Source organism: Sorghum bicolor, chromosome 1 (assembly GCF_000003195.3).
Source record: "Sorghum bicolor cultivar BTx623 chromosome 1, Sorghum_bicolor_NCBIv3, whole genome shotgun sequence".
In the NCBI taxonomy this organism is placed as follows: Eukaryota; Viridiplantae; Streptophyta; class Magnoliopsida; order Poales; family Poaceae; genus Sorghum; species Sorghum bicolor.
In genome coordinates, this window is record NC_012870.2 from 65,909,391 (window position 1) to 65,970,338 (window position 60,948).

A 60,948-nucleotide genomic window follows, 5' to 3' on the forward strand; every position below is an offset into this window, starting at 1 on the left:
TCCCAGCGCTCACCTTGCGGTTCCTGGAGGGACGAGTCTGATGTGGCTGGCGGAGCCGCGGAGGACCTCGGCGACGGACGGGAAGGGGGGGGGACGAAAACGAAATATCAGAGTGAGGAGGGGGCCAGTGTGGGCGACCAGCGAGTGAGAGAGCTTCTGATGCCCAGTGGACTCGGCGAGGAGTCGGATTTATAGGAGGGACGGCACGCGGACGCGGAGCCAGCGACCGAGCGAACCTTCCCGCCTGCTGCTGCTGGGCCGGACTGGAAAACGTGTCGCCGTAAGGCAGCTTCCGGCCCTGTGATGGGCCGTCCGTGCGCGTCGGTGCCCAGCAAAAACATGTCCGCTTGTTAAAAAATCAAAATCGAAAATACTATTTACTAATTTATTATAAAAGAAAAATATTATTAATTAGTAAAAAATATGTTTTATAAGATAAGCGAACAAACTCGACTATTTGTTCAAATCTTCGAATGAAAAAAAAATACAGGCACAGCCGCACAGCACTCTCCGTTACTCTCTTGTCACTTCCATGTCCGAGAAGGGTCACTAGATAGCATGGTTTTAAATAGTCTGTGTTTTGCTGTGGTTCTTTATAGGACCTATCGTCACACGAATTATGATCTGTTTCTTGTTATTGTTAATAGTATTTTTTAGCTTCGCTAACCTCGCGATTTGGTTTAACAGCGATACAACCGAGTTATATCTTTAGTCTAGCGTACTCTGATCTATGTCTCTCATTTCATTTGTATTATTTACTTATATACTAAGTTATTGGATAATTATTGTACTATAAAATATTGAATGCTGATCACAGCGGTGAGTACATTTGTTGACATGATGAATATTAAGCAGTGAACTTGGAAACATATTCTTATAGATCTTGTACGTGTGTTTGAGTATTTGTGTTCTAAAATTTTACATGCTTAGATGTTTTTGTGCATAAGTTTTAGTTTCATGTTTAAAAAAATCTAAATGAACTAGCTTTTGTATTGTAGTCTTTTTAATGTTTTTTGAAGGAGGTTGTCATCAAATGTCTTATCCCACTATTTAAAACATTGTTCAAAAGAAATTATTATGATATGTCGTCTCCTCGTAATAACAATACACCCCATCTTTAGATAAGCCATTATTTTAAGTTTCACCATACGTAGGACGAATCTAGAAAAATATTTAAGAGGGCTCCATGGGTCTGACGGTCGTAGGGGGACTGGAGCCCCGGCAGCTCCACTGTTGGCTCCGTGCCCGCATAAATATAAAAAAATACATTAATATTTATAGTGCATAATTAGTATTATTAGGTTAATAATGAAATATACTTTTATAGTAATTATTATAGAAGATACAGATATTTTTATTATTTTTATAAGGTAATTAACTTTTGAAAAATTAGACTCCTCGGAGGTGTGACTATTTTAGGATGAATGAAGTACTCGTGGGCCCTTGACAAAGGCCATATGAGCAAGAAAGAATATTAGTGATGCAATATGCAAAACAGCAATAGTGGAACCCATGCATTTTTTTTTTCCGTTTGAAACACAATGATGATAATAAAGATGCACAAGTTGGTTCGTGTGACACCCATCTCACTCAATCGATGGGTTGTTTTCCTGCCTGATTCATGATCGCTTGCAAGCGTACTGGATCACACTGATAAAGCAAGCTGATGGGGCCCGCCGCCGGCCCATCACGTCAATCATAGTTAGGGCGTGATAATAATTCAGACGATAATAACGGGAGCATTATTTGTTCACAGGGGTTACGTGGCCAACAAAATGGGCCACCGTCGAGACGCCAATCATGGAGGAGAGGACGACCCATCCATCCTTCCATAGATTTTACACACAAAAAGAAAAAAAAGACGGCTCTCCTCCGGCTGGCTTTGCGTTTTATACCGACACGCCGTGCTGGGACACGACCTTAAAATAACTTATAAATTATAATACACTCCTACATGGAGTTCTCCGTAGTAATCAGTTTCTGATTTCATTTCTTTACTTGCTCCGTCGATCTTGTCGGCGCTTTCGGTCCGGACTTAGTAGTATGTTATTGTTGCACGTTTACAACCGTCTTAGCTTGAGTGTCGAATCTGTGAGTCATTCAGCAATATTTTTTTCTCGTAACAAATCAGTCAGTAGTAATTTCTGTCATGGTTTATCAGCTAAACGAAACTTTATCCTGTTGAGGATGTAGTAGAGCATGGGCTACAAATAAACCACTACTTTAGCATTTTTCTTCTACCTTGTTTCTAGTGGTCGTGCAAAGGCATATTTTTTATCGAGAGGAAAAGAGAATTACAACATTCACAATGTAAGCCTAGGTTTGTCGACACCAACAAAATCCCTACAGAACTAGTTTCATAGCGATCAAATAAAGTTAATTCACAATTAAGTAATTATATATATAAATAATTTGTGACCGGGCAACTGTCAAATCTAAGATAAGCAACGAACACAGCGATACAAGTACATCTAAAGGCAAAACCTCTAGACAACGAAGACCTCCATATAGCTCTCCTGTTGAAGCGAGCATAACAGTCACATTTGTCATCACCTTAAACCATGAACTGTGCAACCACATGAGGAACAAGACCGATCCTTGTCTATGAGTACATTTATGCAATTCATCTTTTCCATTAGAGGTCCGACTAGGAAGTGATAATGCTGGAGCGAAGGGAACTATATTAAAATCACCTTCGACAACTAAACTTCTAGGAGGCCAATTATCTCCCACACTAGTAAGTCCATCTACCACAAAAGCTGACCATGACTGCCATAAAAAATGGAAAGGTAAAAAATATTAACGAAGACATCTATGACGAAGGTGACAGAGTCCAACATGTTCCACAAATTGGCAAAGGGCCATGAAACAAGCATCGAAAATGGCCTTTAGTAGCGAGGCATGGAACAACAACTAAGGGCCTGTTTGGTTCCCTTCCCAAACCAGCCTGGTTCGCACCAACCTGGCCAGGCTAAACTTGGCCAGCCCCAACGCATGCAACCATATGTTGTTTGGCTGCCTGTTTAAATAGAACTAGGCCACACGGAGAATTTGTTTGGTTCATAGGATGCACCAGCAAAGTTGCATGCGGGAAGGCAAAAATCGGCCACGAGCGCACGTCGGCGGCATCAACCGAGCCAGGCTCGATGGAAACGAACCTCAGCTGCGTTCCTGCTCAGCCTGGCCCGAAGGGAATCTTTGCATCTGTTCAGCCTGGCTCCAGGTGCAATCCAGGACACCAAACACGTGAAATCTGCATGAGATGGGCCAGGCCGGTGCTGCTGCAGCGTACCAAACACGCCCCAAAGGATTCTTGTCACCTCTCAAGGCCAAGCAATGGTGACATCGGATCATTAAAAAGCAAAAAACTCATCGTCAAAGAGATTTCTCCTATCTCACACCAACTCGAGATGGAACATCACATCCTTTGTGACTCCTAGTTGAATTGTATGCAATAGAGGCTCCTTGAGCTTTGAGGATAAGAGGGAGAAATAGGAATTACTTGAAATAGTAATGACAACAGCTACTGACCCGTCATTTTGGTGTTAGTGATTGAACAACCCAAACCATCTTGAATCAACACAATTAGGGTGGAGTAGCTGGCGCCATTAGAAGAACCACCTCAACCTCCTATATGGGAAAACGACCATCAACAATAAGTTATAAGTAGCAGATGTGGATCTGGTCCTATAAGAACTCACATCTGGTCCTATAAGAACTCAATGAGCTCGAGCTCATCACCGATTAGCGATATGTGAATGTCAGCCATTCATATCCAAAGAATATTCTCAATTACTACTAACTAAATGCTGACTGGGGGATATATTAAGAACCATTATGTTGTCTTCATAAAGAACCACTCTGCCACCTACAATAACACCAGGGGTGCAAGTAGGCTACAACTAGTCACTATCAGCCAACCGAAGGACAAAGGAGAAAGGCGACCATGAGTGGCTAGGATTGGCCATGTTGTGGCCAAGCGCCGGCTAACATAGAAGCAAAGGTTTTACCTTTAGGTGAAGTCATGTTGGTTGAAGGTGTGGAGATTGGTTTCTCGCATGTGAGGGAGAGCGATTGGGTGCGCAAGGAGACCATAGGTATATGACAAGTTGATATGTGGGTTTTGAAAGCGTGCAAAATTTGAAAGTCATGAGTGTAAATTAGTGTAGAGCCACTTTTTTCAGTCATACCAAAAACTGATTTTTGAAGGAGTTTTCAGGAGTTGTTATCACCGGTCTGAACATTATAGTTTCTTCTTCTGATCTAATTAAATCTCCATGTCTCAAATGTACCATAAGTTCAATTTATGTCTAACTTAATCATTTTACAAGTTATATATGATCTATAATTACATCCATCATACAAGTTCTGTGCTTGTGGTATATTTTACTCTTTTTTCTTTAAAAGGAAGCTGGAGGCCAATGAAAATACAGATCGATCAAGGAAGCAAAGAAAGAACGAAATATGAGGCTTGTTTAGTTCCCAAAAAATTTTACAAAAAGTTTCAAATTCTCTGTCACATCGAATCTTGTGATACATGTATGAAAGCATTAAATATAAATAAAAATAATAACTAACTGCACAGTTTTTCTATAATTTGCGAGATAAATATTTTGAGCCTAGTTAATCTATAATTGGACAATATTTATCAAATACAAACGAAAGTGCTACTATTCATATGTTGTAAAAAAAAATTGGAAGTAAACAAGACCTGAGACGAGAAGACATTGAACAGCTTGACGGGCCGGCCATGACAAACCTGGGCCAAGAATAAACAGGCCCTATAGTGTAGTAGGGTCTAAAGGTAAAGGGACTAAAAAACCCCCACCGCTCCTCTTACCTCCGCCGCAACAACCATTTCCTCCTCCCGCCGCCGCCTCCGATCCCGTCCCCGAGGCTACAGAACCAGTTCATCCAGGCGCGAATGGCGGCGGCGAGGAGTCTGCTTCTGAGGCACCTCCGCTTGGCGGCAGCCCCGTCAGCGGCATCCGTGAGGCCGACGGCGTCGCTGCAGGAGGCCCTGTGGGGGCGGCGATGGATGTCTTCGGAGGATGCCAAGGGTTCTTTCCTGGACAAGAGCGAGGTCACTGAACGCATCGTCAAGGTCGTCAAGAGCTTCCCGAAGATCGACGACCCCTCCAAGGTATGTACACTGCTGTCACACTCTTCCTACCGTTGGCTAGCTAGAACAAGAGGTGCTTAATAGGATCAAACCCACAACCGAATCGAATCGATGCAATAGCTTCTCTCCGAGGAGCGAATGTTGTGAGAAATGCAGACGTAGCTGAGTTGCTGGATATGTTAGCAGTGTGCAATAACGATAAGCATTTCTATGTGTAAATTGGATTAAAGTTCAAAGAGTGGTTTCAGTGTGACAGAATGTTTGCAAGTTGTGGTGTTGTTACTAGTGTTAATTTCACTTGATTCTGTTGATTTGCGTGGATAGTCCATCATTGGTAATCTTTAGCTAATAGCCTAATACTTAGGGCAGTTGCCAAATTTGTTAAGAAATGTTTTATTTTCTTACTCAAAGGAAATTAAGAAATGGTTACAAATGAAATGACACATTTTTCTTGTGAAAACAGGCATTAGTGTAAAATTGGGAGTTTTCTTATATAGTTTTTTTTGTTAAGTTTATTTATTTGATAATTTTTATGGTCAAGATTTTCTTGGGTAAATCAAGTGGAGTACCACTAGGTGCTGTTTTGTTCAGTGTAAACAGTTACTTGGATAGTTTCAAAGAGATTAAGTTGTTTAGGAATTAGCATAGCTATATTGAGATTCAGCATCAAGAAACCAAATGAAGAAATCCCTAAACAAACACAAGTATCTGCAAGTGAAACCAGTTAGCAGGCTTGAACTTGCATAGACTAACATAAGAGCATCTCAAAGAGCCACTCTTAAACATATTCTCTAAATCATCATTTGCAGAGTCATTTGAATAAAAATCCCGCTCTATATCTTTTCACCAAAATTTCTATTCCTGTGAATTAGGAAGGATATAAAGAGGCTCTTGGAGTTGCTCTCAAGTATGACTAGGCATTTAATTTGTTGCCTTAGTGGCTATGGATTAGGCAGTTGGTCCAATTATGGACAGAGTCTTCTCTTATTCTCCTGAACAAGCACTTGAGATGAGGACTTACAAATTCAAGGGGGTTGGAATCAAAACTAGATTTAGCTAGCTACCGCATGAGAGCTTCTCTGTTTGGATTTCAAGTCTCACTATTCTCTGCTTGCCTACTGGCAGGTTAGCACTTGTGCAGAACATGAGAAATCAGGCATTTAAGTTAACTCAGTCAGGCCTCCAAGTTGCTTAGCATATCAATATTTATAGGTGCTCTAGCTAGGGTGAAGACATGAACGTCAGCCCTTATTACTAGTAGTTTCATCATGAGACGAACTTCTGTTATACTGTATTTTTAGCCTTTTTCCATATAATGTAGCAGATGTTATGCAAAAAAGAAGCATTCATTTACTTGGCATATAAAATAGCACATAAGACAATTTAGCAAAGAGTGACGACCTCAACTTTTCTTCCTTTTTTTTGAAAGAACCTCAGTCTTATTTTTCCAGGTTACAGCAATACCAGTTGTGACTATTTAGTAGTTCTATGTTACCTATTTGTTACAAAAGTGTCTAATCACCATCTTATTCCTTCATTGGTGTAGTTCATGTATAGCATCATCAATAGATCCATTCATTTGGTAGGCCGAGCTCATCAGGGAAATCATGAGATGCAGCATTTGCTTCCTTCGTCTTGCATTCCTGCTGCTCATTTGTGTGACCAATGCATTGGCATGGATATGAAGTTTCTGCTGTTGCTTTTGTTGGCATTGCTGCCTACTCAGTTCTGCACAACTGGTCCATGGAGTTTTAGTCTGCCCATTCATTTGGTTGTACGCCTCTGCGCGTGGCAAGAAAACTCCAGTTCCTCTGTTGCTCTGTTTCCCTGGTCGCAAAACAGTTAGTTGCTGCTTTGCCAGAGCAAATCTTGGCAGATTAATGGCTCCTTTCGTTACTCTGCCATTGCACAGAAGTGTCCATGTTTTCATTGTCTTGGCATTGTCACTACTATTAGCGATGTGACCCCATTTTTCCACCCTATAGACCTGTGGCTTTGGGGGGTGCTGCTGTCTGTAGGAGTTGCTTGCTATGGCATGACGGAGATAATGATGCTGGTATCTCCCCATTGTGCTGTTGAGGATTCTGACACGAGGCAAGTTCCTCAATAATAGTAAGGTCAAGGTCATCAGCTTTGACAATTCCAATATCTTGAAAGATCTCTGGTGAAGCCACCGGTGAGCATCGTTGAGCTCTATTGTTTGTTACTCAGCCATTTTGAACCAGGATTCAGGCAGGTGTTGATGCCATGGGACTAGAGGGATATGGTTGTCGGTGACTAAGGGAACTAGGATGTTCTGACTTCTGGGTCCCTAGGGATGGAGGGGAAATTAGGGAATAAATACCTAAAGGTAGATACAATTTTGACATGATTATTTTGTTTTCCTGCTGTTTCTGTTTTGGGATTTTTGGTCTAGCATATGCATCTCGTGCGCCCTTTCATGTGTTTTGTGTGGATGGTTTGGTGGAATCTTGTCTTTTCTCGAACAAATCTTGTTAAGAAAGCTATATGTAGAACTTATGGTTTTGCAAAAAAAAAAGTGTTCCTTAATTCTTCTTAGCTGATTTTGTGAAGTGTTAGTAAGTAGGATCTAAACTTGTTTTTCTGAGATTTCCTCTGTTCTCAGAAATTTATTTGTACTTTGTATTTCAAAACTCATATTTTTCTTGTTTTCAGCTGCATGAAAAAATATTTTGCAACATTGGATTGCGAAATTAATTGTAGGCTATTACTGATCTCTAGTATTTTTCAGGACTTACTCCATACTTTGAAGTAAATTTGATAAGCACACAGTTATATGGATTTCAGGATTTTTTTTTAAAATAACCAGTCTTTATGGGCCGCAAAGTTTTCGTCTGGGTCATGTTGTTGATCCACATGAATCATTTTTGGATTAACTAGATCATGTAGCTATAACACAGCACTGTAATTGCATAGGTAGGTGAATGTTATCAGCGAGGGTAAGCTTTAGATAGACACTGTAGTCCAGAATTTGGTGCTCTTTGTTGAGAAGTTGCGCTCCATGCATCGTAACTATGGAAAATCAGCAATAATAAGTTAGAACTGAGAATTTCTTATAGCATCCCTAACTCATTTCTGTCAGCAATCTAGTTTGCTGCTTGTTATTGCACTTAAGCATGACACTGGCAGAACAAGAAAACCTATGCATATCTTTTTCTCTCTAATCTGTAAAATTCCAACATGTAAATGCTGTTGAGACATGAGTGTTTGGTTACATTTTTGCCTACAAGCTTAAACGTCTGATGACAAAACCTCAGTCAGTTTGTTCCCAATCACCTGTAGGTGACACCAGATGCCCATTTCAAGAATGATCTTGGCCTAGACAGTTTGGATGCAGTGGAGGTTGTCATGGCCCTAGAAGAGGAATTCAGATTTGAGATACCCGATAATGAAGCTGACAAGATTGACTCCATCAAAGTTGCAGTTGACTTCATTGCCGCACACCCGCAAGCGAAATGATAAGACACATTTCATGCTATAGTTAAGTTATATTGTCATCAATCTCCGCCCTACCCCTTCTTTTTATGAAGAAAGTTCGGCTTGAAGATGTACACTACCGTGACCATTTAGATACTTTTACTGATGCTACTCTCCTTTTTGGAACGATTTTTGCTACTGTAGTACTGTGGATCGTCTGCATTAAATAAAAATTGTTTGAACCTGAGAAAGAACCTGTTTTCTTGTATTCGGCTTTCCCGGCTTATCAAAGAGTACATACTTTCGATTGCTTGTATAGGGATATCAATGAGCAACCTTATCTGCATATATGACTTTTTTGAGGGTTCGAAGTTACGCACGGAATCGAAGTTCTGCTCGATATTCACTGATATATGTACTATATATTGCCTATAAACTGCTGCTCTAACTGATAAGTGAAGACCAACAAAACCACAGAACCAGTGTCTGATCCTTGATCGATGATCGTTACTACGGTTAAGCTATCCCACAGCAATCAGGCGCATCAAAACCATGGCACAGCACTGATAGATTTGGAGACTAGGTGTTTGTGTGAGACTGAAGATTAGTCTTTGCCGAACTCATGTGCTTTGAGCCAATATCCGTATTCAATTCTAGCATGTATACATTCTATTCCATTTGCTGCCATACCAATATCCAGAGAGATTCCTTTTGTCGTTTGTCTGGTCAGGGTTGCGGGTGTTGAACCTATACTACGGCCTTGTTTAGTTCCCAAAAATTTTTCACATTACCCGTTACATCGAATCTTACGATACATGCATGAAGCACTAAATATAGATTAAAAAATAAATAATTATATAATTTATTTGTAATTTACGAGACAAATCTTTTAAGTCTAGTTAGTCTATGATTGAATAATATTTATCAAATACAAATGAAAGTGCTACAGTACCGAAAAACCAAATTTTTTCACCTACTGAACAAGGCCTAGATCTAGCGTTTTAGAGGGGAAATCCTCGAATTCACACCTTGATTCGGCTCGGTAGCCACTCAATCGCAGCTCCTAAATCTCAGAGGGTCGGTCTGGTGGTGCAGAATGAACATGGCAGATGGTGGTGACGGCGACGGGGAAGCTGGGGTGGGAAGGGCAAGCACGACAATGGTGGTGGCGGTGAGGGTTTGGAGGGTCTCCTGATGGGGCTGAAGCTCTCAGAGAAGGAGAGAAGCAAGGTGAAGGAGCAAAGCGGAAGGAGGGAGGTGATGGGGAGCAAGCATCACACGCAGTGGGAAAGTTGTTTGCGAGCAAGACAGGATATGCGGAGGGGCTGGCGCAAACTCTAGGCAGAATCTGCCGGGGCAAGGGATTTTGTGCAAGGAGCTTGGGCAAAATATCTTCCTCTTCACGTTCGTGCGAGGCAAAAGGAGAGCCATCACAGAGGGTCCGTGGGAGTTTGGAGGTGACCTACTGGTTCTTGCAAATTTCGACAGGAGCAAGAGGTTGAAGGACATTGAGTTCACTCATATCCTGATCTGGGTCAGGGTCTTCGAACTCCCTCTTGGGATGATGGACTCTACAAATGAGATGTTGTTGGGGAACCAGATTGGGAGAGCTCTGATGGTCACCACGGAGGAGGATGGAATAGGTGTTGGGGGATTTTTGTAGATAAAGGTGAAGATCGACATTCGCAAGTCATTGACGCGTGGTATTCTAGTGGAAGGAGGGATTAGCCGGTTGGGGTCGATGTTTCTATGCGTGGGTGTTTAGCATGGCTTCCTCCTAAGGGTTTTTTTCGGAGGAGCCAGAGCCGTTTTGAAGGAGTCATAACTTTTTTTTCTCTCCAAAATGACTCTGTCTTCTCGGTCTTTATTGGAAAAACGGCTTCTTTTATAAAACGTTTGGTCGAACTTCTCTAGATGAACCAAAGCAAGAATAGAGTGAGAAGCACCGCCTTGCAACGAGCTACCACAACGGGCGGACATTCAAAGCATATGAACCAACCTTTGTCCTTGGTGTGAAGCTTTACACTGGAGCTTCATGTCGAAGCATACATCGGAGTAGTACATTTGTATAAAATAAAAGAATAGCGACACAGTCTTCAAAACACAACTTTGATATCTTATTTTTATAAAAAAAATAGAAAAAATGATATACGTATACTTTTATGATAATATTTTCAAGACAAATCTATTTATATAATTTTCATATTTGCAAAATCAATAATTTAAAAGTTATTGATGATTTATATTTTTAATGTTTGACCCAAACTTTATCCAAAATGACATCAAAATTCTATATGGAGGGAGCATGATCTAATTTTGCATGAAGCTCATGTGGTCCCGTTCCGCGATGTTCGGCTTCTTGTGGTTGTTAAACACAGCCAGGCGAACAGGCTCACATGTGTATATATGCAGGCAGGCAGCATCTCTATAACTTTTAGTTGTCGTTGTTTTTTCTTTCCCCCCGGAAATGATAAAACGCAGGCGAATGAGAATGGGGGCGAGCCCGGCAAGCCCCGGCGCCCGTGCGTTTCGGAGCATTTGTTTGGGCCGGACAGCAAGCTTGCTGCCTAGGCCGCGCCGTCCGCTGGGCCAGTGGGCGCTTGAGTGGTGAGTGAACGAGGAAATGGAATCCACGGCGGCATGGGTGGATGGCCGGCGTTTGCTCGTTTAGTCCCAAACTGCTCGCTGGAGCCAGTTGCAGTGGGAAGTGCAGCTATTTAGAAGGGGTCACGGCACCGAAGAAAGGCCACGCAGCTGCGCAGTGGGCACAGAGCGAACTATTCTTTCGCCTTTTACTAAAGAATACCGTGTACCCGCTGCACTAAGCAGCATACGCTTATTTTTGGAGGGTTTCTTTCTCTTTCTGAGGAGGAGCCCAACAATTCAATACAAGTTTATTTTAAAGGGGCTGTCACGCAATTCTTTTTACCTTTTCAAGATTAAGAAAAGATTTAAGAAATAAGAAAAATCTGATCTTGTTTATTTCTTTCTCTTTCTGAGGAGGAGCCCAACAATTCAATTCAAGTTTATTTTAAAGGAGTTTCCAGCAATTCTTATCTTTTTAGGAAAATACCTCTAGTGTTTGATCGTGTACACCCATGAACTCGACGGGATGAAAGTGGGATATCCGAAAACGGGATACCAAAAAATACGGGTGGAGAAACGTTCAACCGTTTTTAGTCCCGGTTCCGGTGCATCCCGTCTTGTTCCGTATTTTTCCCAGAAAAGCAAAAATGGCAGGGGTAAAACTGTTGGTTGATAAACTATGACAAAAATTATTGTTGACTGATTTATTGTGAGAGAAAACATTGTTAAATGGCCAACAAATTCAGCTGATAAGCTCAAGCTTGTCTTATCAGCCGTACTTTTTCTGTCAGACAACAGTATTTTTCTCTTAATAAATCAGCCAACAGTAGTTTCAGCCATAACACCAGCGAACAGGTGCAGATCGAACGTATTCACCATCTGTTTTAATCCTTGTGGAGAGAAACAATTCAATTCAAGTTTTTTTTTAAAAAAAGGGGGGTTTCCTCGTTGGCAAGTTTTGTTTAAATCAAACATTGGTGTATATTCAAATGGTATCTGTTGTTTTGTTAGAGCAACTCCAACAGTTTTGCATATAGGTTTGGCATTCTTGTTTTTTTGCTAAAACTCTCAAAATCTCTTATCCAACAGTTTGACAATTGAGTTTGGCATTTATAGCAAGTTGGCAAATTCTCCTCATTTCTTGGCATTTATGCACACCTAGAATAGGCTTGGCATTCTGCATGCGCATGCTTTTATAGCAAGCTGACAACCTGATGTTTCTTCGTTGACCTTCATGACTAGTAGAATTTTGTTTTTGCCAAGTCAAAATTGCCAAACACGTGGAGATGTCTTTTTTGTTCCCTCCCCATATCGTTTTGAGAGTTGGCAAATAACAACATTTGCCAAACAAAATTTGCAAAACTGTTGGAGTTGCTCTTAGGCAGGTCGACGGAGAGGTGTTTAAGTCATCTGATTTTTGTTTAAACAATTCTAATTTTAACTAGGTTCAAAAGAAATATTAACAATTATAATATATAAAACAAATAAATGCACTATCAATACACAACTTATATTACACTGGACAAAACAAAAGTATTTGATATTGCAGATTTTAACATGTTTTCAACTTGCTCAAACCTAGAAACATTCGACTTAGATAAAACAAAATGCCCTACGTTCTAAAACAGAGTAACAAAACCGAGCAGGTCCCATTGCCCATATAAATAAAACAAAGTATCAAAGTCGAGTAGATTCTTGCCTAACAGAAAGCACTGGGCTGATTTGTTATGAAAAAAAATATTGTTAAATAGCTCTGGCTAATAAGCTTAAGCGAACTATAGGTCCGATTGGGCATTAGCCATTTAGTTTATTGGAACAAAGTAAGTTTATTGGAGCGGTGCTTCTACGGGCCTTTTGAATGATGACGTAAGATTCTTGCCTGGAATATATATAGTGAGTTTATTGGAGCGTAGCGGTTCAATGATGACGTAAGATTCTTGCCTGGCATAGACAACATCACGCGTCCGACTGTGCCAGGATTTTGCTTTTAGCCGTTTGGCAGATCCGCAGATGCAAAAGTCTGTTCGACAAAAACAAACCATACGATATACCTATGCGCTACTGAAAGATCTCATTACGGTCAGACACGATCAAACACATGCCAACTCCACGGCAGCTATTTTCCAGCCGTGTTCCTTTGCTTTAATTATCAACATCAAAACTATGATTAGTACAGATATAATAGCTACCCTCTTTACACAAAATTATTTCTATATGTGCTGGTCATGGTTCAACCTCCATGCTTATGTACATATGGCCACAGCCAGCACAATGAATACTGCAGATGCGGACTCATGCTAACCTCTGGAGGATAGCCCTCGCCTCTAAAAGGCAACACCTCTGTCAGCTTATTGCCACCGCCCACCGCACTGACGGCTTAATCACCCGATTTTGCTGATTTCAGTACGGGAGATGTGCGGTTAAATTCTCTTTGTGCTTTCCACACCTTCAGTCTGTAGAAGGCTCCTGATCTACACACCTGTGATGCCCAAGCTCAGCATAATAAATTACTCATCTTGCTATTTAGCATCCGGTTCTCATCTTCTGTCAGTGGATTAGGCTGGTGTGCCATCTTGAACCTCTTCTGTACCATCATAGTCATGGGTTCTGTGATTCTCCGCTTCATTTGCTGGTTCCTCAGGAACCACAGCAGCAGCAGCTAATTCCTTGTCATCAGTAATGCTCTTCATCAGCCTTTTTGATCTTTTAGGCCTTGGTTCGGCAATCTGTTCATTTTCTGTGTGACTACTCCCCAGTTGATCTCCTCCCGCATCGGGCTCTCCATTCTTGTCCGTATTGTCATTATCATGAGTATTAGTATGTTTCTTGTGGGAGCTCTTTTTCTGGAAATATTTTCAAAAAAAAACCTTAAATTAGCAAGGCTTCTTAAAAAGAAGATCAAGTTGGATAGACAAGGTGGCAAAAGAACATATGAACATATGAAAAATATTTTGAGCATAATTGCTTTGCACACTATGGATACAAAAGGTCTCAACTCTCAAGGGTGTCAAATAAAACAGCAGTTTTGAATTGCAAGATAAGGCAGCCCAATATGACGTCAAGGTGCATAATGGCTCACAAAGGCAAATACAAGAAATTTATAGTAGCAGTCAGCAGTCATATTATAGTTATCATATGGACTAAAATGCAAGTCAAGTTCAACTGATATAGCCCAAAACAAAACAAATTATAAGGTTTAAAATAACTTAATTCAATCCATTGAGGCCAGGCTCTTTCGGGTTCGCTACTTGCTTGGAGCACTTCATTGGCTCTCCCATGTTGGATCAGTAGCAAAGTCAGAACTGGGGCTTGTTGTGAGCAGGTGGTGGTGTGTTAGGGCTTCAGCTGATGTTTGCTGTGGGAAATAGAAGCTGCTTATCGCTATAACTTGTGGAGAGCTCAGCAACAATGACGTGCAGTGGGCTCCATTGGTTGTGTTATCTTTGTGTAGGTGCGTTGCTTAGGGTTAGTCATCTGGACTGCCATGTTTAGGGTTTTCGCTGGTTTTCCTTTAACAAACTGAACGATGTGAGGTTTTAGGCCTGGTTTCCCTTATAAAGTGGGTCGATTCTATTCCTTCTTAATTGAAGGGCAGAGCTCCTGCCACTGTGTTTTAAAAAAGCTATCTAAAATTTAATTATGTTTCCTTTTACATTAAGTTTAAATTTCAAAATTGCATATTGAATTCTTGTCATTCATTTGCTTCCAAGTGCATATGAACAATTGAAGAAAATTCAAGAAACTGCATGTACATCAGAAAAGAACAACGGAGGATGTGGGATACTCGTATGATAAAATAAATTAAGGCCTTGTTTGGGTGTTATTGTATTCACCATAATCCACATGTGTTGGGGGTGGATTGAGGTGGAATTTAGTTCAAGTTCCACTCCAATCCACTCTAACACATGTGGATTGATGCGAATCCGATTACATCTAAACGAAGCCTAAACAGGTAAATCAGTAGCTCAAATATATTTCACACATGTACCTTTTTGCTGGTTGTTTTATCTTGATCTGCATCTGCAGTAGCAGTAGCAGTAGCATCATCCAAGTCTTCGAGTGTCAAATCTCCTTCTTTGTCAACCTTGATGCCCTTCGCTCGTCTTTTCTTTTGTCGATCCTTAGCCTAAAATGGCAAACGGAGATGAAAAATGTTGTTCTGGCAAGACTTTTTCCCATTGAATTTAATTACAGTATTGTTTCCAAAAACAAGGGGGAAAATGATATTATACACTATACAAAATTGGTACTAGAAGACATTGTTAAAGGGGGTGGATCAATATTTTCATAAATAGGTCTAACAGAGTAACAGACAGGTAAAATTTATGTTGCCATATAATATTGAGACACCAGTGGCCCAGCCTACCAGCAAGAACAGTAAATTTCTGGACAGTTGAACAATATAAAGCACAAAATAACACCTCACTAAGATGGCACAAAAGCAAAGAGCCCAAATACGATTATTATGTGCCCCCCTCCCCCACCACCAGTAAAAGCTAAACTATGTTGTCCCTTCATTTCTGCAAATTTAACACATGTTTGTCTTCTCCTATTTCCCCCTTTTTCAGAGGGATCCAAAAACTCCTAGTTGTCTCTGTCTGTCTAATCCACTCTCTTCATGGGCAATCCTCCAAGGATGCAATTTGAGAAATGTATTGCTATATCATGTCAGTATCATTAAGCATTGTACTATCAGAGATGATGTATCCAAAAAATCAAAATTATTACAATACTTGCAAATATATATCCCTATGCATCGGTTCGATTCCCTGTACATGCGACATATCATAAAAATTGCTACAAGCTAATACTGACATTGCAAAATGTATTTCTGTTTGATATGTGCTCCAATTGTACGAGTATCAGATATTCAGATAAGTGACCAAAAGATGGAAAAGACACTATATAATGTTTACCTGCATGGATATTTCTTTCAACTTATGTGCAATCTGTGTGTCATCAATAAGTAATGAAACAACATCCTCTTGTCTCATCAAATGATCGTCCTGGACATGTTTCCCCTTCATAACCAACTCTTGCACTGCATTTTTCTGCTTTGCTCTTTGCAATATTTTTTCCTCAATAGTATCTTTGCATATAAGCCTGTACACAGTTACCTAAAATTGCGTGTTCCAAAGAAAATATAAGGACCTGACATATTATAAAACTTAATTCACACAAAATAAAACAACAAAGATATTTAGTTCCAGTGACAGCCAAGAAGCCAATTCACAACCAATGATCAGAAATACTACTTGCTTTGGACATAAGCAGTTGAACTTTAAAAAATTTATCAATACCCCTTTAAGCAAATACATTGCAAACTTGAAAAAAATACATCTAGAATTGTCTCAGAAAGTACCTTCATCACTTTATTAGGTTATATAAACATACTACAACAGGAATTAGCAGTAAAAAAAATACTTTGGAGATTGCATCGATATCCAAGACAAAAATATTTGTGACTAGTAGCAACAGGGAATGCTACCGGAAGAGTTAACAAGATTTAAAATTAAGTCTGACTTTATTGTAGAACAACAATCTACAAGGTAAAGAAAAAGAAAAAAAAAGGAGTGGTGGACACTTTCAAACTAAACTGAATGAAAGGAATGATGATTAAAAGTGGACATGAAAATTAAACACCTCGTTAGCTTTCATTAATAATCAATCTAACTTTTGAAATGTGAAACGAGTTAACCATAAAGATTATCATAAAGCAGTTAGTCAAACTTCAGAAGTGCCCATGTTTTCATAGTAAGTTTGTCATGAAGTTCAGATGTCATTTAAAAATGATAAATGATGGTCTGTGAAATGAAGGAAATAAACTTAGCATAAATTGAAGTTTCAGTTACCTCCTTTGTTTGACCAAGTCTGTGCGTTCTATCCATTGCCTGCTGGTCTTGTGTTGGATTCCAGTCAATTTCATAAAAAATAACAGTATCAGCAGCAGTCAAATTAATACCAAGCCCCCCAGCTCTTGTGCTTAACAAGAAAACAAATACATCATTCCTACAGAGAAGAAGAAAAAAAAGGTTAAGGCCATGTTTCAACAGAGTTATGTCTTCATATTGCAGCAGTTAACCCTGCTACAAATACATCAATATGCATACCTATTCTGGAAATCTCGGACCATGTCACGGCGGTCTGAGATTGCAGAAGACCCATCCAGTCTGAAATACTTGAATTTTCTGAAATTCATGTAATCCTGAAAACATAACACATTTGGTTGTAAATTGGAAGAATACTAGCGTTAGTGCACCAGACTCAACAGTACTTTCTCCAGGAATAATGGACAGATAACTCATTTTTTCTTGAATATGCACGAGAGCTGTGTATATCATTGCATTGAGGAATGAGGAGAAGAGAAAATATAGGAACACACAACATCCACACAATCAACACAACTCACACAACCCAACCCCTGACACAAGAGTCATTAACTTTGCTGAAACATTTAGAAATCTATTTTCAGTTACTTCACGAAAATCACAATGTTAGTATTACAAATAGTGGAAACCAAAATTGCTACCAGTCTTGTGAGCATCATTTGGTACCCATGGTTACAAAAGTACTCCCTCCATCCCAAATTATAAGTCATTCCAAGAATCTTGGAGAGTCAAACTATCCCAAGTTTGACCAAATTTATATGATAAAATATTATTATTATGATACCAACTAAGTATCATTAGATTCGTCCTTAATTATATGAAATTCATAGTATACTCTCTTTATGTTACAAATCTTAGCATTTCTCTCTATAATTTTGGTCAAACTTAAAAATGCTTTGACTCTCCAAGATTCTTGGAATGACTTATAATTTGGAACGGGGGGAGTATATAACTACACTTATAGCATTAGTAGATTTTGCAAATTGTAAGTGCATACAGCATAGGAAGTACAAACATGTAGCATAGTGCACACATTAAATAGTAAATATGTAGCAGAAAGTAATACCTCAAGAATGTCCAACATTTTAGTCATCTGAGCAAAAAGAAGCACGCGATGACCTTCAGATCGAAGGCGCCGTAGTAGCATATCCAAGGTGTGGAGTTTCCCAGAATCCTGTCATCAAACACAGTACCACAATAGCTGAAGTAAGGTGCAATAAAAAAAAAGAAATTGCTTGGCCTTTATGTAAAGGAACTCCAAGCGTTCTAACAATCAAGCTATATGCTGTCCAAAGACATATTTGAGCTCTTCTGAACTTTAGTTCAAAAGGCACCTCAGATCCACAGATATAAATGATAACTTGGGACCTCTATTTGGATGAGGGATTTCTTCTAAAAATTTTCAGCCTTTGGTTCAAATTTAATCTAATCTAAGGAACTGAACCAAATGTCCAAACAGGCCTAAAAGAGTGATGAAATTATGCAGGTCTGCAGGTGAAAGAGCGTTTAAACAACAATGTGCAATTGTGCCGCATAACACAGCTGAAGTGATTAAGACTTACGGTGAGCATTTTAGCTGGATCAAAATTACTCATCGGTGGAGAAGACCCAAATATCCTATAGGGTAGCTGCAGCATCGGCTCAAGGATGGGCAAATCAGTATTGAGTTCTTGTATCAAAGGATGAGGAGCAATTGGTTGTCTAGGACCATTGAACTCAGAAGTACGAGCAAATCCCAGGAACAGTTTCTTGGCCCAAGGATCATGCATCTCATCGGTGAACTTATAGGCAAAACTTCGATCAGCACACCAAACATTTATCTGGCAAACGGGAAAGGGCTATTAATGAACACTGACAATATATTTGATAAAACAGATAGATGTAAAAGAACAACTCTTACAATACTTGGAGCAAAAAATGTACTCAGGTGAGCAAACTCTTAACATTTGAGCAAAAAATGTACTCAGGTGACTCTACACACATGGCCTCATGCAATGCGATATACAAAACAAACCAACATGAATAAGACAAATGGACTCACAGGTGGTGCTCTAGCTGGCGGAATAAAAGCATACGCTGAACGAAGAAGCCTTATGTTCGAAGCAAGCCTGTCACGATGGGATAGCACCAATGCTTCATATGGGCCATCACTTGGCCCAGTCCCAATCTTTGTCCTAAGCAAACTGGGCTTGGCCTTTGTAGAAGAAAGCAACAATCGGGCAACTGCACGAACTGTTGTGGAATCATTCTGACTGGACTGGATGTCAGGATCTTCTGAATCAAGAAATGCATCCATAATTTCATCAGTGCAGTTCCTATTCCATTGCATTACTGAAAACGCTAGTCTCTCAAACAATGAAGCAGTGGCCAGGAAGGAAGCTTCAACTGGGCACAGATTTGACAAACGTGTAAAGCCAAATGCACCAGATGATAGAACAGACTCATTTGATGAATTAACTTCTGGAATGGCTGAGCGATGGATATTGCTGGGCAAAAATATATTAAACAGCCTGTTCAAATATCCATTCTGAAATCCACAGATGTTTCCAGAATTTTCCGTGTTGCAGATGATTCCCTCATAAACTAACTTTGGAATCTGAGGAGATTATGTAAGATAGATATTAACACATTGTTCATGATCAGGAAGAAATATAGATATTAACACATTGTTCATGATCAGGAAGAAATATACGCAGGAGGTTGTACAGGTGTGGTCAATAAAAGAGAAGGGTTAAGGTAACTATACCTCAAAGATTATAGGATTTCTCTTGCCTGCATAGTGTACATCTTGTAATTCCCCAAATGGGGGAGAAAGAAGTGAGTTTGGGATATCAGCAAAGTAAAAGTAAGAGCTTCCCTCATTGCGCTCAAACAGCTCTGGGTGATTGCAGACCTAAAAAGCAATGCAGAGAGATAACATCCAATTAGAACCAGAAAAGGAGCCAAATTTAACAAAATTTACAATAGGGAATGATTTTTTTCCTGGGCAGTTGGGTTCTTCTGAATGATTTTACATATATGATCAAAAGTAAGAAACGTACTATAACTGTATACTACCTTCCGTAGCTGCATGACAATATTCATCAGGCTAAGTAACTTCTTGTCATTTAGATGACCACGACTTCCATCAAGCAACTCATTAAGCGAGATCTTATTTTTTATAGCTTGATAGAAAACTTGTTGACGAGAACTCAATTTGCAGGGAACAATTTCTTCTTTCTTTTTGGTCATTTCAGCAATGACATCAATCTTAACCCGGCGGAGCATAAAGGGCTTCAAAATAGCATGCTGTGAAAAAAAGAAAAGTGTCATTATAATCTTAGGAGGCTAGCAAATTGTACCAAAGACTCAAAATATTCAATAAACAACAACATAAACAGTATGATCATGTCTTACCAATCTACTAAGCTGATGTTCATTCAAAGCTCCTCCATGCTCAGCATGTCCCTCAATACTGTAAAAACATCAGAAATTTAAGGATGGACAAAATAAAGAAAGTACAACTAGAAACAAAGAAAACAGTACATTACCCCTTTGAGAACCACTCATTGAACTGTTCATGGCTGTCAAATAGAGTGGGCATGATGAAATGAAGAAGTGCCCATAACTCAGCCATATTGTTTTGTATTGGTGTCCCAGTAAGAAGTAGACGGTTTCTACAGTTGAAGCTCAGTAATGTCTTCCAGCGCTGGCTGCAGCAGAGAGAAAATTTGTCAAGGGGGATAGTTCCTTGATAAATCAATGAAAACACACATACACACATGCGCACGCACAAACGCAAACACACACACACACACACACACACACACACACACACACACACACACACACACACACAGAGAGAGAGAGAGAGAGAGAGAGATTTCAACATGTAAAGTCACCTGCTTGAACTTTTGATAGCCTGGGCCTCATCCAGTACCATGTATTGCCACTTAACACGTCTCAAAAGCTTCTCTTCATTCACAAGTATCTGATAGTTTGTAATAAGAATGTGGAAGCTAGCATCTCTGCAGAGTTAAGTGACAAAAAGGTTAGATGATTAGGCAAAAAGGTTATGAGCTTTTTAAAGGAAAGGATCACTCGCATAAGTTTCTGCCCTAGCCAGCAACTTACCTGCGATAGAGACGCTTGGGGTTGATATTCTTTCGAAGAATCATCCTCTCTGGGCCCCAGTAAGGAAGTATCTTTAGGTCAGGGCAGAATCTAATCAACTCCTCAGCCCAATTATTCACAACAGATGCAGGAGCCACCACTAGAAAGGGGCCCCATATGTTTTTGTCCTGTGTGATATATCAAATGTTTAGCATCCAACCATTAGGTGTTAGCTATTTATACTCCTGTTCCAAATTGCAAGTCATTTTGGCTTTTCTAGGTACATAGTACCTTTTGCTATACATCTAGATATGTGCTATGTCTAGATACTTGGTAAAAATTATGTATCTAGAAAAGCCAAAATGACTTACAATTTGGAATGGAGGGAGCACTTTATTCTAAAATATATATAGATATGTTAACTGGATGAAAGAATAAAAAAATGAGTTCAAAATAACAGGAGATCGATCACAAACCCCAAACACATCATGGTACAAAATAATAAGCAAGCACTGGATTGACTAGTGGAAACAGTTTTTATGTTAAAAGATAAATTAACCAACCTCAGCCAAATGAGACAGGAATGCCATAGCCTGAACAGTTTTGCCAAGACCCATCTCATCAGCAAGAATGCCATTCAACCCCTGCAATTCCAAAATTTAAAGTGAATCAAAGAGCAGTGCTCATACTAAATGGTAAAAATGTATATGCTTTTAACATTAACAATATACCTGTTCATAACAATTAACCAGCCACTGTAAGCCCTTTAACTGATATTCTTTCAATACACCCTTAAACAACTCCGGTGTCTGCACAGATGACTTCTCAGGCATTGTTGAGCTAAAAATAAGATAGTACCAAAGCAATCAGTTCTAGAGAACTCATTTATAATGTCGTAAATAATAAACAAATTTTCAAACAGAACTTACGGGTGTAATAGATCAATCTTGCTAGGGTCCATGCTAGATGGATCATCAGTTGGAAGAACAGACTCAGAAGTTTGACGAAGCCTCACAATTTCACTATCAAATGCATTTGTCTTCATCTTTTGTTGAGAGACGGCATGCTGTGCTGCTCTCAAGGCCTCTCTTTTCAATTGAGCTTCCTCGGGATCTTCTTCCTCATCTTCATCAGGGACATCTACCTCATCAGGCGGTGCTGAGCCACCAGCTTTGTTCTGCATGAAATGACTGTAAAGCTCTGTTTGTGACAGCAGAAAGTTTAGCCTCTGTTGCTGTCTTTTCGCTTCACGTAGCTCCTCCTCACGTTTCAAAGCTTCAGCAGCTTCTCTTTCCTCTTTTTTCCTCAACTCATACTGATGCAGACGGGAAAAGAAATGAGTGTCATAATCTTAGGTGTCTTGTTTTGGAGACAGCTAAAGGGAAAGCAGTCATGTGCTAAACTGAACCAAACAAATGGGATATATGCAAGAGGAGTGGAAGAGAGAATATATGTTGAACTCAGTGCAGGTAATGAAAAGGACTGAGAAATCAAAAAAGGTATAAATATAAAATAAGCCTCAGCAGAGTGTAAGGGCAAAAAGAAAACCTGCTCTTTGTCTACACGTTTCCAAAATATCAGCATATCCCTAGCCAACTTCCTTGTACGTATTGCAGCACACCTCATCAGTTTCAGTGACCTGCTTACTTTGAGCTTTACCTGGATATTTCAGACATACATTAAGACTGTAAACAAGAGCACATGAGAATTGTACGCTGTAGCCAACAATAAAATGGGCACAATACCTCTCGTTGACAACTGTCAGAGAAGCGCTTCGCATCTACTTGTCGTTTCTTCATCAAAGCAGTAAAATTCCTGTGATGCTTTGGGATGCTTTTGGTAGCAAGAGACTGCCATAGTTTGTAAGTCTTTTCAGACTCTTCTTTCACAATTACAGAAGGTTCCTTCTTTACTATTTGCTTCTTTGGTAAGCTACGCTCGATAATCTGCATTAATGATATCGCATGGTTGCTAAATACAATGAATATAAAGAAGTGCAACTACAGTTATATATCAGCCAATACCAACCTCATATGTATCTCCTTTTTCCAAGACTTTGACATAGTGAACCTGCAAATTGCCAGCTTCTGATATAATAGACCTTCGTATCCTCCCAGCTGCTCCTTCTGGAATTGCAAAGGGGTCCTCGGTAACTTGCAGAGAAAATTTCTGCACCTTTACCCTTTCCTTGAGAGATTCAAACTGTGGCAGGGGTTCCGATAATCCACCACGATTGGAAGCCTCAAACTTTTGGTCAGTACCAAGCATTGCTGCTAGGGTGCGTAAATCTAGCATGCCCTTCAAGAAGTGTTCCTCGACACGTATATCAGAAGAAACAGGGAGATTAAGGGATGATGCTAACTTATCATAACCCTCTGGAACTAAGTAGCGTATATTATCTCCCATATCTAAATAGGTCGAATCAAGGGATGCTACAAGCTTATTAAAACCACCATGAGTTTTAACACATTCTATCCCATTATACTCATGTGAAGCTTCTATCCCATCTAATGCCGCAACATCCCTGAAATCACTTGCGTGCTTAATAGTTTTTTTACCACCATTTTTGTGTTTTATTTGGGGGGTTGCCACACGAGGAGGATCAGAACTAAAAGCACCCTCCTTGAACTTTGACCTCCGGTACTTCTGGACATGTTCACTGAGCATAGCACGGTAGTGCTCCTCTGTTATTTTGTTACTATAGGCATCTGCCTCATCATCATCGCTGGCACCATCAAGATGCCTTTTTCGCTTCCGATGCAGGCCATGGGAAGCATCATTTACACCATTGTACTGATCCAACAAGGATCCTTGACCTAAAAAGGAGAGGCTGAATAAGACAAATGATTCATATAGAAACATGACAAACGTTAACAGAGTTGCTCAAGCTGCAATATGGGTTTTAAAAACAAGCTACTGTTCAATAGATAATTCTTAAACAGAAAACATCAGAATAAAGGTCAAAGAGATAAAGATTGCCGACCTTCACTGCTTGGACTCCCATTTGAGCTGCTATTACCATAGCGGGCAAGATCTTCTGGTACAGGAACCCTGAAGTTCAGCAAAGGCTGCAACAGTATTTCCAGTACCCCCCATCATCAGAATGGCATAGCAATAGGAATAAGAAGGCAGAGAGACATAAGAGTAAATAAATTTATCTTCTTCACTAAGTTCAAAAAACAAGAGAACATGAATGTCACTCTACCCATTTCTACACTACCTGAGACTACAAGGTTTAAAGATCCGACGCAGTCCAAATTGATAGATAAGCAACAATTAAAACTACACGAGTAATAAAATGATGGACCAATAGCTCAAATATGCAAACAAATAAACAACAATGGCATGATCAACCAAAATTTCCCTTAGCAGGCACAAATCATAAGATTAGCAAACTGCATAAAATCAAAACGCAACTATGCATTTTGCTGATGAAAACTATGTAAAAATAGCACGACAAGGAACTGTTTAGCATGCATGAGTGCACATGCTTAGAAGAATGAAACACCAGGCAAAACTAGTCTGTGTGAGTTTAGAGAATACAAGAATAGCAATAGTGACAATTGGACACACTGCAAACTAAGCAGACCACAACCACAAAATACACAACATAAGAGCCTAGATAGATCCCAGCAACTAATAAGTGATCTATGTAACACAAAACGTTGAATAATAACTACATTAAGACCAACAACTTAATCAAGCAATTGCGCCAAAACAAATTCGCTGTCATGCATGAAATACTATAAATTTTGACAGAAATGATGACTACGCAGAAACAGCAAAGCTGATATAAGTTAAACAAGACAATAAGAACACCAGTTGATCATGAATTTTCAACACACTAAGAATCATACTTAGACTAGAGCAATGAGGGAACCAGTAACTTAGGCCTGGCAAAACACAATGCAGCAATTAAATGATAGTCCAAACCAATTAAACAGTAGCATTGAGTAACGAGTATCAGCCATCATACACAATAGAGCAGCACCACTAACAACAACATTAATCGAACACTAGGCAGCCACTAACACCCAACGAAAAGGGGGCTCCAACCCAGAATGGCCACCAGATTGCAGACAGAAAAAAAAAGGCACAAAGGAAGTGCCCCCGGGGGAAGATAATTAATAATTAACCCAAAACCGAGCAATAACGAGCTCGGTAACTCAACAATTGCATCCACCACGCAGCTTCCAATCCAACACAACCCCTAGCGCACAGAGAAACCCTCTTCACGCGCGCGAGAGAGAGAGAGCAGAACTAAACAGCGAGAATAGCGGCTACCTCGAGGTTGAACAGCGTGGAGTAAGAGAGCCCGCCGCCGCCGTTGGCGCCCCCGCCCCGCGGAGGCGCGCGGCGCGGATCCATGTAGAAAACCCTAGCGCCCCGGCTCGCCGCGCGAGGTGGGGAGCTGGGGAGGGAGAACGCAGGGGCCGAATATGACGCCGAACTGCCGAAGGCACGGTGCGGGCGCCGGCCGGGTCGGTGCCGCGGCGCCGGCCGCGACGGGATTAGGGTTAGGGTTCGTGGGCGGAAGCGGAAGGGGATGGAGAAGGAGGCGGAGGTGGAGGGAGGCGGTGGGGTGGAGGCCCTGTTGTGACGTGGTGGGGGGAAGTAGTAGAACGAGGCATGGCTTTGGCTTGGCCGCGGAGGGGAGAGAGGAGAAGAGAGGGGAGCAGGGAAAGCGAAACCGGAAGGGGACTGGGTTTTCCGCTCCGCTCGCTCGCTCGCCCAACGTACGTGCGCCCACTAGACAGCTCTTGGATTTTGGAGCATTGTTTTCTCTTCTTTTTGTCCCCTTCTGGGCAAAGCCGAATTCTTTACGTCGGTGATTTTCAAACTTATATCACCAAATGGATGCAACTATACGATTATACGAGTTGGTTATTACTACCTCCTCCTAAAGTTATAATTATTTCATTCCTTTTGCCAAAGCATTCCAGGTTTGATTAAATTTATATAATACTCCCTCCATCCCAAATTGTAAATCATTCCAACAATCTTGGAGAGTCAAAACATTTTCACTTTTGACCAAAATTATAGAGAAAAATACTAAGATTTGTAATGTAAAGTGAGTGTACTATGAAAATATAATTAAGAAATAATCTAATGATACTTAGTTAGTATCATAATTATTATTATTTTATAATATAAATTTGGTCAAACTTAGAAAAAGTTTGACTCTCCAATATTCTTGGAATGACTTACAATTTGGAATGGAGGGAGTATAAAATAAAATATTAACACTTATGATACTAAATAAATATTATTAAATTATTTATTAATTATATTTTTATAATATATCTATTTGATGTCATAAATTTTAAATTTTTTCTATAGTTTTGGTCAAATTTAAGATATTTTGACTCTCTAAAAAAGTTAGAGTGACTTTATAATTTAGGGTACAGGTGTTATATAATTTTAGATAAAATATATTTATGTCACTGCATTGCTATGATCAAAACAAAATTAGAGATATGTTAACATACCTATAGCCTAATCTTGACCAATTTTGAAGGTGATTGATCTAGTTTGTCCATTAGTCATCTAAAAGTCAACCTTACAAAATTACTTTTTATTGTCCTCCGCTCGCTCCAATGGATCTTTCGTTTCTATTTTCAATTCTTATAGGAAACCAACTCATCTAAAGATAATGTTGTTAAAAAAGGTTGACTTAAATTTTCAAGTTGGTTCTTGCATCTTTGTGCAAACTGATTTCTGAACTTCAGCATATATTTGGCAACAGACTTATATCACGACTCTCTACAAATAGTTGATACTTTTCTCAATGTGGACCTCTAGTTATCACCTTTGTAGATAGAGATGTCAACCCCATCGGGATTAGATTTCCATCTCAATGAGGGGTCCGTCCCAGAACCACCACCAACCCCCCCCCCCCCAAACACACACATCATCATGATCACTTTTTCATCCTTGTTTTCGTGAAACCTAGCAGGGACTTTTTTTTCTTCCCCATTCCATTCTCTAGGGGCCTAAGTTGAACCCATCTATATCCCCAAGGAATTCCCCATGGAGAATGAGGGATCAAGGGGCCATTGACATCTCTTCAAGAGAGCTAACACTACCACTACATGAATCCATGGTTGCCCCATCTCAAGAATACCCTAAACACTTTCACCCTCTCCATAGTTGCTCAGCATTCATGTTCGCGCAATACACCAACTTCTTTGTAATCCTTAATGTTGTAAACAATTAAAAGCCAAACAGAACCACAACTTCTTATTTCTATAGTACATGTACAGATCTACAAGGGATGAAAGGTAACTGGGAAAGAAATAACCATACATCTAGCATTAGAGGAGGGCCATGAATGTTTTTTCTCCTTTTGAGCCTCCTTCATGTTGTTGTAATGTTTATAGTAGCATCATGAATAAACTTAAAATCCCTTGGTATTTTAAGTTGATATTTGTAACATGCTTAAGTCAGATGAATCGAACAAGTAAGATAGAGTATAGTAGCATATCAATGATCTAATTATAAAATTGTGGCATGTGTGTTTAGTTTGCTACCAAATTTCCCCATACCAAAACCTGTCAAGCAAAAGTTGATAAAAAATAAATAAAAACAATTGTTATGAATTTGGTAAGCTAAACTACGTTGTTAAGTTTTGGCTTACCTAAATGGTTGTAACGATGTCTTTATACATTTATCATGACTACAGGAAGTGCTCAATTCATCAATCCAAACACCTTAATAAGCATAATGTAGGCATAACAACACTAGTACAGCCATTATTTTAGACTCACATCATTATAGTTACCTTGCCTTGCATCCAACAACTATATATTTTTATTTATTTTTTCTTGATTCTTGCAACGTCATCAAGGCTACGTTGTTGTAGGCACTCCGCACTAATGCCCGCGATGTTTTGTCGGCTTAAAATGTGAAAGGTGTTTATTATATATAGTTTTTAGTGTACATGTTAGTTTTACAACTTATGACCAAGATTGTTAAAATCATGATCATGAATTAGATGGAAGCTCTAATGATAACATCATGAATTGTAAGATCATAACTACTAAGTTCATATGGTTACCAATTTAAAAAAAAATAAGTTGTAATTTTTTTAGTTCAAGTAAATTAAAATGGGTTGTATTAAAGTTATTCTTCACCCACAAAAACCATGTGGATCAGAATTTAGTCTACCAGCCAAATGGTTTGAAATATTAAAAAATCTAGATCCCCACCAAACACACTATTTGCTCAAACTTATATCAATCCAATAACATTTTTTTCTGTATGCATTGGATGATCGTGTGTTCATAGATGATATTTCATAGTGTTGACAACTTACGAAACTAACCACAACTTAGTTGAAACTACCGCTCAAAGGATGACCAATGTGTGTTACACTTCTCCATCGCTAGGAAAACAAACGTGTAGAAACAAGAAACTTCTAGCCATGAGCAGACGAGTAATTGACATTGCACTGTTTATTTCTCTCATCTCCTATGTAAGCATCCGACCATGTACAAGTATGTACAACTTGAACACCAGATGACAAAGACCATCCGATGTGTATGAAACATGTGGACATTGAGCTTCAATTTTTACTTCGGATTCAATCCAGCGAAGCATGCATGTACAACACTCCCTATGTGTTAAATTGTAAAACAATTTTTTAGATACGTTATATATATGTAAACATAATATATATCTAAATACATATTAAAAACTATATATCTAGAGACATCGAAATCGTCTTACGATTTAGAAATAAAGGAGTATTTAATATCATAATATTGAGCGAAACATCCAAGTATCCAACATATATATTTTGAAAGTTCTTCAAATGTTTGATACTCTACAACTGTCCCCAGGTAATCAGGTGGATATACAAAGCCGTCAAGAGAAAAGCTCAAAGGCAAACAATTTCAACTTAATAAGGTCATCCAATGTATACATTCTTTAGAAATTTTTCCAATTCAATCCAAACTTGTGTATATTCTTCAGTGATTTTTCTAGTTCAATCAAATCACTGTCTCCGCTTTATTGGCTTCTCTCGTATTACATCCATAAGACTTACTAAATCAAATTATTGACAAACATGTTAGTTCCATTGACAATCATTTTTTTTTTCAATTTATACCTAATAATAAAGAGGCAAAATTTTCGTCAAAATTTTTCTTTCACCTCTTCCTTTCGTATAAAAAATTCAAAGTCCTTTGTCCTTTTTTCCGTTAAAAGAAAAGTTTTACCCTTTTCTTTTCGTAAAAGACTCTTTTACAGAGTCCTGCTTCCCCCCTTTTCTTTCGTAAAAAAATCGTAAACAAATCACCCGAGCCCCCATTCTGTTTTCCCCATGAAAAATAAAAACGAAGGAAATTCTCCTTAGAAAGAAAGACAGGAAAAAAATAAACGCTGAAGGCCATTCCATTTTCCCCGCTCCAATCTAAAAGTAAAGAAAAAAAATAAAATAATAAGAAAACTAAAAAATAAGGAAAATAATAAAGAAGAAATAATATAATCTAGTTCTGGTTCTAGTTCTTCGTCCCGTCCGATTAACCACGCCCACGTCTGACACCACGCCCCGCTAACAAAAACATCGACTCCAGGAGGGAAGACCGGCCAAAATCTCTCCTGACCAGAAAAGGAACAAAATATCCCTTCGTATCGAAAAAAGAACAAAATATCTCTCTGTAACAAAAAAAATTCCAGAAAAACAAATAAATTAGCTTTGTTATGATATAATCAGTGGAAATATTTTTCTTTTGTTCATGATCTATTTCACAAAGGAGCCGATGCAAGAACAGGAAAAAGTTTAAGGGTTCTAGATGAAAAATACAAAGAAAATATAAACAACAAATAAATAGTAAATGCTTATCTCAAATTTAAATAGACTTTGGTGTTTCCAATTCAAAATATTTTTTAGCTTCTTGTCTTTTTTCCCAACAATGAGCAAGAAGGGGATGCGATTGTTGGAGGGATGGTTGTGGGTGTCACGCGAACGACCCAAGGGCCGCAGAGGAATTTCTATGTAGTCGTGCGGATGAAATAGTTTTATATATTTTAGTCATTGGGAATTTTGGTGTAGCCAGGTGGACATAATAGTTTTATATGTTTACTTGTAGGCTCGATGTCAGGTCCGTACTCTCTCTAGAACAAGATATTATGATCATAAAAAAATAACTTGTATTAAGATATCATGATCATCATAAAACAAATAAAAGCTTTTAATTATACAAAAAAGATAAATACTCTCTCTATCCCAAATATAAGTCATTCCAAGAATCTTGGAGCGTCAAATTATTTTAAATTTTGACCAAATTTATATGGTAAAATAATAATTATTATTATGATACTAACTAAATATCATTAGATTAGTCCTTAATTATATTTTCATAGTATACTCACTTTATGTTATAAATCTTAGTATTTCTTTTATAATTTTGATCAAACTTGAAAATGCTTTGACTCCTCAAAATTTTTAAAATGACTCATAATTTAGTATGGAGAGAGTAGTAAATAAATAGGTAACACTGTCATCCTTGTTTTCATTAACGAGCCTGTGCTTTTATGATTGCTACAACAACCATTCACAACATCAAAAGTAACAACTATATAAATTAAGCTATTGCGACCGCTGCAGTTAATGCAAAAAAGATAACGCAAACAATTTAAATGTTTGATATTTTTTCTCCCATTGCAACACACATACATGTTTGCTAGTCACAAATAAAATATGAATGCAAAATAATTTTTGTTCAATAAAGATTCCTCTAAATCTCTATGGTCACTTTTAGCTTATACTATCCCTAGTGTCACTTTTAGCTTAGAGCATCTCCAACAGTTTGCCAAATGAGATTGTTATTCTTAAAAATTTGGGAAAACAAGAAAATTTGCTCTCCAACAGTTTGCCAAATGAGGTTGGTATTTTTAGCGCCTCCGCGCGCCTATCTTTACGCGCGCGCATCCTACTCCGTATCGCCCTACCGCGCGGCGCCGCCTTCCTTCCCGTGCGCGCGAGGCACCTTCCCGTGCGAGGCAACTCGGCCGCCATATATATCGACCAATCCCGTGCGACGATCTGTTCTTGGCTGCGTGCTTCCTCGTCGCGTGAAGAGGAAACCCCCGCTCGACGATCAGCTCCACGCTGCCGATCCTCCTCGCGTGACGAGGAGTCCTGACGCGAAGGCTGTCCTTCCTCCTCGTGTGACGAGGAAACCCAGCGCGAAGGCCGTCAGCACCAAGCAAGCCCGGTACTTCCTCCCTCGATCTGTTTCCCTCGATCTCATGTAGGTACTAATATAGTTCGAGCTAGCGTTCAGAAATTTAGATGATAGATGATAGTGTTTCTAGGTGGACAAGAATTTTCGGCCTGGGTATTCCTGTTCAATGTTCTTGCTGATGATCGATGATAGTTTTTGTTGCTGCCATGTACATTGATTCTCAATTATGTCGATGTACAACTACTGAACCTTGGTGACTTATCGCCTTGCAATGTTCTGATCGTCTTGCCCTATTTGCGTGTATGTTGTAGTAGGTACTCATCGTACTAGTTCACCATGGTAGTGCTTGCTACACATAGTACTCTTTTACACTTGAACGTGCATGGTCCTATTCATGTACTTGGCGTATGTGCATGCTATATATTGTTCCTGCAGCTGTTGTAGTGCTTGTCAAATAATTTATTGATCTTCTGGTCTGTTTCTCTGACGCCGTTGTTTGAAGTCTGGGACATGGATACCGCATGGGCCTTTTTTTTTTTTTGGCAAGTTAAAAATAGAAAACTATTGGAGAGAGTCTCTTTTTAACTTGGTATAGTTTTTTAGCAACTTACCAAAACACAACATTTGCCAAGTAAATTTTAGCAAACTGTTGGAGATGACTACGTGGCACAATCGAAAAAGATAGGATTCATAGGAGTGACATATGTAGGTATGTAGGAATCCATGAAGCCGCAAAATTGCAGTGTGCAGCGTTACAAAAATTAGGGACAACTTGACTTTAAGTGAAATTTTTGTGACTGTATTTGTAGTAGACAGTACAGATAAACATCCTGATACAACCAGTTACCTAGCAAAACTGCTCTACCCTATTACAAAGATTCAGGTACGACAGTTACAAAAAAGAACCCAGTTGCTCCTCAAATCAACATGAAACTTTCTTTTCCTGGCACACCGGTAAAAGTAGGTACACAATACCTGGGCTGACAAACTCATTATCATGGACATATTAGCTCTAATCCACATCTGTACCCAAAGATTACTCAGATTGCTCTGCATGCTCATCGTTGTCTGCACTCTCAATGTCTTCGTTATCTTCACTCGCAGTGTCTTCGTTGTCTGCATTGTGTTCCTTGTGGCAGGGTACATTCATGTTCTGCTGTGACGAAATTATTCCTGCAATGGCTTTCATGGCAGCAGCAGTCCTGTCGCTGCTTACTCCGTCCTCTTCGGTTTTCCCAACAGGTTCAGCACTTTCAGATGCACCATCCTCACTTTGCTGTGGAGGGGGTACAAAAAAGGGAATTTTACCCCTCTGCCAGTCATGAAGTACCATCTTGGCTGCTGTTGTTAGATCAGGCTCCCCACCCTGAGAACCAAAAGTGTAATTATTATATTATATTATGGGAAAGAATATCATTACCATGTGAATGGACAATAAATCATACTGTGTCTTTCTAACACATGAGTAATATAATATGAGTTTTGTAATAATCTGGTATAATATCGATTCTTCTACAACTTAGCTGGGAGAAATACTTGGTAGAAATATAGCAAGATATCATCAGATATTAAGAACACATGCAACACCTTGAGAAGTTTTCCAGTGGTCCTGCACAGCTGTACTAGAAAATCGTTATCATCAGACCTGCAGAGAAAAGATAAATCCAGAATCAGACCATGCCATGGGTTTTAATTGAATCAAAGTCCACACCAAATTGGCATATGATATTCATAATCAACAAATAGATGCACTTGAAATGTAAGGGGAAAAAACATGCTTGAAGGGCAACTATGGAAATCAGTGGTTATACATGAGAGCATGCTGAAAACCAATATATTTATTCATCTTGGAGCACACTTATATAAACAATTGATCGATGTATTCCTAACAATATGAAAGGTGCAACCATAGTAATACTTAAACAATAACGTTGTTCTAAATAACATACCATTCTTGAATTTTGTACGCTCTTTGAAGATGCTCCTTTTTAACACGCCTAAGAACTTCACCAATGTGCTCAGCAGCATCCTCCAAATTTGTCACTCGCACCTTGTGACAAGTACATAAATTAGAAAGCATACATGTATCGATAAAGGAACAACTAAGAAAAATAGTGTTTCTAAGATAGTTGAGTAGTTGACATCAAATATATCTAATATGGAACAGGACACGTCATCAACTCCCCATAGAAAAGTGTATGAGGTCAACATTGTTTTACATGTGTCCCAGGAATAAACCTCATGTTCAACTAAAAAAATACTTTCTGATATTTGTTCAAAGGGCGATAGCAACTGGGGAAGGGAGGGGCCACTACATGCTTGAAATGATTATTTTTGCCAATCCCAGGTAAAAAACATATGTAAAATGCACGGCTGAAGAAGATACATACCACACCCTTCAGAACTATATCAGTTTCTGAATCATTATTCTGATATACAACACCAGGACAATCAATCAAAAAGATCTTTTTAGTGAGAGTGATGTACTGCCACACTTTTGTCTCCCCAGGAATTGGAGCAACCTTGCAGACCTGAAGGCATAACCTAATCATCAGAATAACCTGAAAGACAATTAGAAAGTGCTACCTTTAATGCATGATGATGAGAGAATTACACTCTTCGACCGTAGTGTGTTAATAACTGATGACTTTCCAACATTGGGGTACCCAACAAACCCGACAGAAATAGCTTGTTTGTCATTCTTCAAACGAGCAAACTGCCTCAATACTGACAGAAGAGATCCCTGTACATTTTCAAAAAGGTTAGGGCTTAATCATATAGAACCGATATGAGGTGATACACCGTAAAAGATGGTGCAAAATGCAAACTTACTTTGCCAAATGACTTGTTGATGCTTGCATGGAATGCTAGGGTGGGATAGTCCTTGGAAAGGGTCCTTAACCATCCTTTTGTAGCCCAAGCAGGAATTAGATCACACTAAACGAAAAATGAAACAAACAATCAATACGCCACTAGACATAACAACAGGAAGGTGATTACGATTTTGTACAGGAATATGCTGCAGAGTAGTTAATACCTTATTTAGTAAGAAAACCAAGTGTTTATGTTTGCAATTCTCTCTTAGATGTTTCTCTAGATGGTAGCATCGAGTGCCCATTGGATCCCTGGCATCCAACACCTGCAGAATAAAATCTATAAAGATTAAGCATACCATTGGCTGAGTTCACAGAGAAATCTTCAGATGGACAGAAAAATTGTGGTGCTAACCTGCACAACAACGTCCGAAGAGTCAATAACTTTGTATAGTTCACCCCAGATTCTTTTGCTCTGTCCCTTCTCAAACATCGTATGCCTCACTAGATCCCGTAAGCCATCTTCTTCTTCCTCCCTTGGCAACTTTGATGAAGCATACTTTTGCTCAAATGCATCTGAAGAAGATAAAACAACATGCATGTTCAGAAAAGTAAAACAGCAGTACACCAAACAAGGAGGTGCCAAATGACCATGTTTAAATTTAACCACCCAATGGGCTTCAAAATACAAGTTCTACTAGAACATGAACATCAACGACTTAAAACATTTTAAACCAGCAATTGTGGAGTTAACTTTAAGGCCTTGTTTGGATGTTGTCGGATTCACCTCAATCCACATGTGTTGGAGTGGATTGGGGTGGAATTTAGTTCAAGTTCCAGTCCAATCCACCCCAACACATGTGGATTGATGTGAATCCGACTACATCCAAACAAAGCCTAAAAGATCAATAGAACAGATCAAGTTGCTGTCTTCTAAAATGCCATGCACTACTTTGGATAGTTAATCAAAGTATAATAACTATCAATGTCCATGACTCACCTTGGGAATCATCAGCCTTCTTCAGCAAAGATTCATAGTCAAGAGCAGTTAGTTTCGGGCGTTTCCTCTTGCCCTTTGGCCCAAAAGCATGCTCAAAAGGTTCAACATCAAGAAGATGTGCCCTTGCTTGCTGCATCAAAACAAGCAAATATACATAAGAATAGCTTTTGCATACTATACAGTGGTTGGATAAAATGCTAAATGTTTCCTTTTTTATTAATAATCCAGCCAACTCGACAGTCAACACAGACACTTAACCAACTAAACATGGGAACAACATTGACACTGGTAGCTTCATCAAACTAAAAAGGTCACAATGTTACTCTTGCCACCGTCGCTGTCAACGAGGTGATGACTACAATGGCAAATGATGATCATAGACACAAGAGTAGCACCTTTTGATGATCTTGCAGGAGCGATAGTGGCAGCTTCCGTTCTTTCAGGATGACACTGAAGTTGTCGGAAAGCTGACTCGTGAGTTCCTCCCGAAAAAAAGCAAGCTGTTGCTGGCCCACAACGCGGGTATTGCCTGCAAATACCAAGAGCCGGAGCCGGATCAGCACGAGAAAAGTACAAACAATCAGCATCCGTCAATGAAATTTAAGCGGTGGAAACAATTGACACATAGCCGCAATTAATCCTGGCGCCACAGAGAAGCAATCGATCGCACGATTGAAGCACCGACTAAGCGCATCTTATCCGAATAATGCCGCTCGAACATTAGAATTAGACACGAATCTAGGCCGGTGGCGACCGGACTCACCGAACCACCGGCGGTCGGGCACGATGCGGGTGTTGGGGAGCTCTTTAGACTGGAAGTCGTTCCTGAGCACCTTCCCGGCGCGGTCCCTCTTGGGCCGCGTCTTGTACATCTTGAGCCGCCGCACGGTGGCCGCGGACCGGCTCCCGCCGCCGGCGCCGCCGCCCGCGCCCTTCTTGTCATTGGGGCGGTTGACGTCGTTCGAGTGCCGCGGCTTGCCCGACACGTTCACCGCCTTCTCCTTCTTCTTCGCCATCTCCTTCTCCCTCGTCTATTTGGTAATCTCGTGAGTTCGCGAGTGAGAGGGGAAGGGAGGGTGAAGAAGAGTCGAAGGAGGCGGAGGGAAGGAGGAAACGATGTTGGCAAGCTAGGGTTTTCAGAGGAGACGGATGGGAGCGGTGGAGTGGGCGGCGTGACTTGCACGTGCGCGTCAGGCATGTGAGCCTTTTGTGGGCTGGGCTTGCGGAATGTAAGGGTCCGCAAACTTTTGGCCCACTACTCATGCGACGGCGTCTACTGTGTTTGGTATCGGAGGGGTTTTAGTGTCATTACCGCCTTGTTTAGATCCGAAAAAAAATTTAGATTTCGACGTTGTAGCACTTTTATTTTTATTTTTTGTTTTTATTTATATTTAATGCTTTATGCATGTGCCGCAAGATTCGATGTGACAGAGAATCTTAAAAAGTTTTTTGATTTTTGGGTGAACTAAACAAGGCCTAACTCCATCCCCGAAAAAATGCAATCCTAGGTTTCAATTAGGTGAAAGTTCTTTGAATTTTAGTTAAATGTATAAAATATTATTAATATATTCATTACTCAACATAGATCCGCTATAAAAATGTATTACATGATTAATATAAAAACGATACTTAATCAACATTATAAATATTAATTTTTAATATATTTGTTTAAACTATTTGACTTTTTTTTGTAAAGTGAGAGTTACATCCTTTTGGGGACAAAGGTACTATTTATTAAATTATTAAATTAAATCAATAGATGTAGATACTATATGAGATCGATATGATCCAAGTTAAGTTGTAAAAGACTTACTCAACAATGCATTGATTCCCATGTGAGGTGTAAGGTAATATGAAACTAGAAGATCTGTCCTTAGAAGAAAATGTGCCATAAGATTATGACTTCTATGGATCTTGTAAATTCGACGACGTACTACTGTGTTGCTATTAGTAAAATCTATTAAAAAGAGGTTTAAGAATCTAGTTCTTTGTAGTAGCATGCTAGGAGTCGACTAGGAGATCTGGCCTAAGAAGAGAATGTGCCATGAGATTATGACTTCTACGGATCTTGTAAATTCGACGACGTACTTCTGTGTTGCTATTAGCAAAATATATTAAAAAGAGGTTTAATAATCTAGTTCTTTGTAGTAACATGCTAGGAGTCGGTGGTCATCTTCACCAAGACCTCATTGATGGAGATGCATGTTTATTTGGTTTGCAATCTTAGCCGCAAGGTTATTGAAAATCGATGGGAGAAGAGCTATCTGGGTGTCGACCCATATCCATGGATTACTTCTCCAAATCTCAAGATGCCAATGCGAGAGTTTTTGTATCAACCATTAGAATAGAGTGTGCTGTAGTTGTTCGATCTATGTTATATACTATACAACAAGGGTTGTCATGCACTAATAATATCAAAGACAGCTCCCTACTCCGTTTGTGTATGTGTGTGTCATCCGATGCTAGAGCTACATTGTTCTAAGAAAAAGAGGACCGGCAACATCTTGCTCTTGCTGCCTCCAAGATGTGAATTGTGGGCTAATAGTGTGATGTTTGTCATGTGAGTTGTATTTTCTCACGACGACATGATGGATGGTGGTATAAGAGAGCACATATAAATAATAAACCTTGACAAAAACTTCATAGTATATACAATAGAGTACAAACCAACACGAGGGATAGATTTTATAAGTTTTTTGTTCGATATAAGAAGATGCATGTTATGCCATTTATAAACTCTTTTGTGTTATGTGTATAGTAGAAGGTCAAAAAGAGAGCGAGATACTCCCTCTGTCTCTTAATATATGTCGTCGGAGGCTCAACCCAGTTATCAATGAGAAGGGCAAAAGACCCTGACACCCCTAAATACAATGGACATGCTATCAATACTACTCACTATATCATTTTTCTTACAATAAACAAATTAGCACTCACATCACCTTTTCACAGTTAAACACGCAAATACAGATAAGAATGCATTCGTTGGCTCCTGGCAACGACAAATATTTTGGGACACGCTACTGTTGCCCCGACGACAGATAATATAGGACGGAGGGAGCACTTCATAGGCAAGTATCCCTGAATCGATATACAAATAAGAAATTAAAGAGGGTGTGAATGAAAAAGGTAAATCCGACGGCCCACAAGAGCCCAGCCTGAGCCCATAAATCTCCCCCCCTTCCTCCCCGCGCCAGTCCCACCACTCTTGTGTCCTCCTAAAACCCTAACCCCTCCGCCGCCCCTCGGCCTACCAGCAGCTGCCGCCGCCGCCATCAGCCGGCGAGATGGCGCTGTACCTGCTGTTCGAGTCAGCCTCCGGCTACGGCCTCTTCCACGCGTACGGCATCGATGAGATCGGGCAGAGCGTGGAGGCCGTGCGCTCCTCCGTGCTGGACCTCGACCGCTTCGGCAAGGCCGTCAAGCTCACCGCCTTCAACCCTTTCTCCTCGGCCGTCGACGCGCTCAACCAGTGCAACGCTATCTCCGAAGGTTCCCTCCTCACCACCTAAACACGCAGCCTCGCTGCGAGATGCTTTTGTTTTGACCCGGGTCCCGGGCTTTGGCCTTTCCTTTGGTCAGGGATCATGACCGATGAACTGAGGAGCTTTCTGGAGCTGAACCTGCCGAAGCCTAAGGAGGGAAAGAAGGCCAAATACAGCCTCGGCGTCGTCGAGCCCAAGGTCGGCTCCCACATCTCCGAGGTCACCGGCATCCCCTGCCAGAGCAACGAGTTCGTCCAGGAACTCCTCCGCGGTGTCCGCCTCCACTTCGACCGTTTCATCAACGAGCTCAAGGTATTGCCTTTTACCCTAACCTATGTTTAGAGGCTCAGATTCTGCATTGTAAGTTTCCGGTGTGACTCAAAGTTGCGTGAATATGATTGTGAAGCTTTGCCTGCTGGGCTTGTGTATAGCATATCATAGGCCTTTTTTTTGTAGAGCTGGATGCCTGGTGTGTAATTTGGTTCTCAGATGTTGATTGTCTCAAAATTGTGTGAATATGCTTGCAAAGCTTTGCCTGCTGGGCTTATGCATAGTGTACCATATTTCTAAATTTATTGTGAAGTTGGATGCCTGTTGTGCTTAATTTGTGTTTTCGATGGTGATTGTAGGATTCTGATTTGGGAGTGTGTAATTTGGTTTCCAGATGTTGGTTGTCTCAAAATTGTGTGAATATGCTTGGAAAGCTTTGCCTGCTGGGCTTATGCATAGTGTACCATATTTCTAAATTTATTGTGAAGTTTGGATGCCTGTTGTGCTTAATTTGTGTTTTCGGTGGTGATTGTAGGATTCTGACTTGGAGAAGGCCCAGCTTGGCCTGGGGCATAGCTACAGCAGGGCCAAGGTGAAGTTCAATGTGAATCGTGTTGACAACATGGTGATCCAGGCAATCTTTCTGTTGGATACACTTGACAAGGACATCAATTCCTTCTCCATGAGAGTCAGGTCTGTTCCTTATTCTCATGTAACTGTTTATTTTAACTTTCCGAGAGGCATAATAGGTTGTATTTATAGACATTCTGCTCCAGTAAGAAACTCCTACAATATGAATATGTCAATATGCCCTTACTATTATTATTTATTGCTTTCCCCATAAAACACTGCAGGGAATGGTTCTCATGGCACTTCCCTGAGCTTGTCAAGATTGTGAATGACAATTACCTATATGCCAAGCTTGCTAAGTTCATTGTGAACAAATCTGATTTGGCGGAAAAAGATATTCCGGCTTTGGCTGATATAGTTGGTGACGAGGACAAGGCTAAAGAAATTGTTGAAGCAGCAAAGGCTTCAATGGGTAATGGGATATGATGCAGTCAATTTAGTTTGACTATGCTGTGTTTTCTCTTGTTTGTTTTCTCTTATATGCTTTGTTTTCTCTTGTTTGTTTTCAGGCCAGGATCTGTCACCAGTTGATTTGATCAATGTCCAGCAATTTGCCCAAAGGGTTATGAACCTGTCTGAGTATCGTAAAAACCTTTATGAATATCTTGTGACTAAGATGAATGATATTGCACCCAACCTCACATCGTTGATTGGTGAAGTAGTTGGAGCTCGCCTAATCTCTCATGCTGGCAGTCTTTCAAACCTTGCTAAGTGCGCTGCTTCCACCCTTCAAATACTTGGTGCTGAGAAGGCCCTATTCAGGTTGGTAAATTCTTAAAACATTTTATGGTTTCCCACTGTTTCAATGATTGAGTTAACTTTGTAATTTGAGGTTAGAAAATACTCATATTTGAGTAAATCTTGCTAGTAGGAAGATGTCTCTTACACTTCTTTGTCCACCAGAGCACTGAAAACTAAAGGAAACACACCAAAGTATGGACTTATATTCCACTCCTCCTTTATTGGTCGTGCTTCAACCAAGAACAAGGGCAGAATGGCTCGTTACCTGGCAAACAAATGCTCAATTGCTTCACGCATTGACTGCTACTCGGGTTAGTTCTAGGAAGCTCTGTTACTGGACTCTTACGTATGCTAAGTTTGCTTGTTCCAGAAGCATCATCTTAATTGTTTTATATTGTATATTTGACTCCAGAGGCTAGTACCTCTGTCTTTGGGCAAAAGTTGCGCGAGCAAGTCGAGGAAAGACTGGAATTCTATGACAAGGGTGTCGCCCCTCGTAAAAACCTTGATGTGATGAAAGCCGCTATTGACAGTATGGTCAATGACACCTCAATGGATGATGGTAAGCATAGTCTAATTCCATCTTTTAGAAATACAGATTGTTTTCATTTTAATTGCCTGTAGGCATTACACATTGAATTTATGGCTGAGTAATATTTCCTTGTTCTTCAATGTGTGCAGATAACCATAAGACTGATGCATCTGCCAAGAAAAGCAAGAAAAAGAAGACCAAGGCTGAGGCTGATGGTGATGCGATGGATGTGGACAAGCCCTCCCACGTTGCTGATGGAGAAGCCGAACCTGGAACTGAGAAGAAGAAGAAGAAAAAGAAGCATAAGCTAGAGGAGGCACAGGAGGAGAACGGCGCAGCACATGCTAATGGTGGCGCTGAAGAGACCGAGACCCCCAAGAAGAAGAAAAAGAAGAGCCGTGAAGTTTCTGAAGAAGCTGAACCTAAGACGGCCACTGAGGGGAAGAAGAAGAAAAAGAAGGCCAAGGCTGAGGATGACGAGTAGCCAAGTGATTTGTTGTATTGCGTATGAATCCAAGAGTATTTGTTGAAAACCGAGATAAACACCTAGCTTCTAGTTCATGAGGCGTTTGATGCAATCCAACACAACTATGAAGTTTTCCTATCGTCGTGCTTGTATCTTTTTTATTGGATAGGCTAGTTAACTCTAATGACTGCGTATGATCACGCTGCAAAACAGCAGAACCAAACAGAAGCCCTTTGGTGTACGATTGTTGAGTGCGAAAACTGAGATTTGAAAGCATCTTCAACTGTGTCATGCTCACCATACATGATGCGCACCCAGCATCGAACTGGCCTTGTTTAGATGCGAATTTTTTTGGATTTTGCTACTGTAGCACTTTCGTTTGTTTGTGACAAATATTATTTAATTATGGACTAAAGATTCATCTCATGATTTACAGCTAAACTGTGTAATTAGTTTTTGTTTTTATCTATATTTAATGCTTTATGCAAGTGCCACAAGATTTGATGTGACTGAGAATTTTAAAAACCTTTTGGTTTTTAGAGTGAACTAAACAAGGCAGCATTCAACCATTCATGTATCTCATACAGCAAGAGCACCAATAGGGATGAAAACCATCGGTAGGAGGTCAAATCACTTTTAATTTCATATATTTTTTTTTTCGAAAACAAAATCGATATGATGTTGTCGGAAACGAATATGGCACCGATATTTTAGTAATTTTGAAAATGTTAGAAGTTGATTAGAAAATACCCCCTCGGCATAGGATTTAGTGTCATTTTGGACAAGATTTGGATCACACATTTTGGAAATATAAATCATTAATAACTTTTAAGTTATTAACTTTGCAAATGTGAAAATTATATGAATAAATTTGTCTTGAAAAATACTTTCATAAAAGTATACATATATCATTTTTTCTAAATGTTTTTGTAAAAATAAAAGGTCAAAGTTGTGTTTTGAAAACCGTGTTGCTGTCCTAAACGACATCTAAATCCTATACGGAGAGAGTATATCGATAACGATCGCAATCCATGATAACGATATTCTCAAAAATGATAAACACGCTAAACCGTAGAATATTAGAAGAGCCATAGAACTCAGACCTATCTCACATAAAAATAATAAATAAAGTTACAATTGATAAGACCGCAAGCTAAAGCCACAGTTTACAACATTTTAGATCTCAAACAAGCTAAACCATAGAGTATATTAGTGTTTATGGTCACTAGCTAGAGTCACGGGTGCAATATATAATTGGTTGATTGCCTTCTTGTTTTTGTACGGGTGAAATACGTGCCGCATATAGTTCCTTTTGAAAAAAGTGTCTTATGTGCTTGTGTATGCAGATGAGATGCTTAGATGTAGGTCAATTGGATCTAAAGTAGGAGTATATGCTTTATATATTATGTAGGATTCAAGGTCATTGAATCGGTAACTAATGATGGTAAATTACTGACTAAATACGGTAATTTTTTAAAACGATCGGAACAGGGCAAAAACATTTTCATTTTCACTTTTGGTTATTTTTACCATTTTTGTTTTCATTTTTTCGGTTACCACTTTCATTTTCATTTAGGCCTGAAAATCACAAAAAAAACTAGGAAACGGTCTCCCAAAATCCAAAACTATCATTTTCGTTTTCATCCCGACCAATTCAGACGGTTATATAGACAAATCACAGTCAATAGCGACGAGCCGTGCCAAAAAAGATTAACTCAATTTGAATGTTCTACATACACGCATGAAGCTAAAATGGCGACGGAGTTTAGTGCTACATCACAATATCATTTTCATCGTTTATGTTGAGTGCATAGGAAGATGTCCTACACCTAACACAAGTTTTTGATACATATTTACAGTCCACTGAACCTGAACTCCTAAAGCACAGAGCTCATATCGTCTTTCTGTCTCCACTGAGATGTAAGTATTGAGAATCCTGCTTTGTAGTTTAAATTGAAACACGTTTATATTCAGAGCGAAAGCAAGCTTCATCTTAACACCCAAAATTTAGCTTCTAGGAGCATCAGATTAAACTCTTAAATTTCTTGATCAATCACTACGGTCTGCATATATTGGCAGTTACAGATACAGATCTGATCGTATCCTAATCGATGAAATCATTCATTTAGAATGATCCTATAAATCTAGTAAATGTAATAGGATGATCCGATGTTTATGCACTATTGGCAGAGGATGTATTTCTGATGCCTGCATATTCGTGGAAAAGATAGTTATGCGAAACCCTTATGTTTATAGCATGACCGGCAGAGGATGTTTATTGCAAAAGACTAGCAGAGGATATGCTAATCTTTTTGAAGAATCACGTCAAGATTGTTCGAATTTAATAATAGCAGTGTGGAATTCTTTCGGATTGGACAAAATATATTTATAAGGTTTGTAATAAGTCGTAAAGATTAAAGCATATATTTTTTTTTTGAAAACGCAGGAGAGCTGCGTTTCTTTGTATCATAGAGATAAATATTGGTTTCTAATTAATTTAATTGACTCTTTTATTAAATTATTAAGTAGATTCATTGACATTTTTAGTCCACCTTAACTTTAAATGATATTTTATCATTATCATAATATGATATCATGAGATGCATGTTTAGAATCTAAGGTTCATGTTGAGATCATTATCGTTTTAGGTTGGTGGAATTATAATTTTATAAAGTAAGATTACAAAATCTGAGGTACATGTTGAGATCAGTATCATTTTAATTTGGTAGAACTATAAGTTTATAATGTAAGATTCTAGGATCCAAATAGGGATCCTGACAAGCTTAAAACACTGCTCGTTCCTATCTATTTTATGATTTACCAGGCGTGGAAAAAGCACAGATGCAAATGCAGTGCGGCACAAAGCCGATATTCCAGTATGTAAAAGCAAACTGAAATGCAGTATGTAAAAGCACATCAAGATATTCAGACCTTTTCTTGTAACAATAAGTATTCGTGTATGGCACTTTGAGAAATGTTTTACACATAACATGCATGAGAAGCTCTTTTCTGATACATTCTACAATCCATTGGAAACCTAAATTACAATGTTTTTTTCATCTTTCAACCTCCCTTGAGATGTAAATGCCATTAGTTTGGGGCATGGATGTCGGTAGGGTGAAGCTTGTTTGTTTAGGCACAAAAGCTTTCATACCTTCGCTCTTGCTGATTTCAAGTCCACATATTCGACATAGAGATTCCAGTTCCGCCTCCTAAATGTTTGCCAATAAGCTTCAGATAGTCAGTTTTGAACCTTTTGAGATTCAGAAACAGCAACTTCCCAAATGCTCATCAGTAGTGGATCGAATGGTTCTTGTTTACAGTAAGGTTACCTCGATCATCAGGATTCCTGATAGATGTTCCAAAGGGTGGTGTTGGAGTTTGTAGCCACTATGGTTGAAGTACATTAAGGCCCTAGCTCGGACCTTCAGCAGAGAAATGGGAGGACTTAAAGTTGTTGCTAATACAAATGATCAGTGACAGTTTAGCATGTGCTATTTTGTTTATTTGCCCCCTAACAAAATGGTGCAGGTTTTGATATAGAACAACTGAGCAAATGTCACTAGCACCAGAAACTTCAGGTAGTAGTTTTTTATCTGCAAGGATCAAAACACAACTAAAGGTATAATTGGCAATGAAACTAGCTTGAAATCTTTTATTCCTTTTGCCACGGATAAGATCATATGTTCAGTATCATTTAGGCTTCAAACTCATTTCAAGGATTGTTTTAAAGAGCAATCATGTTTGTAAGAAGAATAGGCTAAAAACCCAATATAGAAGGAAATTGTTATGCCTTCAACTGAAAATGCCGAACTTGCCATCATGGACTCACCTCGTTGAGAAAAGGTTCTACAACGCGCAACTGAAGATCGGTTGCTTCAGATGCTACCATGCAAAAGAAACGCTTGAAGTTTCCTAGGTGATAGCATCTACAGAAAATATATACAATTATCTAAGATTGAAAAAACATGGCACAATCAACAATAAGTACTTATGACCAAGTTATATAAGTGGCCAGGCACAGAGAAAATGAAAAAGCATAAAGAATGAAGGTTTACATTGGCAAGCAATTCGTCTAGATGTTACCTTAACAAAGTTCTAGCAAATATCATTTCCTTCGACCGTCTGACTGGACTAGCCAATTGACCATACCACAAATAGAGTGAATCTATCTGAAGATAAATAGAAAGTTAGCTATGAATATAAGCTGTAAGGTAAAGTGTAAAGCTCTTGAATAGGAATAAAACAAATTTGAACATGGAAGCAGTGGGAAAGCGAAAACAGATTACCATTTTGTGAATTTTGCAGCCCAAATGTAGAAGCACATAGAAGGAATAATACTCGGCCTCCCTTTTGCTGTGTGAATCATGCTTATGAAGTACATGATACATATCATACAGAGAAAGCAGGCATTTTGTTAGCTGCTCCATGTTTAGGTAACACAGGGAAGATGTATCTGAATCCTGGCAAGACGTGGAAAGTCTTTGATGGGACCTGATATGAAATGTTACCTGGGAAGTATGCAGGTATTAGATAAAGCTTAAAGAAGATTATTTTAATATAAGTTTACATTTGAAGCAGTGATATTTAGCAGCAGGAGAAGAGTATGCCAGCAACATAATAAAAAGTAACAGTGCCAAACAAATAAAAGACCACCTAATAATGGACAAAAAACTGATGGCTAAAATGCATGACAAAAACTAGCACTAATGAAACAGTAGTTCAGAAAGAAACATAATTTCCTTCGCAAGTTGGAAACAAAAGAGAGCCTAAACAAAGATTTGAGAATATCTAGTTACCTGATATCATATGCATAGAGTGATCATCCACCAACATTATAAAAAACACAGCAACATTTCTTCAAGGAGAAAAACAAAAACGAAACTGTTTTGTAGAGTACAGAAAATCTAACTTAAACTGAATGAAAGAGAGATTTTGAATCAAGAAAAACTTCCATCTGACCCCCCCCCCCCCCCCAAAACTTAGCTTCAAGGTTGATCAGACTAAACTCTATTGAAAGTTTGATTCAACAAAGCTGAAGTTTCAAGAAGAACAGATCAATCTTGGATCATAGAACAGGTTCATGCAGTATAGGGAGTTCACAAGATAGGAATATACCACATCCTCATATATTTGAACTGCTTGATCATTCACTATATTCTGCATACTTAAGTCTTGTCTTATAGATCTTGTCCTATCAAAGATGAAATCATGTATTGTCTCAAATGAATGCTCTGAAGAATCCAGTAGATGCAATAGATAATCCATTGTTTCTTGTAAAACCGGCAGTGGACGTATATCTGATGGCAGTATATTAGTGGAAGATATAGTTCTGCAAAACTAGCGGGAAACCAGGGGTTAGTAAAAATAAATGAACTCCATAGAATACTTATTAGTTATTTCGTTCTTTTACAATGTAGACAAAGTCCACGCAGCCACTCAGACTACAGAAAGCATAATGGTACCTGAGACATTGTTTTCAGTTGGTAGATCAACAATACCATGTGGTTGGTAATGGAACAATCACATCAACACAGTTTGCAATTTTCCAGCCATAACTGGTGGAGTGCATTCTTTGAATCCTAATTCATTGCAGCATGAGAAAAGTCATGTTTGAGCTTATGCCAGCCATTCAGCAGTGTTTTTCTCTCACAACAAATCAGCAAATGGTACTTTCTGCCATGACTTATCAGCCAAACGAACAAGGCGGAATCAACATGTAAACTAATAACTCTTGCAATATCCACGTTACTACTAAACATTTATAATTCAGCAGTTAATAAGGACCACATAGATGTAGAACAGGAGCTTCTATGAGCTCATCATTTTAGGAGATAAAACATGTGTGTCTCTAATGACCTGCTAGGCTGCTCCGCTGCTACAGAAAAGCTCTCTACTGATTTACCACCACCTACTATCACGCACTTCTTTCTCTTAAAGTGTGGTGACAAATTAAATTAAGCAGAATCTTATACAAAAGGCTTCATCTGCTGATCTTCCATCTGAGCTTTCAGGGAAACAGGATTCTCTCCTATCTGATAACTTGAAAAGGAGGGAATCCCAAAGCAAAAGGAAATGCTAGACTAACTAAAATGTAGGACCATTTGCATATGAAGGCAGGTGCTGTTATTGGTGGCATATGCAATGCAACAATAGCTGGCAACTAACATAAAAAGTTCACCAGTTCCAGCCATGCTTACTAACACATGGATCTCCCTGTGAAAATGGGCAGTTGCATGAACATAAGCATCCAATGCCATAAATCTACAGAGAGCAGGAGCTAACCTAACTACCACAGGGAAAGGCCAAGCTAGTTAGGCAGCCATTTGCATCAGGGGAAGATTGCAAGCAGTGAAGTACATACGGGCAGAAGGACCAGCAAGAAACACTAAACCTTACACATCCGCGTGAAGAGACGCAGGACCAATAACAAAAGGGTACAAGCATGAGCGAATGGATGGCTCACCTTCTTGACGGCGAGGGAAGGAGACGTGCGCGTGGGGTCGCCACCCACCCGCTCAAGCACGGCCAGGTCCCTCAGCCGCTCTCTCTGCGCTCGTTCCCTCGCTGCAACGGGAATCATGGCAGCCATAAGCTCAAGCACCGACAACTGATCCAACCGGACCGCGCTGCTCGCGCAATTTGGGAGAACAGATGGTGCGCGTTGGCGCCAGCCGCCAGGGCAACACCAACCCCCGGCTGCCGGCTGGTTTCATCACCTTAGCCGAACAGACGGCTAGCACCGACGGGAGCAAGGAGGGTTACCTGGGCACATGTCGGGGCAGGTGCCCACGATCGGCGCTGCGTCGTCGACAGGAACGGCCGGGGTCGGGGTGGGGTTGAGCGCCGCAGGAGAGCCGGTGGAGGAAGGTGGTGATGGGGAGGGACGGCCGCCGCCGCGTCCGCGTCCTCGCCAGCCACGGCCGCTGTAGGAGCTCCGGCCCCGGTGGCTCGCCTCGCCGCTGCGGTCCATGGTTGTCTGGCTCTCCGGGGTTTCGACTTCGATAGTTCGATCTAGACCGGAGGGGAAGGAGCCAGCTGGAGTAGCGGCTCAGTCAACTGATTAAACTGCCTCACGGTCACTTTTTTTTTTTATAGAAAACTCCTTTAACTGCTTCGAGCCTTCGAAATAATATTTTGTTTCAAATGATAAGTAATTTTAGTTTTGTCCTAAGGCCTTGTTTAGCTCCTCCTCAAAACCCAAAATTTTTCAAAAACTAATTACACAGTTTGTCTGTAATTTGCGAGATGAATCTTTTAAGCCTAGCTAGTCTATAATTAAACAATATTTGTCATATCCAAACGAAATTGATACAACGGTCATTTCCCCAAAAATTTTGAAACTAAACAAAGCCTAAAACTAATATTGATTTTTGAATAGTTCATAAAAGAATATTATATTAACATCTATGACATAAAAAAAGTATACAATTAAAAAATATATAGTTTTCTATTTACAATAGTGCTTTCCTAAATTATACGATGTTTGGTTTTTCTAGGTATATTATTTTTATTGTATATCCAGACATAAGTACATTTAAGTGTGTATCAAAATCTAGAAAAGTCAAAATACTTTGTAATTTGAAATGGAGGACTAACACTTATATTTGTATTCTTTTGCAACTGTGCTTAATAAGTAGAGATAATAGTGTAACTAGTTTCTATAAAATGTATAACCAAGCTTATGCTAGACGCATGGCTATATATATATATATATATATATATATATATATAGAGAGAGAGAGAGAGAGAGAGAGAGAAAGGGTTTTACATGGTAGATACACCATACATTTGAAAATGCTTTACATGCCATTTTTACATTGAAGAGGTGTAATTCATGTCATACATAGAAAGGTGTTGCCCTACCATAACATCGGTGAGGCAAAACAATGGAAAATCAAGCATGGCATGTAAAATGCTATTTCTTTATATTCCAAATTGTAAGTAGTTATAGATTCTCTAGTTACATACTCTTTCCATACCAATTGTAAATTATTATAGCCTTTAGCTATAAAATCAATGTCTAAATAAAATCTAGATATACGCTATGTATAAATGCATACTAAAACCTTTGAATATAATGAGAATCCGATAATTGTATATCATCATGTAAACCTAACCGACACAGTGGTACATACTTATGTGTAAATCACACCTTTTATTTAAACTCAGCATACTTCATATTACATATCATGTATTCATGTACTCCTAAGTGAAGAAAACCAACCTATTTTCCATTTTATTATTATATATCCGAGATGCCACATTAGCCACTATTTTGTTAAAGCATACTTAAGTAGATAAATCTATACTCTACAAGATTTAAGAGAGTACACTCCAAGGGAGTATTTCTGGTTTTTTATTACTATCTAAATGTTTTTAGAGTTATTCATGGTTATAACCTTGAAAATTTGAATGGCTCTATCTACAACAAAGTATCCCTCCACCCTAAAATAGTTGACATTCTCGAGAAGTTAAATGTTCTTAAGTTTGATGAAATATATAAAAAATATTAATATTGTAATAAATAATTAGTATCATTTTTTATAATAGATTTATTTTTAGATACAAACACGATTATTATTTTCTATAAAATTTGATAGACTACCTATTTAGGCCTTGTTCAGTTGGCAAAAGTCTTTGGTTTCGGGTATTGTAGTGCTTTCGTTTGTATTTGATAAATATTATGCAATCATGAACTAACTAGGCTTAAAAAATTTGTCTCGCAAATTATAGACAAACTATATAATTAGTTTTTATTGTTGTATATATTTAATGTTGTATACATATACCGTAAGATTCGATATGACGGAGAATCTTCAAAAAAAATTTGATAGTTTTTGAAACTAAACAAGGCCTTATTACGAACTTGGTATATACACTCTCCGTTCCATAAATAAATATATTTCTTTAATTGCTACGATTTATGTTTGATCATTCGTCTTATTTAACTTGTTTATGTATGTAAGAAAATAAATAAATTATTATAAAAATATATCTAACAATAAAATAGGTCATAAATAAATAAATAATAATAATAATTATTTTTAAATAAGACGAACGGTGAAACATGTATTATGTATTATAGAAGTAAAAAAATACAATTATTTGTGGAACCGAGCGAGTATTGTGCTTCCTTTATAGGAGTATTATATTGTAAAAGGGTCCACACGGAAGCGACCGAAGCATGTCCTGTGCGGCTGTGCCACGAGATTACACAGTTCATCGTAGCGTTTACCAACGCTTATCGGCGACCCACTACCGAGTCCCGACACAATGACGCAACACCACGTGAGAAGACCTCCCCATCCGTCCGTCCGTTCTTCCCACTGACGGCCGATCCCGCCTCGTATCGTGCAGCCTGCGGGAACATTTAGCGCTGGGCCCCACCCAAACCCTTTCCAGCTCCATCCGGTCCTGAGCCGCGCCTCCTCCACCGCAGCTCCAAGCCGGGGCCCACATGTCGGCGGGGCGCGCGGCACACTCCCCGCCCGCCGGGGCCCGGCCACTAGCGGAAGCATCTCGCTGAAAGCAAGGGGACGCCCGGGCGCGCGCCCCCGGGCTCGGGACACGAGGGGGGCATCGCATCGATGCCTTGCTTACCCGCCGGGCCCGCCGGCACGGCCTGCCGCTGCCGTGTGGGCCCAAGGGAGGGGACAAAGGACTGCGGCACTGAGGGTGGGGTGTGGGCCCAGGGTGGAGTCAAGCGGGTCTGCGGGTGTAAAAATCGCGGTATCTGGCGGCCCCCGTGTCTTCTTCCTTTTCATCATTCCGCTCCCCGGCCTCCGCTCCTCCCCCTCAGGCTCTCACCCCCGTCTGGTGGTGGTTGCCGCGGCGCCGCTCCTCGCTCGTGGTGGCGGTGGAGGACTTAAGGTCAGGGATCGACGGTTTCTTCATCCGTTCCGTTGGTGAGTCATCCCTTGCTTTCTGGTGTGTGGATTTCCTTGTTCCAAGACGCAGTTTTTGTGCCCACTCGGATCCAAACATTTCTTTCTTCGTTCATTCAGTCTGTTGTGGGGTTCGTGTGCCACGTGGTGCCCCCACGAATCCAACCCCACCCGTCCGCGGTTGGTTTAGGGTTTTCTTGGTGCTGTTCTTCAGCGCGGGAGATCGATCGAACGATCTCGGTAGGCGCCCCCCGCGCGGTACTAACTTGTTGGTGCCCAAGCCCAATTGAGGTGGGCGACTGGAGGTGGAGGGTGAGGGGTGCAGTTTCTTTTGAGAAAAAAGAGAGAGCTTGGATTTCATCCATTTTGAGTTTTCCACTCTGTTACCTGTTTTCAGTAACTCATGGAGCCAAAATCAGCAGAAACCTATTCACGTATGGAATAAATCGTCTTTTGCCTCTTCCTTCTCCTTTCGCTGCCTTCCTACTAAAGAAAATAGTAGTGGGAAGAAAGGCATGAGATATGTTTGAAGAAGTGGGTAGGAGAAAAGCTTTAGTAGTTTATGTTGCCGGAGGCAAAGCTTAACAATTTCGATCCTTCCTGTTACATCTTGGTCCTCATAAGACATGTCAAGAGTTTACTTACTTGACTCATTAGGAACATCTGCACAAAAATTCGCAGTTTTATATGTTTCTTGGAATGATCTGTTCACTGCAAAGATAATTATTATAGCTGCTTATCTGGAAAGTTTTTTTTTTTAAAAAAAAAATTCTGGCTACTCAATTGAGTCTTCTCGGCTTTATTTTATATGGTTCTGATCATAATTTCTCATCGACATACTCCTAGTTGTATTGGGTGGTCTAGTTGGATCATGTCAGTTGTGTTTCAAATTTTATATGATTATCTGTCTAGTGGAGCTTTGTGCTCAGATCTTGGAAATTTTGTCGGTTTTGCAGTTGGGAGGCGATACATTTAACCAGACGAAATGTCAGTTGGCAGGCAATCATACTGGTGTTACCAATGCCGACAGAGGGTGAGGCCTCGTGGCCGGGAGATGGTGTGCCCCTACTGTGATTCTGGGTTTGTGGCCGAAATGGATGATGTAGATGCTCTCATGAGCCACTTCGTTGGGATGGATCCTGACTTCCACCGTGACCCAAGGTTCGGGATCATGGAGGCGATCTCCGCCGTGATGCGGCATGGTATGTCAGGGATGAACAGGGAGGTTGATGTCAGAGGAAGGCCAAACATCTTTTCAGACCTGGAGATGGAGTTTGGTTCAGGGCCATGGCTGCTCTTCCGTGGTCAGCTCCCTGGTCATCTCACGGAGGACAACGGATTCGATGTTTTCATCAATGGACGACGCGGTGTTGGCATGAGGAGGGCCAACATTGCAGACTACTTTGTTGGGCCTGGATTGGATGATCTTATCGAGCAATTGACTCAGAATGATCGTCGAGGACCACCACCTGCTGCGCAGTCCTCAATCGATGCTATGCCCACAGTTAAGATCACTCAGAGGCATCTCAGTGGGGACTCACACTGCCCTGTCTGCAAGGAGAAGTTCGAGTTGGGATCCGAAGCAAGAGAGATGCCATGCAAGCATTTATACCACTCCGATTGCATAGTTCCTTGGTTAGAGCAGCATAATTCCTGTCCCGTTTGCCGTTATGAGCTCCCAACACAGGGTTCTACTACGGGAGCTAGCTGCTCGCACACAAGATCAACCAACCAAAGCCAGAGCTCAAGTAGTTCAAGCAGCAGCGGGAGAACCAGTGGGCGTCAAAGGAGAAGGAACCCGTTCTCGTTCCTGTGGCCTTTCCGCTCATCAAGTTCTCGCTAGATTAGTCTCTGGTAATCTTTCTCAGGTTTGAAATACTGTTTTAGTCAATACGCTGGTCTAATGGGCTTTAAGTGTGTGGGATCTTAGTACTCAATCTGTACTGTATGGTTTGTTAATGATCGCCACATAATGTTTCTCCTTGCAAGTATATTATTTTTACCACGGTACCATCATAGCTACTCGATTTTGTTTACTTGTGAGCCTGCAAACAATTATAAGCCTAATTAATGGCTGTTCAACTCCTTTTCGGCTGATTGTTTGCTGTGACTGTACACCTATTCATAAAGTCCACAGTTATCAGAAAAGATAAAGATGACGGCTATGATCTGATAATAGTGAAGCCAGATACCTGATCATTCGTTTACCCATCTGCTCTAGCACCTCTTGGCTTCATGTCTGCTTTCATTTTTGAAAGATTTGTCCTGTGAGAAAAATAAACATATGGACGTAATTGACTGGAAAAAATATTCACATTGGAGTCAATACTTGGTTTATCTGCCGGCTACCGTTTACCTAGCTTTCATTAGCTAGTTGTTGCTTTGTTTTCACATTGGCAGGCATTTGTATGGATCTTGTATTGAATTGGGCGTTGGTGTCCATTTATGTATTGAGCTACTTGCAGTTCACTGTTTTTTATTTGGTTAAACTTGCGTTGATTAGGACCCTTCTGACTAACTTACCCAATGGTGGATGTGCTTCTGTGATGGTGCCTCGTTTGAAAACTGGTACCTGATCCGTGATGCATACATACAGATACAGCCAGCATTTGGAAACCACTGAAGAACTTGACGCGGCATAACCCTGCATGTATTTTTTTTTTTTTAAAAAAAAAGTCGGTCGGAACGACTTACAGTTTGGAGACCTGCTGGTGCGTGTTTACTACGCTAATCACTTGGATGGTTGTCATCGTCATCAGATACGAAAAGGGTGATGACAATGGCAAGCTGATTTGCTAGGTTTAAACAACAGGCGCAGTTGGTACTTCTTTTTCTTTCACTCTTTATTCTTCTCCCAATGATAGCAGAGCCTTTTTCTTTCACTCTTTTATTCTTATCCCAATGGTAGCAGAGCCTGACTAGACTAGACTAGAAATACCGGCCCGTCGTCTTCGTCTTCCACGGTTTCGCTGGAGTTTATCTCCAGGTGGACTTTCGCCAGCATGTGCTGATGTGGTGGCGTGAGGCGAGCCTGAATTTCCAGCCATGAGGCAGGGCAGTTGATGGAGAATTGGACCTCAGGACCGGACGGACGAATGAGAATGATTCGATGGCGTGTACCTGTCCTGATTCGTCGTGGCTTGTTGGTGCCTTGGCTTGCCATCCTCGCATTCCTGCGAAACTTCCGCCGTTTGGCTGCCATCGTCGTGTGGTGACCACGAGAGCAGAGCACGTTGCTATCCGGCCAACTCTTCCAACTGGAGTTGGGGTTACGACTGTGGGCTGGGCTCGGGACGGAAACCCATGGTCCATGGGCCATGGGATTGGGGACGGGATCAGACAGGATCACAGGAGCATAGCGCTTGCAGTGCCACAGTAACCATCTGTGTCGTACACACCGCGCAGGTGGAAAAAACACAAAGGGTGCAACGGCAAGTACACTAGAACTAGTACAACAACAGCATAAAAATATCAATGATGACTATAACGATATCTATTTTAGATCATAACTACGTAAAATTGTTAATTGTATTTTTTTTTCAGGACTAAAGGGAGTAACGTATAACTGGTTGAAATTGCTACCATGGTGTAAGTTAGTTTGCTAAGTGTTAGATTCAAGTTCCCTAAAAAAAAAACGCTCTTTCTCTGCGCCTGGGGTCAGACGCGGAGCTTACACATCTGAACCCAACAAGGGCCAGGCATCGAAACACGGATCCAGGTTCAGTGACTTTGCTCCATGAAGTCACAATGTAACTTTACATCCATCTCCTACATTCATTGATGATCCAACGCCTCCCAAGAACCTAGTCCTGTAGCTCCTGCTTTTTTCACGGAACGTTGGCGGGAGCACTCCAGTTTCACGCGGGAGTTTGGTTGAGAACTGACAACACGCGGCCGTCCCGCGCGCCGCTCCGCCGCCTGCCTGGCCGCGCGACGCCGTCGGCCGTCCGCGCGCCGCTCTGCTTGCTCGGCCGCGTGTTGCCTCGCGTGCTGGCCCTGACTCGCGAGCTGCAGTGCCAATCGTCCCGGGCGCGCCACCTCCCCCTGCTGGCCCGAGAGCCGAGCCAGCCGGCCGGCCATCCCGTGCGCCGCCGCCGTGCTGGCCGTCCTGCCCGACCGCCTCATTTGCCGGCCATCCTGACCTCATTGCCTGCTTGTCGTCGTGCGCATCCACATCCTCAACACAGGCCAACGCACCAACGGCACCAGCCTAGGTGAACCCTTTGTCCGTCTCCAATATTGCATCATGATGGTTTCTTTGCTTGCTTTGTTTATCTTGTGTGGATATAATTACTTGGATACAGCCATGCAGATCACAATATTTGCATTTGGTTGAGATTGCAAACTACACGGTGCTTAACAGAAGATAAGTTTGCGTATCTCAAAAATTGCATTGAACTTTGTGGTTATTTAGCAAGACAGTGGCAATAAGTTCAGAAGGGGATACCTCAGATTGGTTTGATGTTTGTCGACTATGTGAATGCAGCCATACTTTTTTTTTTTTAAAAAAGCACATTTCTCCTACTTGTTAAGCATGTAAACACATCAATTACTTTATCAAAAAAACTGCATTTGTTTCCCTGTATTGTTGCTGGCTGTGCTGACTGCTGAGCGTAGAATACGTGTGAATTGGTGTGGTTCAGAGTTCAGGTCACTGAAACTAGCTAGTCTGGACAGGTAAGTCTGGGTGCTCTGGAGACGTTGGATCTTGAGTGGATGGAGGAGATGGATGGAAAGTTACGTCATGACTTTATGAAGTAAAGTCACTCAATCTGGATCCTCGAAACACATGTAATATTGGGTTTTATCAAGCCAAATGAAGTACAACTGTTGGAGCCCACACTGTGCAGCGTCTTTCTCGGCTCTTTCTCAGGAATTGCTTGCAAAATGCATATCCTTCGTGAATCGATTGCACCTCGGACGACTGTGATTCCGCCGTCCCTCCCTTCATCCTCAATTGCACCAAAGCCTCGTAAGACTTGCTCCACCGAACCCATGGAATCTGTATTTGCCCGTCAGTGTTTCAATCAAGGAGACCGAGGAAGAGATGCACAAAGCGGGATTTTGCTTCATTTCCCCTAGCGGAACAGAGCAACTGCAAATCGATTTTTGCTTCATTTCCCCTAGTGGAACAGAGCAACTGCAAATCGCACAAACACGAACAGTCGAACAGAGCCGTCCTGCCAGGGCTATAGAAGAGCAGCAGCACATCAAACAAGGAAAAAAACATGAAACATGAGGAGCCGACAGTGATCATATCACAGCAATAGAGGGGGAAAAATGCAAGAAAACTGTGGCATTGCAGAAATACCAGAGCCATAGAAAAATGTGACATTACTGAAACACCAGAGCCAGAGAGACCGTGTTTGAATGACCTTGACGGAAGCAATCATGATAACATCATCATCGAAGCACATGGTCCACAGACAACACTCCAGTCGCATTGCATAGCACTCAGAAAGGAAAATTGGTTCAGCAGAGATATAGCACTCTAATTTGTCAGATCCATAATGGCAGTGACAATGTCCCCATTAGAAGCCTTGAGGGCCTTGACAGCCTTGGACCTCGAAACAGTTGCTTGGGTCATCACCAGCTCAATGTCCTTGGCCTCAACACCAGTTTCGTCGACCTCCTCCTCATTGTCTTCCTGGCCCGGGCCAGATGTCTCTGGGCTCGAGATCATCTGGCTCAAGTCAGGAGCCTTGAACTGCTCTGCAGCCTGGCTCTGCAGCTGGGAGCTGAGGTCCTCGATCTTGGCCTCACCGAATATGACGTAGGTGTCCGAATTCGGGCTCTTGAACACATCTGGCTTGGAGATGACAAACAGTATCTGGAAAAAAAAGTATGCATATCTTGTTAGCCAGACAACACAAAAGATACACCAGTTTGCAAGATCTGAGTGAATGGTGGTGAATTACATTCTTGCTTTTCTTCACAGTGACACGGCTGACACCAGTGATGGACTTCATGCCAAGCTTCAGCATGGCCTTGCGGCTCTTCTTCTCACTCCTGCTTTGCTTTGACTTGCCACTGGCATCCTCTTCTTGTCCTGAAGATGAAAATGTGACCAATACTTGTCAGACACAGGTGTTGTAATTGTTCCACACACCAGAGATAAAAACAGAAAGCAATTCAACAGGTACAGGAAAACAGGAAAACTGATGGCATAGCATTTGTTTGCCGACAGGCTTCTGCACTGATCACCAACAAATGAGATGCAATTCAGTTTACTTGTTAGTGTGGTTTTTTCAAGGATTAGGTTGATATGTAGCTGATATAGACATGTTAACCAGTAACAGCAAAAACACTACCTACAAGAATTCACAAGCTAAGCATAATCTCAAACTTAACAAAATCCACTTTGGACCTTCATAAAATCCACTTTGGACCTTCATACATTGATACAAAAGTCAATAACAGGCTAAAGATACACAGAAATATGATACATCAGATATGGAGAAATCCTGCTCACAATAAGCTTAACTTTACGCTCCAAATCACATTCACATATCAATTCACAGTGCCCGAAACAAAACTATACATGCCTTTGCTATATTATGTAGAGCAGTTCACGATTAAGCATCAAGAACCACAAGTGCCAAATCATTTCACAGAAATGAGATAGACGGGTGAAGGTTGACAACAAATTATAAACATTACAAGCTCGAGATATCAAAACATTATCAACCTGAATAGCGCTAAAGAGACATTTTCAGATCATAGTAACTCACCATCGAGTTCATCATCATCCTTGTCATCATCATCGTCGTCCTCATCGTCATCCTCCTCATCCTCCACCACAACCTCCTCTGCCTGTCCATGGCATTCAACAGATAAGTATGCCGGTGTCGCACATATCAGAATAGTTGATGGACAACATTACCACGAAAGCATATTGCAAGACGGCAAGCGGGATTAAAAGGATCGTCCTGCCCCGCGTAATAAAAAACAGTATCAATCCGCAAAGGACCAAAACTATCAGAACAAACCATTTCCACCGTACATAATAATAAAAAAATCTTAAAAAAATGGAGGTTTACATGATCAAGCAAGAACCACCTACGAAATTAATCTACTTCAGGTTCGTGGACTTGCAGCTAGCAATAGAACATCAAATATATTTTGGATCACAGTATCCATAGCCTATGCGGCACCCATTCCCCTTCTGATTCGGACCGGTCGGGAGGAGTGTGTGCGAAATCTCACCTCGGTCTTCTGCTCCTCGAGCTTCTGCTGCTCGATCTGGGTGGCGAGCTCCTCCGCGGTCTGCGCCGTCATCTTGGTGTCTCGGAGTTGTGGGAGGGGATGCGAGGGCAGGGCGGCGGCGGCGGGGTGGCAAAAACCCTAGAGCAGACTCGCACAAAGGGGAAGGGGGCGAGGGGCGCTCTGCCCTGCCGCATTATTTATTCAAGGTTGGATCACAAAAGACACCTCCATTTGTTTGCAATTTACATATAAGCCTTTTACATGTATGTCATTATAAAATTTATTAATTACTTATAAGCCATTTAAAAAATTAGACTCTCACAGGTGCCACTGCTCTAAACTCTTTTGTCCTTGACGCCATTTCCGTCAGATTTAGCTCTAATGGTGTTAAGATGCATGTATAAAAAGTCGAAAATACCCTCATGTATAAATATATAATTAATTTTTTTAAGCATCTTAATGATCTCAAATAAAAAAACACAAAACTAGAAAGTTGTAGATCTCGTTGACATCTACAATATTTATATAAATAATATTTTTATTTGATTTCATATAAAATTATGATTTTTTAAGACATATTAATCATATCAAATCATATTTTTTGTATGAAATTCGATGAAGACAATTCTTATATAATAATTATAGACATCGTTGAGATCTACAACTTTCGGGTTCAGAGTTTTTTCATTTGAGGTCACTAAGATACTTAAAAAATAATTACATATTCAGGACTAAGGGTAATTTTGAGTTTTCACACTCGCGGTTTGACATTGTTAGAGCTAAATTTGACGGAAATGATGTGAAGGGTAAAAGAATTTAGAGTTGTGACGTCTATAAAAACTTAACTTTTTTAATAACTTGTGGGTAGTTACCAACTTTTATAATGACACGTAAGTAAAAGCCTCCTCAACAATTTGTTATCCGTCATTTCATCCTTAATTTTTTAGTAAAATAAAAAAAATCTCTAATAGTTTAGTATCTTTTCTCCTCGTCTTTCTCAACCTCGCAAAAATTTATACCGAGCGTGCGTATATGCGCGCGGTCTAGAACTACGTATCTAGAGTTTTTTAACCCATATAGTAAGCAAGAAGAAAGATAATATTCTAGGTGGAAAAAACACAAGAAAGAAAAGTCTGGTGAAAGGTCTTAAACGCGTATACAAACAAATTCAGGATTGCTGATATAAAATTTAAGATCGGGCCTTAGGAAAAAAAAAGTGACGAAAAATAGGATAGAAATATATAAACTCTTGGAATGACTTCTTTTTTTCTTCCTCATGCTAATTTAGGTGTTGGCAAACACCATATTTTGAAAATAACATATGAAGATCTCTTGGAGATGCTCTTTACTTCGTGCAGATTTTTAAATTTGGTTACGATAGTATTTTCATTTTATTTAATAATTAGTATTCAATTATGCACTAATTAGACTTAAAATATTCGTCTCGCAAATTAAATATAAACTATGCAATTACATGTTTGCTTGCAGTTTGCAAGATAAATCTTTTAAATGCAGATAGTCTATAATTGAATAATATTTATCAAATATAAACAAAAAATATTATAATATCCATTTTGCAAAAAAATTTAACCCTGTTGGGCATGTATTCCCCTGCCAAAAGTTGCTGCAGTTGCTTTTTCACTTGAGAGGATAGACAAGATAATGTTATGCGGTCTATTTGTTTAAGTTTATGGGTCGAATCTATCAACCATTCAACAATGTTTTTTTCTCATAATAATTCAACCAATAGTATTTTATATCATAACTTATCAGCCAAACGAACAAAGACGATGGCTTGTGTTGAAAAATACGATTGCTTCAACCGACAAGTTGACATGAATTGATGCTTTGTCTATGACTAAGGCTTCATTGAGTCGGTAGTGTTTTTCTCTCATGATAAATTAACGAACAATACTTTCAACTATGACTTTTTAGACCGAGTATTTAATTGTAGGGACTAAAATTTAATAAGTGCAGCATTGAATATTATATGAGATGGTTCATGGGGTATTCAGATACTAGTAGGAATATAAATTACAATTTCCGTCGATACTTCGCAAGATAAATTTATTAAACCTAATGAATTAATCATTAGTACATATGTTACTATAGCAATTTGTGTCTAATCATGGACTAAGAGTATCTCCAAGAGACTAGGTAAAATTATATTCTAAACTACAAAATTTAACCGTTGTGTATAATAAAAAACTCACTCAAAGCATAGAGTTGTACAACAGACTTTGTATAGAATAGCTAGTAAGGACGACATGCTATATATGACAAACGAAAATTTAGAAATAACAAACTTGCTATTTTAGCAAAACAGGTGGCATACCTGTTGGACTTTATTTTTTGCTTTAAAAATATAAAAATAGCGTAGATAATATATTTGTTAAAGTTGCTCTAATTAAGCTTAAAAATAATCTTACAAATTAGTCTCTAAATATATTTTTAATTTCATAAATAATATATATTTAATACTTTATGCACGTATCAAACATGTGACATGATACGGACTAGTAAGCCGTCAGCGCAGCGGGCGGTGGCAATAAGCTGACAGAGGTGTCGCCTTTTAGAGGCGAGGGCTATCCTCCAGAGGTCAGCA

At 40.0% G+C, this 60,948-nt stretch overlaps 8 protein-coding genes across 8 annotated transcripts in view; 3 read left to right on the forward strand and 5 right to left on the reverse strand.

Annotated features, from left to right (window-relative positions):
* Window positions 1–173, reverse strand: part of LOC110431599 (protein EARLY RESPONSIVE TO DEHYDRATION 15-like) — a 1,452-nt gene extending 1,279 nt beyond the window's left edge. Inside the window, exon 1 of the mRNA XM_021450723.1 lies at window positions 14–173. The gene's annotated coding sequence lies outside the window, so the exon portion shown is untranslated. The remainder of the gene's footprint in view (window positions 1–13) is intronic.
* LOC8082287 (acyl carrier protein 2, mitochondrial) lies at window positions 4,806–8,872 on the forward strand. Its single transcript, XM_002465224.2, has 2 exons — window positions 4,806–5,143; window positions 8,426–8,872. The coding sequence occupies exons 1-2, from the start codon at window positions 4,925–4,927 to the stop codon at window positions 8,600–8,602; spliced, it is 396 nt and encodes a 131-aa protein (XP_002465269.1). The 5' UTR covers window positions 4,806–4,924; the 3' UTR covers window positions 8,603–8,872.
* LOC8082649 (DNA helicase INO80) lies at window positions 13,201–25,810 on the reverse strand. The gene is made up of 22 exons (XM_021461657.1): window positions 25,411–25,810; window positions 24,110–24,194; window positions 23,155–23,942; window positions 22,872–23,072; window positions 22,675–22,785; window positions 22,056–22,441; window positions 21,858–21,966; window positions 21,690–21,770; window positions 21,148–21,314; window positions 20,916–21,041; window positions 20,565–20,726; window positions 20,431–20,488; window positions 20,092–20,322; window positions 19,781–19,927; window positions 19,076–19,630; window positions 18,597–18,854; window positions 18,101–18,208; window positions 17,257–17,351; window positions 16,999–17,155; window positions 16,063–16,263; window positions 15,135–15,272; window positions 13,201–13,989 (listed from the first exon to the last, which is right to left on the reverse strand). The coding sequence occupies exons 1-22, from the start codon at window positions 25,492–25,494 to the stop codon at window positions 13,702–13,704; spliced, it is 4,536 nt and encodes a 1,511-aa protein (XP_021317332.1). The 5' UTR covers window positions 25,495–25,810; the 3' UTR covers window positions 13,201–13,701.
* Window positions 32,062–36,288, reverse strand: LOC8082288 (nuclear/nucleolar GTPase 2). The gene is made up of 11 exons (XM_002467811.2): window positions 35,893–36,288; window positions 35,525–35,658; window positions 35,130–35,259; window positions 34,545–34,705; window positions 34,354–34,455; window positions 34,149–34,253; window positions 33,931–34,059; window positions 33,707–33,847; window positions 33,266–33,366; window positions 32,904–32,961; window positions 32,062–32,682 (listed from the first exon to the last, which is right to left on the reverse strand). The coding sequence occupies exons 1-11, from the start codon at window positions 36,143–36,145 to the stop codon at window positions 32,353–32,355; spliced, it is 1,644 nt and encodes a 547-aa protein (XP_002467856.1). The 5' UTR covers window positions 36,146–36,288; the 3' UTR covers window positions 32,062–32,352.
* Window positions 38,319–41,434, forward strand: LOC8082289 (nucleolar protein 56). The gene is made up of 8 exons (XM_002465225.2): window positions 38,319–38,618; window positions 38,709–38,923; window positions 39,417–39,574; window positions 39,736–39,923; window positions 40,021–40,273; window positions 40,415–40,563; window positions 40,665–40,814; window positions 40,934–41,434. Exons 1-8 carry the CDS (start codon window positions 38,414–38,416, stop codon window positions 41,266–41,268), a joined length of 1,653 nt encoding a protein of 550 aa, XP_002465270.1. The 5' UTR covers window positions 38,319–38,413; the 3' UTR covers window positions 41,269–41,434.
* LOC8082650 (SAC3 family protein C) lies at window positions 44,132–48,298 on the reverse strand. Its single transcript, XM_021452085.1, has 8 exons — window positions 48,016–48,298; window positions 47,717–47,817; window positions 46,369–46,590; window positions 45,540–45,761; window positions 45,337–45,422; window positions 45,083–45,179; window positions 44,583–44,675; window positions 44,132–44,462 (listed from the first exon to the last, which is right to left on the reverse strand). Exons 1-8 carry the CDS (start codon window positions 48,221–48,223, stop codon window positions 44,307–44,309), a joined length of 1,185 nt encoding a protein of 394 aa, XP_021307760.1. The 5' UTR covers window positions 48,224–48,298; the 3' UTR covers window positions 44,132–44,306.
* Window positions 50,995–53,223, forward strand: LOC8082290 (probable E3 ubiquitin-protein ligase RHC1A). Its single transcript, XM_002465226.2, has 2 exons — window positions 50,995–51,158; window positions 52,094–53,223. Exon 2 carries the CDS (start codon window positions 52,123–52,125, stop codon window positions 52,978–52,980), a length of 858 nt encoding a protein of 285 aa, XP_002465271.1. The 5' UTR covers window positions 50,995–51,158; window positions 52,094–52,122; the 3' UTR covers window positions 52,981–53,223.
* Window positions 56,419–58,545, reverse strand: LOC8082651 (nascent polypeptide-associated complex subunit alpha-like protein 1). Its single transcript, XM_002467813.2, has 4 exons — window positions 58,344–58,545; window positions 57,869–57,950; window positions 57,056–57,186; window positions 56,419–56,967 (listed from the first exon to the last, which is right to left on the reverse strand). The coding sequence occupies exons 1-4, from the start codon at window positions 58,413–58,415 to the stop codon at window positions 56,629–56,631; spliced, it is 624 nt and encodes a 207-aa protein (XP_002467858.1). The 5' UTR covers window positions 58,416–58,545; the 3' UTR covers window positions 56,419–56,628.

What these genes read in the sequence shown, in the direction of transcription:
- LOC8082287 (XM_002465224.2), top strand. Translation starts at nt 4,925, where the DNA reads ATGGCGGCGGCGAGGAGTCTGCTTCTGAGGCACCTCCGCTTGGCGGCA. An exon ending in AGATCGACGACCCCTCCAAG is followed by an intron (nt 5,144 to 8,425) that starts GTATGTACACTG and finishes AATCACCTGTAG; the next exon opens with GTGACACCAGATGCCCATTT.
- LOC8082649 (XM_021461657.1), bottom strand. Translation starts at nt 25,494, where the DNA reads ATGGATCCGCGCCGCGCGCCTCCGCGGGGCGGGGGCGCCAACGGCGGC. An exon ending in AATGAGTGGTTCTCAAAGGG is followed by an intron (nt 20,489 to 20,564) that starts GTAATGTACTGT and finishes ATGTTTTTACAG; the next exon opens with TATTGAGGGACATGCTGAGC. An exon ending in AACATCAGCTTAGTAGATTG is followed by an intron (nt 20,323 to 20,430) that starts GTAAGACATGAT and finishes TTTTTTTCACAG; the next exon opens with CATGCTATTTTGAAGCCCTT.
- LOC8082288 (XM_002467811.2), bottom strand. Translation starts at nt 36,145, where the DNA reads ATGGCGAAGAAGAAGGAGAAGGCGGTGAACGTGTCGGGCAAGCCGCGG. An exon ending in GCCCGACCGCCGGTGGTTCG is followed by an intron (nt 35,659 to 35,892) that starts GTGAGTCCGGTC and finishes TGGTATTTGCAG; the next exon opens with GCAATACCCGCGTTGTGGGC. An exon ending in CCACTGGAAAACTTCTCAAG is followed by an intron (nt 32,683 to 32,903) that starts GTGTTGCATGTG and finishes TTTGGTTCTCAG; the next exon opens with GGTGGGGAGCCTGATCTAAC.
- LOC8082289 (XM_002465225.2), top strand. Translation starts at nt 38,414, where the DNA reads ATGGCGCTGTACCTGCTGTTCGAGTCAGCCTCCGGCTACGGCCTCTTC. An exon ending in TCCTTCTCCATGAGAGTCAG is followed by an intron (nt 39,575 to 39,735) that starts GTCTGTTCCTTA and finishes AAAACACTGCAG; the next exon opens with GGAATGGTTCTCATGGCACT. An exon ending in ACGCATTGACTGCTACTCGG is followed by an intron (nt 40,564 to 40,664) that starts GTTAGTTCTAGG and finishes ATTTGACTCCAG; the next exon opens with AGGCTAGTACCTCTGTCTTT.
- LOC8082650 (XM_021452085.1), bottom strand. Translation starts at nt 48,223, where the DNA reads ATGGACCGCAGCGGCGAGGCGAGCCACCGGGGCCGGAGCTCCTACAGC. An exon ending in TTCAAATATATGAGGATGTG is followed by an intron (nt 45,762 to 46,368) that starts GTATATTCCTAT and finishes CATACTTCCCAG; the next exon opens with GTAACATTTCATATCAGGTC. An exon ending in CAGGAATCCTGATGATCGAG is followed by an intron (nt 44,463 to 44,582) that starts GTAACCTTACTG and finishes GCAAACATTTAG; the next exon opens with GAGGCGGAACTGGAATCTCT.
- LOC8082290 (XM_002465226.2), top strand. Translation starts at nt 52,123, where the DNA reads ATGTCAGTTGGCAGGCAATCATACTGGTGTTACCAATGCCGACAGAGG.
- LOC8082651 (XM_002467813.2), bottom strand. Translation starts at nt 58,415, where the DNA reads ATGACGGCGCAGACCGCGGAGGAGCTCGCCACCCAGATCGAGCAGCAG. An exon ending in TCGAGGAGCAGAAGACCGAG is followed by an intron (nt 57,951 to 58,343) that starts GTGAGATTTCGC and finishes TGCCATGGACAG; the next exon opens with GCAGAGGAGGTTGTGGTGGA. An exon ending in CTGTGAAGAAAAGCAAGAAT is followed by an intron (nt 56,968 to 57,055) that starts GTAATTCACCAC and finishes TTTTTTTTCCAG; the next exon opens with ATACTGTTTGTCATCTCCAA.